The sequence below is a fragment of the Cryptomeria japonica genome, chromosome 1 (genome assembly GCF_030272615.1).
Source record: "Cryptomeria japonica chromosome 1, Sugi_1.0, whole genome shotgun sequence".
Taxonomy (NCBI): domain Eukaryota; kingdom Viridiplantae; phylum Streptophyta; class Pinopsida; order Cupressales; family Cupressaceae; genus Cryptomeria; species Cryptomeria japonica.
In genome coordinates this window covers 60,326,745-60,398,833 of record NC_081405.1, presented here as the reverse complement: position 1 = coordinate 60,398,833, position 72,089 = coordinate 60,326,745, and the positions used below count along the sequence as shown (strand labels likewise).

At 35.5% G+C, this 72,089-nt stretch overlaps 1 protein-coding gene across 1 annotated transcript; it reads right to left on the bottom strand.

Moving 5' to 3' along the window:
* Positions 1 to 39,462: 39,462 nt before the first annotated feature.
* On the bottom strand, positions 39,463 to 68,284 carry LOC131063224 (endoplasmic reticulum oxidoreductin-1). The gene is made up of 9 exons (XM_057997022.2): positions 67,509 to 68,284; positions 66,304 to 66,435; positions 42,103 to 42,358; positions 41,792 to 41,902; positions 41,086 to 41,204; positions 40,794 to 40,898; positions 40,372 to 40,574; positions 40,136 to 40,247; positions 39,463 to 40,001 (listed from the first exon to the last, which is right to left on the bottom strand). The coding sequence occupies exons 1-9, from the start codon at positions 67,695 to 67,697 to the stop codon at positions 39,846 to 39,848; spliced, it is 1,383 nt and encodes a 460-aa protein (XP_057853005.2). The 5' UTR covers positions 67,698 to 68,284; the 3' UTR covers positions 39,463 to 39,845.
* Between the last annotated feature and the right edge of the window lie 3,805 nt (positions 68,285 to 72,089).

Here is a 72,089-nt window from a genome sequence, read left to right as displayed (position 1 = left end):
ATTACAGAAAGAAAGATTTTTTTTATTTTTTTATTGATTTTTTTAATTTTGTTTTGAATTTTAAATTTAAATGATTAAGATAGAAAGGAATTCTAATCTACTAAAAGCGAAAATTTCCTAGAAAAGCGGACGCACTAAATGACAGTCTGCAAAAAAGGCGGGTCAGTAAATTTGAAATTCAAAACTGAACTGCCTGCGCACGCACTGAAGCAGAGGTGTACATGTTGAACTTGAGGCGCACACGCTGATTGTAGACTCTCACGTTGATCCAGAACCTGTGGCTAAAAATCACAAAAAACCTTTAAAAAACATTAGATTTTTGGGATGTGGGTCCCACTGGGCCTGCCAAAATGAACCAAGGGAAACTTCAAGCAAGGTTAGCAGGTTAGTTTAAATACAAAAGATAGTAAAAACTCAAATAAATGCATAAACTTGTAGACACCTAAAAATGGTCAACGCTTGCGGAGTCATACTTTAACATTTTTGCATTGCCTCATTTTAGGTTTTTGCGTCGCATTAACATTTCTCCTATGATTCGCACTTGGTCTTTATCATTTGCGAGCATCGAGTCGTTCTTCTACATTCTTCATTCATCTCGCCTTCAAATTTGGTCTTGTCGACAACAATCTTCAATCATGATTTTGGTCGATCTTATCCTATCGCATCAATGTGCGTGCTCATTTGTCATCATTTTGGACATCGTCAATCCTAATTAGGGTTTTGTCCTCTTATCAATCTTGTCATCTGGTGATCGATTTATCATCAATCCTTATCATTTTCAATCTTGTCGTTTTAACGATCGATTTGTCATCGATCGTTGTCATGTTTGATCTTGTCATTTTGCGATTGATTTGTCATCGATCGTAGTCATTTTCAATATTGTCGTTTGGCAATCTATTTTGTCATCAATCCTTGTCTTTTTGTCAATCTTGTCATTTCGCGATCGATTTGTCATCGATCGTCGTCCTTCTCAATCGTGTCAATTTGGATCAATTTGTCATTGTTCCTCGTCAATTGGCGCATTTTCTCAATCAAATCATTTTATTGGTCATTTATCAATTCAAAATCATGATCAAGTCAATTATCTTTCATCAAGACCTAATTCATCTTCTAGGGTTTCGTGATTTAATCATTTAACCTGATTTGTCATTTCCTCCTTTAGGATTAATAAATTATTTATTTATCCTAAGTTTTCTTGTCACAATTAAATGTTCATTTAATTGGCTAATTATTCTTCTTTGTGAATTAATTAATAAATGATAAATTATTAATTAATTTACCTAGTTTCTAATTTTCATCAATTTCATCTTTTTCCTAATTTCTTAAATTCCTCATTTTCTAATTTCCTAATTTTCTAATTCCTAATTTCAATTTTCCTCCTATTTCTCTCCTAAATTCATGGAAATGACATAGAAATTTGTCATAATTTGTCATAATTGACAATCAATCAATTTTTGACATAGAAGTTTGTCATAATTTGTCATAAATTATCAATCAACAAATTTTGCATAGAAAGTGCATAATTTGTCATAATTTGTCATAATTGACATAATTGATTTGCAATTTCCATTTGAATTGAATCATGCTAATTTGATCTTTTTCTCCAATTTCTCTATAAATTGGATGAATTTCTTCAATCAAAACCCCCGGATCCCTAATCAGATTATCGAATTTCTAATCACTTTGTCAAATCACGCTTTGAGTACTCTTGTGCCAATGTCAATCTTGCTTTCACATTAGGTTTATGCACTTGAAGGTGAGATCCACAACAAAACTATTTGGAGAAGAAAGAAGGACAATGGAGCCGCATGAAGGAAACATTTGGATTTACATCTGGTTTGCATAATCTTTTTGAATGTTTTATCTTTATGTCTCTATTGGATGTAATTAGGATAAATCGTTGCAATGAGCTTTTGTGATTGAGCTAATGATTAGTATGTTTATATTGTTTGTGATGATTTCCAAATTCCTAACATACATTAATTGGTGAACCACCTCATGCAAACAACGCTTAAAATCATCACAAATTAATTGGTGAACAACACTTAAAATCGCAAAACTAACACAAATATTACCTTGCAAGAGAGGAAACTCTCTTGTTCCTCTTATTTGGACACTAGTTGAAGCCAAGCATGCTCCCCTACTTGACTTGTTTGGATTGGTCTAATTGTGGGATGTGGATGGCTCTCCAAATTGCACAACAATGGATGAATGTGGATAAGAATGGATGAGCTTCAAGGATGGATTATAGAGTCAAACTAAGGGTATGATATGGATGCTCTTATGGATTCAAACTCAAACTAGCAGCATGAAGTTACTTGGATTGTGGATGATCAAGTGAGGGGATGGAGACCCTAATTTATAGAATTGAATAGAGGAAAATGGACGGTCAAGATTGAAGAGGAATGGAGGGCTAGGATTTGAGGAGAGGAAATCACATGGATCAAAATACAATGACATGACAAGGGGGGTGGAGACCAAGAGATTTTCCATAAAGGCATTTCTTGTTTTCACCCTCCTCAAGGTACATGGGGAAGAGTTCCCAATGCACCTAGGAGAAATAAAAGGAATTAAAAATTCCTTGGGGGATGCATATGGAATTAAAAATTTCTAAGATATTGTGTGCATGGAGATTGGAAAAGGGAAAAGAAATTTTAAAATTCCTTGGGAAGGTGAGAAGCATGGGAGAATGTGAGATTTTGAAAATCTCACATTCACCCAAAATGGACCATTTAAGGTGGAAGGTAAGAAGGGACAAAGAGTATTTAGCCATAATTGCCTATGATTGACTTTTGTGCCTAATCATGGGGATTAGGTACTAGCAAGGGATTAGGGGGACTATTTAGAAGAATTAGGTGGGTATTAGGAGCAAGTGGGATTCGTAGGAGGATTTGACTAGGAGAGAGAATGAGTGGGGGGAATTAAAAATTGAAGAATAATGCTAAGCAAGATTAAGGGAATAATTAATTAGACTAATGATGGATTAGGACAACATGATTTGTAGGAATCACAAGGATTAATTAATTAATTAAAAGGGAGGATTAGGAAGCATTAATTTTTAGTACTTTAGATGAAGAAAGGGAAAATTGATTTATTAAATAAATCAATCACTAAACTATAGTGACAATATTAATTAGATTAAATTTAATTAATATTGAGAAGAATAAAGGTTAACATAATTAAATAAATTAATTATGTAGGATAATTAAATTAATTAAAATAATTAGTTTAAGTGTCTACAACATCTACCTAATTACCTATAACACTTTCTACTTTCTACTCTTCTCTTTTATCTTCTAGAATGGCCAAACTTTTAGTTTCTCCTAGACCAATTCCCATGTTTTTCTTCTCAGGAGGAGAAGACAAAGTAACATTTAGCTGTTCTACTACCTCTAAGGATTCATCTTTATTTTTCTTTGCTATCCTCTTGATATCTTCCAAATCTCCTCTCATGATCAAGTTTACCCTTTCCTTTGTTTTGAATCTTGTGTTTAGGGCTTGTTTAATTCTTGTCATTTTTTCCTTTGATGGTGGATTATTTACCATATCTAGTGCTTGAGTCCACAAATTTGATTCCTTCATTACTGTAGCCTTCATTTTCTTTATCAATACTTCCAAAAGCTCTTTAGGTAGTTTCTCTTCAATATCATCTATGAATTTGTTAAAGGTTATCATATACTTGATTACCACTTTCTCAATCTTCTCCTTGTCTATCAAAGGTACATCTGGATACATCCCAGTAGAGAAATCCAATAATTCATGCTCACATATTGTTCTTACCAAACTATCAAGATCTAAAGGTTGATAATTTGGATCATCTTCAATATTCTCTTTCTTCGTAACCTCATTCAAATCACCATGAATATATGCCCTAACATCTTCATGTTGGTAATTGACACTCATTGGATTCATTTTAGTGTCATTGATGGCAACAAGATCTGATGGAAGTCTTAAACCGGTACTAGGAAGCATATAGTAGCAGATACCAGCTTTGGAGCATTCAGGGCTACACCGACACCGGCACAGGCATCAATACTTCATTGAAAGCCGACATCAAGGAGGATTTACTTAATAAATCATTTTGTAAATATTGTCAAATCCGACATTGAATATCTTTGTAAATGTATTATAAGTCGACATAAGGCATATCATTTTTAATAGGTATATAGGTCAGTCTGCTAGGTTATTTTTGAAGTAGAAAAGTGATACATGATATGTGTGGATATAGGAGAATATAGCAGAACTGTATAATGTGAAATATATGTATGAAGATCATTTTGTATGAGAATGTTATATCATGCAATGATTTGTAGATATCTTGGAAAGCATTCTTGGAGGAGAAGAGATACTAGTAGCAGTTCAGAGTTTATGAACCGGTACAGAGCTGAGACAAAACCGAAACTCTATTTGGCATAGTAGATGCATTCTTGAGTTCATTTTTAGTAACTTACTTTAGCATAAATCTTGTAGTCAATGAGGCTCTTTAGTGATGAGCGGTATGCTCTAGGCAGTGTTCCTTCCTGCAAGTGCAGGCCCCTATTATATGTAATATCTTTTCATATGGCCAGTGAACTGATATTGTGGGTCACAAATCCCACCGTGGTTTTTCCTCATTGAGGTTTTCCACGTATAAATCCTATGTGTTATGGTGTTCATTAATGTGGATGATTTATTTGCTCCTTGTTATATGTTTGTTTGTTTACCGGTTTATATATGCATGGTATAAAAGGATCAAAATTGTTCATTCCAGAAGAACACTGATTCACCCCCCCCCCTCTCAGTGTTCGTGGATCCCAACAATTGGTATCAGAGCTTGGTACCTTGGAAGAATTTTAACAGCTTGAGGAAGATCTTGAAACCAAAATCTTTGAACATGGCTATGGAGAAGCAACTTGAGATGGCTCTTGAGGATTATGATGTTGAAAGGATGAAGAATCAAATTCTTCAAATGAATTCATTCTTATCCTGCAAGAAAGGTTATCATCTACTCAAGCCAAGAGAAAAGAACTTTTGCAGAAACTGGATGATGAGGAGAAGAATGCTCTTAAGGAACAATGTCAGAAACTAAGTCAAGCAAACATGCTCATGAAGAATGAAATGCAAGATCTGACTATGAGGTTATCTAAATATATTAAGGATAGAAAGAAGAAGGAAGATAATCTTACTATATCTCTGAAGAAAAAATTTGATGAATGTGATAGATTGACTCATCAGAATAATTTGTTGAGAACTGATTTGGCACACTCCTGGAACAATGAACAAGAACTTGAAAAACAAGTAACTAATCTGAGAGATGATCTGACTACTGCAAGTGAGTATAAAGAAAAGTTTATGATCAGTGCTACACAGTTGGATGACTTATTGAAAAGACAAAGACAGATTGATGATTCTAGAGGACTTGGATTTGTACAAGGTGAAAGCTCTGGTACTGCAAATGAAGAACAAACAACCCGTATACATAACTCATTAGAATAGAGGAAACTGGTAAGGAAATCTAATCCTTATAAATTAAATGGTAGATGTTTTGTTTGCAATAAGTTTGGACATATGGCTAAACAATGTAGAAATAAAGCAAATCAAAACTACAATTATGTTCCCGGTCAATGCAAAAATTGCAAGAAATATGGTCATAGATCAGAAGATTGTAGAATGAATGTTAAATGTCATGCATGTGGAAAGTTTGGATATTTTTCTAATTATTGTAGGTCAAGAAATGATACCAGATATGTCAAAGCAATTCAAAAGAACAATGTGACATGTTATGCATGCAACAAAATAGGTCATATTGCTAAGTATTGCAGAAGCAAGACTCAACCAGTTAATAATGATAAAGATAATGAGAAAGGAAAGCAGAAGGTAGATGAAATACAACAAGATCACACCAAGAGATGGGTTAGAAAATCTGAAGAACCAAGTGGAGATTGATCTATACTGAAAACTCCACCGATAGAACAGGGTATTTCTCCACCGACAGGAAATTCCACCGGTAACTAAGGCATAAGCCTTAGGGGTTGGCAAAGTTATTGCTAAATTTTGCATATTACCCTGGAAGAGACATAAGGAGATCTGAAAGAGATCTAGAAAGTTGTGTTCATCATCGATGAAGGCTTACCTGGCACATGACTGTGAAATTGGCATCCATAGGGTTGTTGGTGAAGCATTTATTGCAAAAAATTAGGGTTATATTCACTGATAAAAGGGGGTAAGTGAATTCATTTTCACTCACCGAGCATTCAAGAATTCAAAGCGAAGTAAAGGTGAGTTAAGAGAAAGCAAAAGCATTGTGAAAGGATTTCGAGCAGTTATCTGAAGCACTCAATCTTCCACCGACATTCACTTTCAGGTATTTTTTGAAATGGCATCTGGATCTTCAGCTCCTACTTTCATTGCAAATCCCACCATTGTCAAAGTCAAGGATAGGTTAAGTCCAAGATTTAAGGAGGTTCCTGAAATTGCTAAAAAGGAAGACTCGACAGAAGTATTTTCTAGGGTTCCTGATGGTGTAATGTATGTTGAAGATGTGAGGGCATACATTCACTGCAACCTTGAGGATTTGGGCACAAAAGACATCAAAAGCATGTATCAATCCATGATACTGGGAGACTGGAACCATCAAACCAGAATAAAAATCAATTGAGGATCTAGGATTAACCGATATTCTGTACATACCAGAATTCAAAGATGAAGTTATCAAATACGTTCTCAGGAGGGTTCACAATGAATTTATTTAGCTAGATAGGCCTTACATGATCACAAAGGAGGCTATTCAAGTTGTCACTAGTTTACCCAGGGTCGAACAAGAACCTAGCAAGAAAATTTCCAACATAGAGGTTGATAAACTCACCGATGCTACACCTGATAACAAATCAATGAGGGTCAACACAATCACCGACATGGATATAAAGTTTGCAAGCATGATCATAGGTTACAAGGTAACTCAATCCAACCGATTGAATTCTGTTGCTAGTTCATGCATTCATGTTGCATATCAGATGCTAAGGAATAATGTGAAATATGAATTATGTGAATGGATGAGGAGTGAGTTGATGTTAAACCTTGGTAAGATCAAAGGAATCAAGAAAGGCACTTTTAGATATGAAAACTTGATTGTTTGTTTAATTCTTTACTTCCTAAATGAGCTACCCGGTCTAGGGAAGAAGAATTGGGCTCATGACATACCGGTAGGTATGGAGATTAAGGAAGCAATCACCAGTCTTGGTACCGGTAGAGATGAGAAGCTTTGGGGGTATTTTAAGAGTTTTCAAGAAAACATGAGGCAAAGGGAGAGAATTTCAAAGAACATTGTGGAGAAGTATTCCACTGATATTTGTTTCATGGTAAAAACTGATGAAACCCTTATGGAAGCAGTTGAACCTAGGCAAATTTGGATTACTAAGCTTGGATATGAGGTGGATGATAGCATTTTTGAATTATATGCAAAAATGTTGTTAGATGCCCCATTAGATGATAAGACAGAACATTTTGGTACAGCAGGAGAGAAGGATCTTGAAGTGAAAACCAGTTTTAACAGGAAGAGAAGAGAAAAGAAAATAGAAAAGATGTTTGCATATGTACAAGATGTGATTTATAAGATAGACACTCAACTGGGTTCTAAATCCAAACAAACAGCTAAACTGGCAAAGGTTGGTACTGCAAAAGTGAAGAAGCCACAAGTTCACATTTCCCCTATCAATTTTGTTTCTAATTCTGAGGATAATGAACCTCTGGCTTTCGAAAGGGTTCAAAGGAAGAATATCGTAAAACCACCGGTAGAGCAGAAGAAGGTAGAGCCTAGGAGGACACTTGTTAAAAAGGCAACTAAGCCTACTGCACCTCCACCACTAGCAAGGAAGCCTATGCAGAAGAGGAAACCAGTCACATCGGCAACCACAAGCAAAAAGAAGAAGGGTGATGATACTGGAACCCGCAAGACCACAATGACCTGTGTTGAGCTTATTGATGAAATTACAAAAGATGGAATATTGAAAAATATATCAAACTATTATGAAGATTTAGAAGAGAATGAGCAAAATGAATTAGAAGAGGCTATTTTGTTATATATAGACATCTATAAGAAAGCCTTAGTTGAAATTTTGAAGTAGATACCTTTATCATTGTATAATAACCTTAAAGCTAGGAGACTTGATGTTGTCAAGAGAGATAGGGAGATCAAAGAAGTTGCACTTTTGGAATTGTGTGGTGCTATAAATAATGAAGAAATAAAAAGATGTATAGACACTATAAATAGGATAGTTTTCAATAGTAAATCCTGATAGATAAGCCTTATGTTGGGGAGAGTAAATGAGGTGGTAAATGAGACAAGGGATGGACCAAATTCTTTCAGAAAAACCCAGACTTTCTCACATCTCAAGAAGAATTTGCAAGGGCAACAACTTCCACCATTCCTGACAAATCAAAAGGGAAGGGCATTTTGGGTAGTTCAACTCTAGTTTTGACACAACCGACAGTAACTATAGATACTCAAACACAACCAGCAGCTAAGGAGAGTGTACAGTCTATACCAGCACAGACCATTTTTTAGCAAGGCTATGTATAGGACACTGGAAATATTGTGGATAATACTCCACCGGCAGTAATCGACACTGCACCAAGTGGTGAAGCCACTGGTGCAAAAGAGGTTGAGATGGACAAGGTAAAATTAACTGAGTCCATATCGACAGGTAAAACTGATTCCTCGGCAAAGGTTTTGGCAATTGACACTTCTCAGGTTTAGAAGAAATCAGTCTCTGAGTTAAGTCCAACTGAATTAATAATGATGGCAACTCAAAAATTAGTGAAGGAAGGTACTGTAGATAAAGGATTAATTGATCAATCGGTCTTGGTATTGCACAGACTAATGCCTAACTGTCAGATTGAAGATGGATCAAGCCCTTCCGGCAAGCTCAAGACTCTAATAGATCACATATCCAACAATTTTCAATCTCTAAGGCAGATTGCAGACCGACAGGCTTTGGCCAATTTCACATCAGCAAAAGAACAACTTTTGATCAGATTATAGAAATAGAGAAGAAGAAAATTGGGGACAAACTTATTCCTGTTGAGGTTTGTTTAAAACAATGTACAAATATCTACAGAGTGTGTTGTAACATAGAAAGTCTTACAGCTAATGTAGATAGTAGATTGAAGGAGTTATATGATAAGATGGCTAAAATTGCTAACTCTTTTGATGGATTGACTGCACTGACCATATCTGTTGATGGACAAATTTTGTACTTGGAGAACCAAATTTTTTCTTTTGAGAAGGAGAGAGATAAAATCATGAGAAGAGCAAGAAATCTAAGAGGATTGGTAAGTCCTAGACTAGATTCATTGGGTGTTCACAAGAAAGAGTGCATGGATATGATGGCTAAACCCACACTGGCAAATATCCAAGAGAAGGAAACACTTGCCCACTTACTAAGTGGACTTGCATCTATTTTGATACCTTCAAATCTGGCTGGGATACATATCTTTAGTTATTACAAAAGGCATACCCTGAAATCCTGAAGTTGACTAAGAGCCACTGAAACTAATAATATTCTTTTATTCTTTTAATTCTTTCACCGGCCTTTGGCATTAATGTCAAAGGGGGAGTATGTACATATGTGAAAAATATCAGAGAAACACTTTGGAAGGATATCAGGTGGAGTGTATTACTTAGGGGGAGCATACCAGCAGGGAATCCATTTTTCACATGAGTGTTGCCATCAATGCCAAAGGGGGAGATTGTTGACAATTGACACTCATTGTTTTCATTGATGGCAACAAGATCTGATGGAAGTCTTAAACTGGTACTAGGAAGCATATACCGACAGATACCGGCTTCGGAGCATTCAGGGCTACACCAGCACCGGCATCAATACTTCATTGAAAGCTGACATCAAGGAGGATTTACTTAATAAATCATTTTTTAAATATTTTCAAAGCCGACATTGAATATCTTTGTAAATGTATTATAATCAAACATAAGGCATATCATTTGTAATAGGTATATAGGTCATTCTAAGAGGTTATTTTTGAAGTAGAAAAGTGATACATGATATGTGTGGATATAGGACAATATAGAAGAACTGTATAATGTGAAATATATGTATGAAGATCATTTTGTATGCAAATGTTATATCATGCAATGATATGTAGATAGCTTGGAAAGCATTCTTGGAAGAGAAGAGATATCGGTAGCAGTTCAGAGTTTATGAACTAGTACAGAGATGAGACAGAACCGGAACTCTATTTGGCATAGCAGAAGCATTCTTGAGTTCATTTTTAGTAACTTGCTTTAGCAGAAATCTTGTAGTCAGTGAGGCTCTTTAGTGATGAGAAGTATGTTATAGGCAGTGTGCCTTCCTGCAAGTGCAGGCCCCTATTATATGTAATATCTTTTCATATGGCCAATGAACTGATATTGTGGGTCACAAATCCCACCGTGGTTTTTCCTCATTGATGTTTTCCACGTATAAATCCTATGTGTCATGGTGTTCATTTATATGGATGATTTATTTGCTTCTTGTTATATGTTTGTTTGTTTACCAGTTTATATATGCATGGTATAAAAGGATAAAAACTGTTCATTCTGGCAGAACACTGATTCACCCCCTCCCCCTCTCAATGTTCTTGGATCCCAACACTTTAGTGTAAACACAATTGATCGGAACCCTCAAAAACACACCTTATTTTTATATCACCATCACCACATATGGATAGCACTTTAACATGAGTCATGGATTCAATTAAAGGTCTACAACAATTGGAGTCCCCATTTCACTCTTTTACTGATTTCATAGAGAACTTAGGGTTGGTAGGAAAAACACTTCCAACACACTGATCGCATGAGAAACTCATTCACATACAAGAGCTCTCACCTACTTACGGTTAAACAAACATTAATACATTTTAATGTTACAACTCATAAAGTTGATTCTTTGTTTCATCACTTTTCATAAACAATGTTGTGGACCGAAAAAACCATATGGTAACCTCCAAAAATACACTCAAAATCTCTGCAATGCTAAAATCAACTCATCATCCAAACTACAAGGGGGCACATAAGATCTGCATTCAATTCTCCCCCTTAAACAATTTATATTCTCTAGTTACTGGAAGAGGAATCTACACCACTAGTGGGTGTAGACCCATCCTTACTCTTTTCTTCCACCTTCTCATTTTTTTTCTTCACCCATGTCATATTTGTATTCTCCTTTTCTTCACCGACATCAATCTTCTTTACTAGACTAGTAATCTTCTCATTCTTTCCTCTGCAAAACCTAGTAATGTGTCCTAATTTATTGTTGTTATAAAAGGCTACACCTTGTTCCAAATCATTTCCACTTCTTTTGATACTAGATTTCACTCAAAACCCTTGTGCCCAAATATTTTGCATGCGTAATAATATCCATTGAATGTTTAAACATTTCTACCATAGTTTGAATTCACGTGTTCATTCATACCATCCTACTTTTGCACTCATTTTCTTTTTGTCCAAACTTATTACAAGAGTAGCACTGACCCTCAAATGATTGACTTCTACATTCACTAAATCTATGTCCAAATTTACTGCATCAAAAATAGTTACCATTAAATGTTTATAAATACCTGGTTTGAGTAGGAGGAGCCATTCTAACATTTTTCTTGTCTCAAACTATAATGAAACCTTGTTGATCTTTGTTAGTGTCTTTCAATTCATCCTTGACCTTTTCCTTCTCTTTATCTCCCTTGCTAGAAATCTTAGAGCTTTCACCTTTTTCAAAAGCAAGTCCACCTTTATCTTTGTTTTTCTTATGAGCACTCACCATCACATCAAGCACTTCACTATCACCTTTAAGCTTAAGGGCTTTGTCAATTTGTTTTTTTTCTCTTTCAACTCTTTCTTTAGTATATTCACTTCTTCCTCAAGTTTGATATATTCTTCAAATTTTTCATATAGCTTTGTCTCGAGATCATCAATAGCCTTCCTTCCTTCATCAAGTAGGTTCCTTAGATAGGAGATCTTCTCTTATTCTTTCTTGCACTTGTTTCTACTTTCATCCAAATCTACGAGAGCATGCCTGATTTCTCCATCCATGTCAACCACAACATCAATGTCCCATTCTTGTTGTTCTATAGCATCCAAATCTCTTTTTGAATACATAGTGTTCAAAACCTAGATCTACTTTATCTATTAGGCTATAACTTAAAGAATCTTTCTATGATACCAATTGTTGAACACTACCGAATGATGAGAGGGGGGGTGAATCAAACTATACTAAAACTTAATCAAATTTATCCTTCTACTTATTATTCATTCCATATACCTTATGCATGAAAGTAAATAATTGAAACCACAAAAGCAACCACAGAAGAGCACCAATATTTTTATGTGGAAAACCTAAATTGGTAAAACCCATGGTGAGAACTATCTCACTATATGATAATCAAATTACAATGTTTAGGCTAGAGGCCAAGGAGCTCACTGGCCTTGAGATGACTTGCAAAGCTAAGGCACACAACCTTAGGGAAAGATACAAAATGGACTTGCAAACACTAAATACTTCTTATTTAGGGCAAGATGCAATACTTATGATAAAAATACATCGATAGGGTTGAACTATAAAGAACCGCATCCACTAAAATGATGATCGCAGTTCACAATTCAAAACACATTAGAAATTGTCTTCATTGCTGCTCTGATACACTTATGAACCATGGTACTACTTCACATTCGCTTCGCACAACTCACACAACTTGTATAAATCTTTCCATAATGATTCCACCCTTTATATACCAACCACAACCTCAATATTATCAATTAGGTCTGCCTAATTAGATGTAACAAGTAAATACCAAACAATCAACCAAAAACAAACTCCAATGTAATGTGGAAGGATAAATGAGACATGTGAGGCATCACTCCATGTCAGCACACCTTCTTGTCCATCAAAAATTATCGCCCATATATCCACATGAAACTGCATGGACCAAAACATTATAAGTCAAGTGCAAAAGATAAAGCGGTTGAGGTACACTGATACAACTAACACCAATTATTATTGTACACATTAGGTTTCCAATGTCCTTATTGTTGTAATTTGAACTTATAGATTGATTGTGTGTATCTTTTTAAAATAACTATTTCAAGGGGAAACTCATAGAAGCAATGGAAATCAATAAACACCCTACAAACCTAAATTATGAAGAAGGTTGGAATTTGAGATTCTCTTGGTACCCTTTACTCACAAGCCTCAAAAGTTGTCCTCTCTCACACCCCACTTCACCCTTCTTTCCCCCTCTTTGTTTAACCCTCTCCCTCCCTTCGTAGACACCCCCACTCCCCCAGACACCTTTCGTGACCTTAGACCCTTTCCCTCTTTATTTTTTTGGCCTTCCTTCCTTTCTCCCCTTCTTACTCTTGGATTCCCTTCCCTCTTTGTATATTGTCTTCTAGGCTTCTTTTTTAGTCTATTAGTTTTTTTCTTCCCCCTTCCTTTTTGGTTTAGAATTTTGTATTTTTATTTTTACGCTTTCTTCTTTTTTGTTTATTTAATTGTACTCTCTATGTTATATATTTATGAATTTCTATTAATTTTTTGTATATTTTACTTTTTATTTTAGTATTTCCTTTTTGAGGTTTTGTGTGTTTGTTCTTGTCATTTTTTTGTGATTGTATGCTTGTTTGTAAATTAATTTTATTTTGATATTTATTAATATTATTTATATATTTAATTTATTTCTTCATGTTTGTTTGTACATTAATATTATTTTTATTATTATATTAATATTTAGCTACATCTATTATAATCAAAAAAAAACTTGTGTAATTATTATTAACTTTTTCCTTTATTTCTATTTTATTTTTTGTTTGTACTTATTTATTGCTTTTTTGTGTTTATTTTTATCTTCAAGAATGTATGTTGGTTTATATGTATTTTTAAAAGAATTTTGCTTATATTTGTTTGTGCATATATATTAGTTATTTTGTTTGTATGCTTGTGTGCACGTTTGTTTGTATGTAATTATATATTTGTTAAATTATTTTAACTAACATTTATTAATATTATATTTTTTATTTAATTTTATTATTTGTGGTTGTTTGTATGCATGTATGTTTGTATGTATGTATGTTTATTAATATTATTGAGACTACTTAGATCTATTTTATTATTTTTATTATTTGCATATATGTTAGTATGTGTATATTAATATCCTATTATCTTTTCAACATATATTTAATTATTTTATATTTTTTGTAGGTTTGTATGTTTGTATGTTGTGTGTGTGTCTATTATTATTAATTGTATAGTCTTTTTATTGTTTTTTTTCTTTTTTGATTCCTTCAATTTGTTTTCGGTTCTCTTTTATTTTTGCATGCCCTTCCCTTGATTTCCCCTCCACATACACTATTTAAGTGGTTTTTGGTCAGCAATATTCACATATTCTCTTCTCTATCTCTCTATCCTGATGATGAATCATAGAGTATGATTCAAAACGTTGATGATAAAAAGATACACGGTCAAATCCAAAAGCTCAAATTACACCAATTATGATGCAGATCACCAAAGATGCAAGTGGATGCTCAAGATGGCATCACCAAACATCCACAACATTGAATAATCAAATCGCATCACCAAAACACAAGTAGACATAGGAATGCAACACATTCTTGTATGCTAATAGCATAACAAACACACTTGAATGAATACCAATTGTGGATTTTAGAAACCAACACCAAAGCTCCAAAAACATCAAGATACATCATTGTGAGCCTTCTGAAATAACTACAAATAAATTTCGCACATCTGCAAGATCACATAGCCATCCCACTGTAACAACACTATACCAAACCACATCTAGACCAAGGAATGTAACCAAATCTCACATCTGGATCAACAAGTTTAACATTAGTGACAACACGAACTCATATTTGCAACAAAGGATTATGCATCCTTTTAGGGATTTGTCGGTAGAGTTGTAGGAAATACCTTTTCTTGGGTGTGTCATTTTTAAGCAATGCTATAGTTATACCCTCTAAGTTTAAAGTTTTGATGTCAAATTGAAGTATTTGCATTGTAATATTTGAAGATGTTGCCTTGATAAATCACTAATCTAGGACTTATTAGCCCAAAGGTACAAAAGAACATCTAAATTTAGAGATAAATCCTTTGATTCATTTTTTTTTGTTAGTTTTTTTTGTTATTTCAATGCAAGTTCTCAAAACCAACAATGGCAAAATCCAAGAACATTGCCAATTTTAGGTCAGTCTTGTAAATCTTGGTGCAAATCTATGAGAACATGTCTACTTGATACAGTGAATGTTAAATTTGTTGATATTGAGATAAGGGACACCCCCCTAGGTTTTGTAGTGCCTAAAGTGAAAGGGAGATAGGTGTAGGTAATCTCCCATTTGTTGGCCAATTCTCTCAATAAATCTAGGTATAATAAATGGAAAATATTTTGTAATTAGTCACATGTAGATTTGAGAACCAACAATGTGGTCCACAATATTTGATTTTATGAAATAACTATTTAGAAATATCCTTATTTCATGGCTAGAAGGAACCTAAGATCTAACCTAGAGGTGTTTTCCTAGAAAATAGGAAGCCTGCACTTCAATTTTAGCTAATAGACTATGTAGTTCTTTGGAGGATCTAGATATTATTGCATGGTGCCTTAGTCCAAAAGGTAAATATTCTACCACATTCGATTATCATGTTTTGAAATTTTAAAAAGGAAGATGTTCTAAATTACCTAGATGGGAGAGAATTCGAAACAAGTCTGGTTAGCCTAAGTGTTATCTCTCTTTTATGGCAAGTAAGTTGGAATAAGTGATTCACTTGGGAAAATATTTGAAAGAGTGTAGTATTTGGTCATGAAGATAGCTTCCCAAGATCTAGAAGCCTAACGGAAAGCACAATAACATGATAAGATCAATATGACAAGAATAAATTGTATTCCTATCAAGAATGCAATAAAATGAATTGAATGAGATTACAAAGGAGAGCCCTTAGTGCCAAGATGAGACATAGGCATAAGATTTTAACAAGTGTCTTAATCTTATGATATGATACATAAAATGATAACTTATAATCCACTCAAGGTGGAAAAGTGGTAATGTGATAAGTGACCACTAAAGGTGAGAATTCCACTTAAAGAGAGAATTTTCCTATGTGGTCCCTAGGTAAACTTAAGTAACATGTGTGATTAGGACCTAGGTTAAGAACTTACTAGATACAACACCTTAATGATACCAATAACCCCCTTAAGTGCAACTTAGGAAAAATGTGGAAAAATGTACACAAATGCAAACAATGCAATATGGGTCCCGACTACTAGGCCATGTTAGGTACCCATGTACAAATGCAATGCAATCTCTCAAAAAAAAAAAAAAGGAGAAAACCTAGTGCAACAAAAAATCATCCCCAAAAAAGAGATAAAAATATAAAATACTCTCAAATATTAATGAGAAGTGTTGGCATTTCAATAAAGACATTGAGAAGGTTGTTGATGAATATGGATATAACTGATCAAGGATGTTTACTATCTTAATATTATTATTTTGTCATTGATGTCAAGAAATTGATTTTCTAATTCAGTATGATGTTGCCATATCTTAAGAAGTATGATTTGATGAGTATAAAGATCTCGGTAAAAGACACAAAAAGAATATGATGAATAAGGGGAGAAATAAGTTATTCAATGGGCAGCTATTACCGAGTTAGACAATGATGAGATCATGATGTTTAGATTGTTTTGATATCCTACATATGTTATTTATTATAAGGTTAATACTATACTATGTTACCGAGCAAAGAACCTAGTCGGTAAACCCTAAGGAACCTAGTCGGCAAACCCTAAGGTTATCGCTGTCGGTTAATGAAGGCAAAATGTCTACCGAGTGAAGTTTAGTATTTACCGAGTTGCAACCGAGTAGTAACAGAATGCATTGAATGAATAAAAGCATTATTTAATGAAGGAAGCTGATGAGCTGGAACTGATTAAATGATTGGTATGTCGTACATGAAGTTTGCTAAAGAATCTAAGGTAAAGGAAAATCGGCAGGAAGATCTACAGCTCAGATTGAACTGCAATACCCTAGCACAAGTTCCAAGAAATGTATGCAAGTTCCAAGGCGGGGTAAAACATTTTCAAATCGAAGGATACATTGAACCTAGTCAAAGTTTGAAGATCTGATGACTGTGATTGATCATGGGAAATGTGATCAAGGAGATTAAGCGGTTGGCAAATTGTTTATAAATAAGGAACTGTTGATAAACAATGTATGCGGGCAAGTCTATGCACAGGGATGCTACATAGTGATTACCGAGCACTGAAGCTTGAAGACCTGTTTAAATAACAGAGTATAGAGCCCAGCAGATGGACAAGATAAGTCCTAGATTGTATTGAGCAAATAATGATCTGCTTTAGCATTTTAGATGTGAAGTTGCAGATAGATTTTTATTACTGTTATTTTGTGAAGTGACAGAAAATCTCTTAACCGAGTGGACTTAACAGTCTTATTTGTAAAACCCTCTAGCAAGGTGACATTATGATTGAGTGTTTGAAATCCTTTAACAAGGTCACTTCTAACAAGGTGAAGATCCTAACAGATCTGAGGGAAATCCCTTAACCGGGTCCCATCTAGCAATGTGTTTGTAATCTTTAACAGGATTTTCTTTTAACTGAGCATACTCTAGAAGAGTATATTTCTTAGTGGGTCCAAAATCCCACAATGGTTTTTCCCTATTTGGGTTTCCACGTTAAATCTGGTGTTATGAGTGTTATGATGTTTATATGCTTTTGAGTTTGCATGTTTAGGAGTTTTGGTTATATTACTGAAGTATATGTTACCGAGGTTGAATCTGTTGTTTTTATGGAAGATTAAGTTTGTATGATTCACACCCCCCTCTCATCTTATTAGCTTGGCATCTGTACTTAACATTAAGTATCAGAACTATCAAGAAGGACATAATCCCATGTGAGGAAAATGCCCCCCCATAAGTGAGAATAAGAGAGACCATGTACCCCTCCCCCCTCAATGTAGAATGTGCACCAATGGTCGATGCTCCAAATTGGATGTAGAAGATAGTCTATGCTTGTCAAACAAAATTTCTCTCCTTGTGAAGAAACAAAACCAAAGGTGCATGTATGAAGCATCCCTAATCCTAAAAGGAATATGTAGGAAGAAATTGCAAGATGTGTGAAGTCTCTAAAAACTACTCTCAAGTGTCCCCATGTCGATGTTGAAAATTTCCCCTTCTAAATCAAGTGTACTAGGCTACACTGCTGAAAAATACAATGCAAGATCTAGTGAAAATGAATGTAAAACATGATCCAAAGACTCAAGAGTCTCCTCTAAAGATAAAGAGACCTCCTCCAAATGTTGTTTTAAATTATCCACGCTCACATCAAATTGTGAAAATAATCATGTAGAGAATGAAGAAGAGGGTCAAAGTATCCCCTCACAACAACTAAAGAAGGATCATCTCCATCAAAGAGAAGATGCATGTCATAAATGGTGTCTCCCAAATCTCTAAGATAGGAAAATAAAAACAAACCTATAATGTTTATCATGTAGTCATTTGAAGGAACTGTATCTAGAAGACAATGTATATCCTAATGCGCTAAATTACAAGAAGCCAAAATTGTAGCAACACAACCATCATTAGGAGAAACACTATATGTGATCTTAGTAGGAGGAGATGTAATGCAAGGCTCAAGAATTGGATCACATGTGATATTACCCAGGTTCAAGTAGCCAAAGTTCTCCTCTATGTCAAATTCCACTCTAGAAGTGTGATCATCATCTAAAGAATCAAATTCATCAATAGCAACAAAGTTTCAAAAGAAGTACAATCGAGATGTATGATCCACCACCCTAGTAACAATGACCGCTTTTCTCTCTGAGTCATTAATGATAATTGAGTTAGGAGTGAATTCTATAGTCTTCCTTGTTGAACAATAAATGATTTGTTAGATGGAAAGGAGATTATTTGTCAAGTGAGGTACACACAAAACATCATTTAAAGTGTTATCCTCAATATCAATAAATCCATTCCCAATTACATTCATATATGTATGGTTTTCATCAAAATAGGATGCATGTTGCAAGGCTCAAATAAAAAGAACATGGATTGTGAAGATGTCATGATGAGAAGCTCATGAATTGAGAATCCATCTCCCTAATCCATGACCTATAGTAGCTCAAAGAGCTTGTCATTTTTTCTTACTTATCCCAAAAGTGTCTCTTTTCCTTATCAAATTCAGTTTGTTGTGAAGAAGAAGTTGAATGAGACATTTCATAAGGAAAACTAATTCTATTCTTCTAAAGAATATGCTTCAATTCCTAAATATCCTTCTTATAAAAATAATGTTCTTCATGTCCTATCTTCTTTGGGTCGAACAAGAATTTGAAGATAAAACCCAAAGTTCCTATAGAACCCAAATCCAAGGAAAGACACAACGAACGACGGTAGGAACGGGTACCCAAGAAACAAGAGAACCTTAAAACTGAGTTCTAAGTTTCCATTGAGTCCCAAAGTCTCAAGGAAACACAAAAAACAACAAAACAATAAGAAAAAAGGGGAAATTGGGAAAGCAAGACCTGAAGGGAAGTTAGGACAAAGTCCTAAGTTTACTTGGAGGCCTAGAATCTTGAAGAGAAACCAAAAACAAAGGAAAACAAGAAAGAAAAAATAAAAAGGAAAGGGGAGAAACAATAGGCATAGGACAGAAAAAGGGGGACCCCATTTTGTCAAAAATAATCTAGGGATGAGTATATAGGGCATAACAATACCTAAATTTGATAAGTATAAAGGAAAACGCGATCCTCATGATGTAAAATATTTTTATATAGCTTGCATGGAGATTTCTTATAATGACAATTATTTGCCTTTTTCCACAAAGTTTGGGAGGTCAAGCTATTGAATGGTTTTCACATTTATCTCATGGGATTAAATCCTTTCATGAGTTGGCAGAAAATTTTGTTTCACATTTTTCATAAAACATTGAACATGAAGTTTCTATGATTGATTTATGCAACACAAAACAAATAAATTGAGAAACATCTTCTTCCTTCCTATAGTGATGGATAAATCTAGCAAGCAAGTCCTTATCACATTCTTGAAAAATAGCTTGATGATAATTTTTCTCAAAACTTAAATCAAGAAATGGATTTCCACTTATAAGTTCAATGTTCAAACACATTTCATGACATCATAGAGAAAGGGGTGACTATTGAAAAATCTCTTATTGTTAAAGGTCTTGTGAAAATATACAAAGACAATAATGATAAACCTTCTACATCTCTTGATAAACCTTACCTTTGAGCTAAAAACAAGAATGTTGCCAATGATAGTGTGGTGGAATCTCAACATATTCAATCCCCATTCAACATATCAACAAATACACAAGGTAACAGACTTTCTAAACCTGACAATTTCTTTAGAACAAACAAACATAGAAGAAAATTCACTCCTCCAAGTGAACCTATTGAAATTGCTTTGCAAAAACTTGTTCAAGGAAAGATGATCATATTACCCAAAGCAAGAAATAAAGAACTTGCAACCATGGTATAAAAGAATGATTTTTGTGAATATCATAGAATGAAAGGACATAAAACTTCAGATTGCATGAAATTGAAACATCTTATCCAATACCTCATAAAAAATGGTGATGTTACTATTGAAGACACTCCACCCACATCAAATAGTTATCTCAAGACATTTAACTATCCACTCCCTAAACATGGAAAAGAAGATGCCTCTAGAAAGGGTAGTTCTAATAATAATGATTATTTAGCCATGGCTTATTATTACACTATAGCTCGTTTAGAATGAGTTATACCTTCCATATCATCCCATGATCCCCTTTCAAATTGAGATCAAAGTATCCCTTATGTGCCAACAAAAAATAAAGATAAGATGTTGTGTAGGGGAAAAAATAAGACTAAGTATGAAAACCCTAATCCCACTCTCACACACACTCATGGAATACGAAAGAGCCTAGGGAGGTAACGCACATCAGCTACTTCTTATGAGAAAGAGAGAGTCATGGATTACCTCTTAGGTTTTCTATTCCTTTGTTGTAAATGAGAGAGAGGAATGATGCAAAATACAATCTAACCTAAAAAGCAAGTGTATGCCTGGAATGTGGTATCAGCCGGCAAGAGGAGAAAACAATTCGAACACACACATGAAACATTGCATTAGAGGTTAGAAATCCAAACAAAGCAAGTTAATGAATCTAAACTCTTTAAAATCATTCCATGTTCCTCTATCTCCAAGGATCTTCAAGATTCAAGGTGGTTCTCAGCTTGGAAGAGCACTTGATTCTTTAAGATGACAACCTAAAGAATGAGATTTAAATGATTCTAAGATCTAAATGGAATGCAACCAAGATCCTAGTGATGATTTAGATATGAAACTAGATGATGATAGGATGCAAGATATTGATATGAAGCTTAAACTAGTATGAAAATGATACTAAGATGAAGCTAACATGATATATCTAAGATTATAATACTATCAAAATGATCTAAAATGCTATTCTATCAAAGAGAGATAATATGGTTAATGTTATGAAACTATAAGCTTGATGCACAAAGACTTGGATTTTTCGAAGGAGGAATGGGCTCTATTTATAGGGAAAATAGGGCAATGGATGGTCAAGATTGGATAATTTTAACAAGGGCCAGGATTGAAAGTTAATAAATCCATGTTCACAATTCTCGCCAATGAAATGGTGACATTTGTCAACAAAATTTTTCTTGAGAGGAGATGAAAGAAGCATTAAATATTTGAGAAGACATGAAAGTTACCCTAGGAGGTAAGCGTTAAGGTTAGGTTAGGGTTATCCATTGGATAAATCTTTTACCCAAAGGATAAACTTGTGTGCAAGGGTTAAAGGAATAACCATGGTAAAAGAAATGAATGCTTGATGAGATCCTTGGGTTAGATGAGGGTTGAGTCAAAGAGAAAGTCTCTAATCATGCAAGAAGGTTGAGTTAACCATTAATGGTTAGGAAGACTTTAAAGGTTAACTTGTTGAAGACATAAAGCCTTTAATGGTTTTCAAAGACTTTGGGGGTTTGAGAAGTAAATTCCCTTTGCTTAGGGATGTGACAATATTTAGGAGATGGATTAGGCTAATTTAGAAGTGATTAGAATAATCTAGAAGGGGGTTTAGAGAGGCAAGTGGGAGATGTAGGATTTTGCAAGTGGATGGAGGGGAATTTTAATTAAAATAAATTACTTTATTTCAACAAAAATAGATGCAACTTGCATAAATACAAGTGGGAGATTTAAAATAAATAAATTAGGTTTATTTACAAGGATCAATTTAATTAAAAGGAGAGAAAGGGAAATTAATTAAATAAAGTGATTTATTTAATTAAAGGTTATCAAAGACTTAGGTGAACTTAATTAAATAAATTAAGTGATTCATTTAATTAAATAAAGGAATGAGGTTAAAATGAATACTAAATATTCACTTAGGAAAGTGGTCATTTTTATATGTCTACAGCAAGTAAGCAAACAAATCCTAATCTGAGAATGCAAATCAAAGAACAATTAATACACTGCTGAAAATTATAGATAAGAAGAAAAAATCAGAGGTGCACCTGAGTCTAAAATATGAGCAGAAATGTTCGAGACTAGGTGTTACTACTTATTATAGTTGCCATTAGTTTTATATCCAAAGTCATTCTATATACTCTACTCGGTTACTACTACTAAAATATTCAGTCGGTATGCACAGAGTAGTCGGTTATAGAAGAAAGTAGTCACAGAGCCTAGTATACACCGAGCTGTCTACCGAGTAGCATTTTATGTCTACCGAGTCGCAATAATGATACACTGAGTTGATATACACCAAGTGAAATGTTTTACCAAATTCATTGAACCTAGACACTTGTGTGGAAATGTGTTACAAGATCGAGGAGCAAAAGAACCGTTATCACATTGGAAATTGCACTTAAGGATTGTGTATGATTTTGAGGTCATCCAACCAATGAAATATTTTGTATGGTTATTCATTCAATAAATCATGTTTATAAGATCGAAGCAATGAACCAGATCACTGACATAAGAGATCTATTTATACAATATGGATTGGGATCAGATAGACATTATTAAGGTATGTGTGTATGAGTGTGAAGACAGACCTATGTGAAAATCAAAATCATGGGAAAGCCCTGAGTATTGAGACTGTCAGAGACACAGAGGTCACCGAGAAGGATTTCAGAGAACAGTCAAAGAACAGAGTAAACAGAAAGGTTTACCGAGTTACTTTATGGGTTACTGAGGTATGCTATAAGCAAGGTAATCTCATTTTGAGCACATAGAATCTGCTATAACATTCCAAATGTAAAGTTGCAGATATTTGTAAAGATTTTATTGTAATATTTTGAAGTTGTAAGAGAAACCTTTAACAGGGTAAAAGACTCTAACAAAGTCTATAAATTGTAAAGCCTTTAACCAGGTGCAGCATTTAGAATAAGTGTTGTAAAATCCTTTAGTAAGGTAGATCTAACGATCTTGATACTCCTAACAGAGTAAGCTATCAGAAATAGCTGAACATGTAGCTCTAACTGAGCACTCTTTATTATTGCAGTAGTGAAGTTGTGGGTGCCATCCCCACCGCAGTTTTTCTCTCTAACCAAGAGTTTTTGTGTAACCAAAATATATGTGTTATGGAGTGAATCATGTATGATTGTTATTTATTTGTTTCAGCTTTGTGTTATGTTACAGCAATTTTTGGTTTATGCATAACAGTAAAGATATTGTTGAAGAAAAGTTTTGAAGTACTGATTCACCCCTCCCCTCTTAGTACATTAGCTTTCCATATTGGGCCTAACAATTGGTATCAGAGATTGAATCTTGGAAAAGGGTTTAACGGCCTAAAGAAAAAGATCTTATCAATGGAAGGCTATAAACAATCTCAGAGAATTGTGTACTTGCAAGAAGAGTTAGATCATGCTAATCAAGTGATTGCATACATGCAAAGACAAATGCAAAATTCATTGAAAGTTAGAAGAATATTATCTGATGATTTACAGGACTCTCAAGAGCTAGTGGAACAAATTGAAACATCATCTGAGAATAGTATATCTGAAGAGATGATTGGAGAACTGAAAGAAAAGAACAAAGCACTGATTGATCAGCTAAAAGCAATGAAAAGAGGACATGAACATTTTAGCACACAGATGACTGAGAATCTTGATGCATTAAGGACAGCCGAGGAGAAAGTAAGAGATCTAGAAAGAGAAAAACAACAGCTTGAAGCATTAGTATCTAAAAAGAATGATGAAATCACAAGGTTAACTGGAATTCAAAGTAATCTGTCAGATCAATTGGGTTATGCACATCATGAAGCAAATCTGAAAAATGATGAGAATCAAGCATTGAACTTGAAGTATCAAGGTTGACCGATGAACTTGAAACAGAGAAGAAATCCAAAGAAACATTGAAGAAGAGTTATGAAGCATCAAAGATGTTGGATGAGCAACTGAATACAAGAAGACCCAAAAAAGATGTAGGACTCGGTTACAAAGGAAAAGACTCTACCGAGAAGGGAATCCACACTACCAAGAAAGGAGAATCATCAAAGCAAGCTGGAAACAAGAAGAACATCAAAGTAAACAAGCCTATTTGCAACTACTATGGAAAACAAGGACATACTGCTAATATGTGCCAAATCAGAAAAGGTAAGCAACCGAATGTCATTAGGTCTAATGGTTATTGTTACAATTGTAATAAATATGGTCACACATCTAACCAATGTAGGACAAAGTCTGTTAGCAATTATCAGAAGGCAAAATTCAAAAGGTTTTGTAAAAACTGCAATAGATATGGACATAGTACTGAGAAGTGTTGGTTTAAACAGAAGAACTATATGTGGTTTGCACACCGAGCAAATACTAGAGGCTACCAAACTCACACAGATCCTTACCGACAATATTCTGTAGTACCATGGGATTACAATACAAGGATATGGTGTGAATGTTGTGGAAGATATGGACATATAAGTGCCAACTACTTTATAAGGTTTGGAATGAACAACCAAAGATCATGGAGAAATCCTGGTATGGCATGTTTTCATTGTCACAAAATTGGACACTTGGCTAGAGATTGCAAAGATCAACCTAGAGGAGTCACTGAGGAAATAAAAGACAAATTACAGATGATTTGGAGAAAGAAGGAAATTGTGTCAAATGAAGAAAGCACCTTACCTACCAAGTTAGGTGCACCTATTCAAAATTAATTGGTAAAGGTATGAAGGGACTGCATTCTTTCAAAGGTTAAATCTTAACAGTTCCTATTTTATCATGTACTTAATTCAAAAATTTGCATAGCTAAAGATGCATTAGGAAATTTGAAATTTTATCAAGTCTTTTTGAGCACTAGTCAAGTCGGTAAATTTAGGAAGCCTATCTAGTTGGTAAACACAAGAAGTCTGGCTACTCGGTAAAATCACAAAAAAAAGGTAAATTGGTTTAAGGGAACCGAGTGCATTTAATGCTTTCTAACCTAACTACACGAAGCCCGATAAGGTATATTGTGTACTTAAAGCACTTTGCGCAGTCATTTTTCACTTACCAAGTTTTCAGAGAGCAGAGCAAAGCGATTCAAAGGCGATCAAACCACCTCCCGAGCGAATTTCAAGGTATTTACACATCGATCTCAAGCATTTCTTAGAGCTAGCTACCGGGAAATATCAGTTGTGATTATCTACTTTATATTTGTTTGCCATTTGAAAGTCTTCAAACCCTAAGAATCTTTTGTTAAGAGATTATCCGAAATTTGCAATGGCACCTAAGATCCAGAAGCCCGTTGTTGTTGAGAACATTGAAAAGCCCTCACTGAAATACTCTTTAACTCCCAAAGTAGCATCTGAACCGGATGATAAAACTGCATTTTCACTCATTCTGGATAGGGTTTTACTAGTTGAGGATGTCAAATTCTTCACTAAATGTCGTGTTGAGGAACTAGGTCATGTTGAAATCAAGGACACATATGATGAATTGTGTACCGATGGGAAATTGGATAGCAAGTATGAACACATCAAAATCAAGGGATTGACTGAAGCCCTAACCTATCCCCGTGTCTTCAAACCCCAATGGGTCAAGTTTGTTCTGAGCAGAGTTCATGATGATTTCATGTGGTTAACGGAGCAACCATTCAAAATCACCAAGGAAATCATTCATTTGATCACCGGTTACCCTATTTTTTATCATGCTCGAGCTCAGAAAATGATATCTCAGAAGGAATTGATCACTCTAACCGGAGTTGAATCAGACTGCAGAGGACTGAAATTGAACAATGTAACAGATGCAGAGTTGAAGTTTTCCATTAGAGTAATAGGTTATTGTTTCTTCCAATCGGCAAGGGAAAACAGTGTACCCTGTGCAGCAGTCGATTTAGCATATAAAATTATGAAGAAAGGAATGAAAATTGATCTTTGTGAAGTATTTTTGAAAAACCTGTTTGAGAATCTAAACACCATAAGGAAGCTGAAGAAGAACAACTTGGCTAATACACTGAAGTTTGGATCACTTCTGGTATGCATGTTTTTCTATTTTGAGAAATTCTTTCCATCAGTCGGTAATGTAGTTTGGGAGCTACACCGACCAATCACCCATCAAATTAATGACTTCATCAAAAGACTAGTTGATAAATTTAATGATATTATGGATGATTATTTCAACAAGTTTCAAGAAAAGATGCATAACAGGTATAGAATTCCACCCCGGTTAGTAGAGAAATACAAGGATGACATATGCTTTGAAGTGGACACCGACTACTGCTATGTTAATGCTATGGAACCGAGAACTCAATCTTTGCCACCTATGGCTTATGAGATTGATTTTGACATCACACAACAGCAAATAGATGATTTTCTTACATTACCAAGGCATGCTACCGAGCTGAGGTATGGAACCTATGAAGAAGTGAAAGAAAAAGTTAAGATGAGCATAGTAGTACCCAAGGCTACAAGGAAGGCAACAAAAATGATCAAGGCATTAACGGAGAAATTTGGAGAAGGTTCTTCCTCCACAACTGTCAAGGGCACTATAGTAATCACCGAGGAGGAATCTAAAGCCCAAGAGGCAGCTATAACACTAAGCACCGAGTTGCCTAAGGGAAACGTTTTGAAAAGAAAGAAACAAGATACATCAAAGGTATCACCGACTCCTTCATTAAAGCGCCCAAACACGAGATCATCTACAGCATCATTGAGTAAGAAACCAAAGAATGTTGCCGCACCCAAGGTAACAAAAACTTACAAGAAATCTACTCGGAGACTCATTTTGACTAAAGAGTCTAGTGACACCGAATTTGAAGATGCAAACAAATTTCAGATTGTCAAGAGTAAAAAGGTAAATGTACATAGTGTTGACAATTTTTGTACTAATCTGAAGCAATATGGTGGATTTGGAGCATTCAGATATGTTAAGTATGAATCCAGATCCGATGATGAAAAGAGACAAATAGAAGAAGTTGTCATCTACACACTTCTGAAATTCCGATTGGTCCCATTGGAAGTATCTAAATCTCTTCCAAATGAATTATATTTGCATATTGATAACAGGTGGAAGTATGCCATGGACTTAGAGAAACAGATGAGAGAAAGAAGTCTGGTACATCTTTTTCTAGAAATGTCGGTAGATGAGATCACTGAACATGTGAAAAACTGCCACACAAAATTCCTAGTCAAGCAAAGAGCCTTGAAATTGATGAATGGCCTTTACTTGGATGTAGAGAATGAGACCAAAGAAAAATGGTAGGAAATCTTTCGAATCAAGAATGTTGGTGAGCAAGCTGAAGTTGAAATAGTTGATGTCACCGAACAAGATCCTGATATGACCGAGCAAGACCCTGCTGACACTATACAAGTTGATGAGGATGTCATGGACACCGAGGCACATGAATAGGAAATGATAGAAGGGAATGCCTATGCCAAACTGGTATCCAGTGAGTCAGCTTTGGAACAAGTTCAGCCCTATCCTCCGGTCACTCAACCTACTTCAACCGAGGCCCCTCAAGATACTGAGAAAGGAACAGAGGGTCACAAGTCTACAGAAGGAGAAACTACTTCTCAAGCCACTGAAGAACAGTCTTCTCAAGCTCCTTCTAGCACTAAAAATGTTACATCTGAGACCCCATGCATAGAAGCACTGAAGGACACCACAAAGGCTACATCAGAGGTTCAAGAAATTGATAAAAGTGTTGCCTCTACCGAGCAACCTACCGAGGGTCAACAAGCCTCACAAGCCATTGTTTTAGTTCAACCAGTGAAAGGTAAAGAAAAGAAGATGAAAAAGAATAGTTTCAAATTAGATTTGTCAAAACCAATAGTGTTGCTGAATGTAGACATTTCCAAATTAAAAGGGAAAGCACTCATTGAATTCGGTGAACCATGCAAAGCCAAAGCAGAACAGGGGAAGCAAATGGCTATTCAAAAGAAGAACAAAGTACTTCAGAAGGTGAAAGCACTATTAACAAATATGCTACCTAAAGCTACAGTGACAAAAGATACAGCCATCCACATTCAACTGGATGAACTCCTAACTAAAATAGAGACATCTGGAGTAGACACATCTGAATATTTGAGCAAGCTAAAAGACAAAGAGCTCACTGCTAAAATGATTGAAGAGGTGCAGAAGGCTATTGCTATTGGCAAAGTAAAACTTGTCAAATTTATTGTTGAGTTGTCCCCTCAACTCAAGCACATTCTTTATTTATTTCAGAAACTATGTACATTTTCTTTATTCATTAAGGATATCAAAAATAAAACTGAAGTGATTGAGAAAGAGATCACTGATCTCTCAAATAAGTTGACCATTGAGCCAAATTTTATTCAGCATTTTTATACAAAGTTAAAAAAGCTCATGGCTCAACAATTGGAACTCAGGAATGAAGAGCACAAGATAAGGATGGACATAATGACTCTTCAGACATTATTCATTCCTCATCTTTCATCCGTCCAAGAGCATATCAACAAAGCTACCTCCCTATCCACTCAGCAAGAGGGAAGCACCATAGATTGACTAATTTCACTGCTAGCTGACATTACAGCTCAGAATTCACTCATGGACAGTGTCAAGGATGCCCTCTCTGCCACCCTTACCGATGCAAAGACAAAGTATAAATCCATTTTTGACCAATTGCCACCACCGAATGGTAACTAAGTTTTGATGTTTGTCAAAAAGGGGGAGTGAGTATAGCATCAAAGTATCAAAGAGGGAGTGTTGTATACAGGGGGAGTATACCAAGCAGAACAGAGTGTCCAAACAAAATTTTGACAACAAAGAGCAGTGTCATGCGAGCAATTATCACAAAACATTGATCACCGAGCATGCAAAATCAGAGTTTTGTACAGTATATTGATAAGGGGAGTATATCTGAAACATATCATTTTGTTGACTAATGTATATACTGTCTGTTTAGTCAAATTTTGTAAGTATATAGATTTTTGAGTTATGACTTTGAAAGTAGTTTTGTCAAACATCTCAACTAATGTCAAAAGGGGAGATTGTTACTACTTATTATAGTTGCCATTAGTTTTATATCCAAAGTCATTCTATATACTCTAGTCGATTACTACTACTGAAATATTCAGTCGGTATGCACAGAGCAGTCGGTTATAGAAGAAAGTAGTCACAGAGCCTAGTATACACCGAACTATCTACCGAGTAACATTTTATGTCTATCGAGTCGCAATAATGATACACCGAGTTGATATACACCAAGTGAAATGTTTTACCAGATTCATTGAACCTAGACACTTGTGTGGAAACGTGTTACAAGATCGAGGAGCAAAAGAACCGTTATCACATTGGAAATTGCACTTAAGGATTGTGTATGATTTTGAGGTCATCCAACCAATGAAATATTTTGTATGTTTATTCATTCAATAAATCATGTTTGTAAGATCGAAGCAATGAACCTAATCACCGACATAAGAGATCTATTTATACAGCATGGATTGGGATCAAATAGACATTATTAAGGTATGTGTGTATGAGTGTGAAGACAGACATATGTGAAAAGCAAAATCATGGGAAAGCACTGAGTATTGAGACTATCAGAGACACAGAGGTCACCAAGAAGGATTTCAGAGAACAGTCAAAGAACAGAGTAAACAGAAAGGTTTACCAAGTTACTTTATGGGTTACCAAGGTATGCTATAAGCAAGGTAATCTCATTTTGAGCACATAGAATCTGCTATAACATTCCAGATGTAAAGTTGCAGATATTTGTAAAGATTTCATTATAATATTTTGAAGTTGTAAGAGAAACCTTTAACAGGGTAAAAGACTCTAACAAAGTCTATAAATTGTAAAGCCTTTAACCAGGTGCAGCATTTAGAATAAGTGTTGTAAAATCCTTTAGCAAGGTAAATATAACGATCCTGATACTCCTAACAAGGTAAGCTATCGGAAATAGCTGAACATGTAGCTCTAACCGAGCACTCTTTATTATTGCAGTAGTGAAGTTGTGGGTGCCATCCCCACCGCAGTTTTTCTCTCTAACCAAGAGTTTCTGTGTAACCAAAATATGTGTTATGGAGTGAATCATGTATGATTGTTATTTATTTGTTTCAGCTTTATGTTATGTTACAGCAGTTTTTGGTTTATGCATAACAGTAAAGATATTGTTGAAGAAAAGTTTTGAAGTACTGATTCACCCCTCCCCTCTTAGTACATTAGCTTTCCATATTGGGCCTAACACTAGGGTGTCGTGCCACTGTCCTAATTCTGCAATTTTGGAGCTGCAACTGAGAGGAGGGATTCTGAGACCTATGAATTGTTGATCTGCAAAGTCCTACTAACATAGGGAAGGACCAGGGCACCACGGCCCTATCCTAGGCAGGACCAGGGCACCATGCCCCTATCCTTGACAGGTTTTCTGCACTTCTGAAGTTCCTGAGTGATGTGGATGCCTATTCCAAATCTGTACTTGTTTCCAAATTCATGTTTCTGTACCTGCAAGCTGAAAAGGGAAGGTTTGGGTGGCTATATAGGGTTTTTTTGTAGTCAAACCCCCGTGTTGGTATTTCCACCTCCACGAATAGCCGATAATTTACTAAAAATGTGTGTGCAAGAACCTTGTGTATATGCAAGATCCTAATAATGAAAGTAAACAAACTAGAGCACCCCTAAAGAGTAAACCCTAATTGCTTATAATTGACAAGTAAATGCTCTAAATCCATAATGCAAAGTGATCTAAAGCATGAATATGAATGAAAATGAATCTTATGCAAAGATATGAAACAACATGAAACCATACCCAACCCCAAGGGAGAGGTACAAGCCAATTGTCAGTCGGTGATCTCCTATTGTTCTTCTACATCTTCAAAATCCCCCAATTGATAAAATGATGCTTGATGAATGTTTGATGGATGAATGTTGGATGTTGTTGAAGACTTAAAAGATCTACTCTTTCACTGCATTGAAGTCTCTAATACTCCAAAAACCTACTCTTAGAATCTTAGAAGAAGACCCCTTGAAATGAAGAAAGAGAGCTCTTAATTATGAAACCCTAGATCTTAATTTCATATTTAGGCCAACCTAGGATTTGAATTTCCCACTAATATTTTGGGGTTAAGCATTATCATATCATAGGATTGTTCTCCCAAAATTTTGAGAAAAAAGCCGCAAACCATGTGCATTCCCGCCACGGTCCGACCAACTTTTCACCAAGTTTTTGGGGCCGTTAGATATGATGATATTAGAGCGCATCCCAAAGTTATAGCTGATTTTGAGATATTTTGATACGCGAAATTGGGCCTAAACGGTTGAAATAAGACATAATTAGGGTTTATGATTAAATGATTTATTGGAGGAATAATATGAAAAAAGGCACACTTAGGGTAAAGGGCCCAACTTTGTAATGTGTAAAGTGATGGGTCAAGACCTTAAATTTAATTAAATTAATTAATTAAATGCTTAAAGGGGAATGAGAAATGCAAGATGCAAAACACACTAAGGCGGGTGCTAACCTAAGTGTGAAATTTTACCACCCTAGCAAGGGTGTACAATTTACGACACTACAGATGTTATATCAAGATCAAACTATCCCCTACAAACAATCTCATGATCCTCTTCCTAATCAAGATCAAAGAACCCTTTCCATCTAATTCAATGATAATCCTCCACATAAAGAGAAAGATATTCCTTCCATCCCATCCAATGATAATCCTTCACATAAAGAGTAAGATATTCCTTCCATCTTAACCAATGATCCTATTCCACAATAAAAGAAAGATATCCCTCCTAATCCATCTCATGATCGTAAAACTATACAAGATCCAATCATATCCATCCAAGAAATATGCATATTAGAGTATCAAAACCTTTTCATCCAAAATCTTTATACACCCTTGAGTCAAAACCTCCATCATATATCTCACATTCCATCCTCTTTTCATTGATCTTGATTATCCTATTGATATCCTCCATCATATATGATTCATCATATCTAATCCTTCTCATCCCACCTTTGATCTTGATTTATCTCACATCTTTCCTATCTAGCTATAACCCACCATTAGGATAATTGCAAGAAGATCAAAATTCATAAGTTTAAAATAGGGAATCAACAGGCCCAAGTCAAGATTTGATCATATCATAAAGCTTCATTTATCCATTCTAACCCGCCATATCTCATAGTTAACTAGGGGTGTCTCCTTGACCTATTCATGGGAGTGGATCTACATCATTATCTTAAGAAAAATAAAAACATAAACAAATGCCTACATTTACAAACCAAATCAAAAACAAAAATCAAACTTTGGACTTCACAATGAGACCAAACATTAAGATTTCACAAAAATCATAAGAAAAAGACTAATGCTAGCTATTTAGTTATTCATGCCTTGACTGATGTATCCTTCCTCTATTAGGCATTATCTATTTGCACTAAGATTATCCTTTTGGCAAGAGATATGTTGGTTGTTAACTTGTTTGTCATTTGGTCCTTTTGACTGCTGATTTATTTTTTAAATTTGCTTGCATTTATCATCTTCTCTTGATCTTTGATTTTTTTTATCTTAATATTCGATCCTTGATTTTTTATCTTAACCTTTGATCCTTGATCTTTTTATCTTAATCTTTGACTTAATCATTCATTTTTATTTTTATTTTATCTTTTCTTTTGGCCTATTCTGAGGAAGCTCATTGAAGCCTCGATCTTGATATTGTGGTGAAGAATGAGTAATGGGGCATGATATTTTCTTATATGTGCATCTTGTTCATCTTTACTTTTCACCTATTTTGAGGAAGTTGGCAAGCCTCAGTATTAATATCATGGTAGAGTGAGGAATGGGGCATGTCCATGGTTTTATCGTTTTCTCTTCATTTTTATCTTTCATCTTAATCTTTGACCTTTGATCTTGATCATTATTTTCTTGTGTTGTTGTGTTGTTTGCTTCATAAAATGCTCAATGATTATATAAAATATAACAATAGCAAAAGGCATATCCATCCATTTTCATTCCCTATCATATCCATTCATCTTGCATATCTTATTATGTCTTATTCATCTTGCACATCCTCCATCCATTCCATTACCCATTTATATGCTTCATCTTACATTTGATCAATGGGTCAATTTTCATGCAGTTGCATTCACACATATTTTACACACTTTTCTTTCACATCTATTTTCGAGAGTTCGACCTTGTTAGGAGTGTAAAATTTTGTTGCATATCCCTGCTTCTTGTTTCCTAGGTCATTTCTAGGGTTAGGGTTTTTGAAGTCTTTGGTAGGGTTTTAATCCTTTGTGTCTTCGCATAGAAATTTTCATCCTTCTTCTAGTTTGTCATTGACAAGCAATGGGAGGTTGCAATCCTTCAACTTGTCGCTAGGAGGGATTTTAGTTGTTCTATGACTTGCCCCATGTGCTAGGTCTCCAATCTTGGGTCGGTTACCTTTAAATTGAGGGGCGAGTTTTATTTGTTTGCCTAAGTCTTTAGTCCCCATTTTCCTAGCACTCACTTTGTTCATTGCCCCTTTACCCTCAAGTAATGCGCCACATGCTGAAATAATTCACTTAAGTGGGGTCTTTTGTTCCCCCCGCAGGGTCATGATAGGTAGTCCAAAAATGTTGCGAGATAGCGGGGTCGTATGTTTTGTGCCTTTCCCCGTCACTCTGCAAGGTCTATTTAGCATCTAAAGAAGCGTTGCGGGGTACCGAGGTGTCTGTTGGAAAGGAGGAAAGCTTCACCCCGCATGACATCTTTATTAAGTAATTATGTCCCGCAAGGTAGCGGGATGTATACATTATGCAATAAGATGGGTTGCCCCACAATGGTTAGTCAAAGACAAAAGTATCCCACGAGCTAGCAGGATAGCATAGAATGCAAGCGCAAATTGGTTGTCTCTTCACCCCGCACGGTTAAGTTGAGGATAAATATGTCATTGTGGGGTAGCGGGATGAGACTAACACAGAAGAAGGATAGAGTCGCCTTGTGACCCTGCAGAGACAAAAGCAAAGGAGAAATCACCCCGCGGGCTGGCGAGATAACAGAAAGTGTTAAAAGAAATCCTTGTCCCCGTTGTTGGCATTTTTTATGTTTATGTTGTGATTGTCATTGATGGACACACACTTGTATTGAGATCCCCTTTATATGTATGAGCTCATGCTCAACCGGTATTTGTTCCAACCGGTATGTTGTATTCTAGTCTTTAGACTAGTAGTGATTTTGCAGAATGTGTTTCCCAGTCTGAAGCGGCATGTCGACCCCAAGCGGTTCGCAGATCACAAGCGGTACGAGGAAGCAAAGCAACACAACACATTCTTACTAGTCTTCATTTTTGTCAAACCGGCAACTGGCATTTTGTATAAATCGGTAATACTCTGTGATGAGTTACCAACCGACATTTTGTGATGAGTTACCAATCCACCGATTGTTTGACGGTCTCGACACATTGACGGTGATTCTTGTGTCGTGTTACTGAGTATGTCTAGATTCACTGAACCTAGGAAATTGTAATGTAATCCTATTGGACCAACATGAAATCAGATTCCTTTAAAAGGACATCATGTCTAGGGTTTTTGAGTTGTTGAAGAAGTTGCGAAAAGGGTTAATGTTGAGCTAGGGTTTAAGGTGGATGTTGAGTTGTTGGAAGAGCGATCTTATCTGAGAAGATCGAGTTGTAACTGAGAGAGATAGAGAAGACTGAAGTAATGCTGGAATGCATTAGCTGTGAGCAATACTGGATCTAACCAAGCAGTTTGTGCTATTAGATAGACCAAACACTTGTTGATTACTCACATCTTTGACAAGTTTGTAGCCCTTAACCGGGTAGGCCTCAAAGCCTTTGTAAAATCCTCTAACAAGGTGGTTCACACATGTGAATCTAAAATCCTCTAACAAGGTAGTCTTTAATCGGACTTATCTCCTAACAGAGATTGAGATTCCTAACAGGATCTGTTCTGGTGAAGAACATTGTAAGACCTTAACCGATCTGGTTTCTATTCTACAGATAGTGACTTGTGAGTTTCATCTCACCGTGGTTTTTCCCAGTTGGGTTTCCATGTCAAATATCTTGTGTTATGGTTGTATTGCTTTTGTGGGTGAATGTTTTATTCGCATTTTGGTTTGTATGTGTGGTAACCGATTTGATTGTCAGACTGCTTTACCGGTTTATCTTTAGACTGTGTAAGTGTTTTAGTGCAAAGATTTTTGGCATACTAATTCACCCCCCCCTCTTAGTATTCATCACCCGCTGCCCCACGAGCCAAACATAAAGTGGTTAATGATCCCACGGGATAGTGAGATAAAGGAAACTAACAAAGGAGGGAGCAATCCTCGCTACCCCAAAACAAAGAAAACTAAAGAAGGATGACCTCGCGGGCTAGTAGGATAAAGAGAATATAAAAGACAGGCCCCCCCCCCTCCCCACACTGCTATCCCATAAGGAGAAATTAACATGGAGAAAGGTGGCAAAAATATTAAAGACAGAACTATAGAGAATAAAGAGAGATCGAAGGGTGGCAGAGAGTAAATTAAGGGGCGCCATGTCAGCAGTCAAAGAGGGTCAAACATGTTCAAACGTTAATGCTACCAACTCGTGAGGTTTACACGAAGGAATTAATGGTGAATTCATTCCAACCCTCCTACGAAGAATAAAACCAATTTATGTAGCTCATTTGCACACCCTGCTTTCAAGAGAACGAGTGAATTGCAACCCAGTCGACTCAAATCAATTTCTAGAGCTTCAATTGCACCCCAAGAGTTTTCAAAATCTAAGTAATTATAAAGTCAGTGTCTCTGTGTTTTTATTGAAGAGTTAGGAGGTTATGTAGGGTTTATATTTTGAATAGAAGCATAATCATATCCCTAGAACGTAGAAATGGTACCTAAAAGGAAGGAAACCAAGTTACCCTGACCTTTGAGAAGATTCCTAAGAAAGAAGGGGCCTCAAAATCCAAGAAGAAGAAGGCCACCAACCCAAAAATCACCCATGCCACACCCATTGCAGTAATTCACCCATCCCGACCAATTTCCAATGAGTCAATTGTTGAGCAAAAACCCTCCAAGTAAATAATTAAACCTGCCCGCTCAAGAGGAATCCTCCAAGCCAAAGAGGAAAAGAGCGCACATGCAGAAAACTGTCCTGTCACAAAAAACCCTCTACCCACCCAGGATGTGCCACGTACACAAGGCCCCATTGCATCTATTCCGGCCAAAATTGTTGAAGGATTCACCGAAGAGGTTGAAGAAAGATTGGAAGAAATGGAGAAAAAGAAGAAGAGAGATGCAAGGGGTCTGCATCAAGATCTATTAGAGCTCTTCAAAGGGTCAACAATGTAGGAGACTCTAAAAAATGTTTTTTCAGACAAGAGCTCAAGGTGTAGAGATGTCATCACTACTGAGAGGGGATAGGACATCTTCTACTACTTCTATGACAACAGGGATAAGACCGCAACAAAGAGCCTGCTTGCAGCTCAACCCTAAGGGTCAGAATGGTTACCTTTAAGGGACTACAAAAGTGGGACATTCCCACAATTTTGAATAAGGGCGAGCAAATCATTCCCACAATTTTGAATAAGGGCGGGCAAATCATTGGTCTAGAGGAGTGGAAAGCTGACTATAGTAGGAATATTGAGGTTGTAAATAAGTTAGAAGAATTGAGGGCTTATGAATGGCCATCCACTAAGCTAATTGATGATTGGTACAAGCAGTACTGCTTGATTGAAGAAGATCGGCCAGAAGAAGAATAGTTGTTGTCTCTGCCACTTATGTCTGCCTTATTCTTTTTGTAGGTACATTTTGGTTACACATGCAGCATGTATCGGCCCTAGTCCCACATTGCCTTCAACGCCTAATTTTTTGAATTTTGACAGCGATAGGAGATGCAGAATGAAGACACATTAGCACCACTCCTTCCAGGTTTGATGTGTTAATCCCAAGAAGTTGTTACTCCAGCCACCTTCTTTCATGCCTTCTTGAAGGATTTTGTATTATACTTGTAACTGATGCCTTATAGGATATTCTAATGTATTAAGCAATTTTTTTTGACAAGTGTCATATCCAACCTAAAGCTTGTTTTGCTCCCTTGTGCTATAAAAGGGAAATCAAGGGCGAAAGGAAAGGGTTCTGAGTTCTTGAAACAGAATTGTATTAGGCTTTGATAATAGAAAATAGAGTTTCAACTTGCAAGTGCACTTTGAAAAAATGCAATGAAATGTATTGAATCTTTTGAAATGAATCAATGAAATCATCTTCAAGTTGTCTCCATTTTGTGTACATGCATTGTATGAATTTTTGTGTCAAGGATGCAATTGTTCGTCCTCTTCAATGAGGAATGTGTAATCTATGAAATAGGTCTCTTTTTATAAAAAGGTTAAACTTTGTTTCAAGTTACAGCAATGTGCATGTTTAATGTGATCATAAGAATGACTTGAGTTTATTTCATACGACATTGTATGCAAGGCATTAAGTGTTAAGTTGAGGGTATTCATTGTGAAGCATTTCATACTTATTTCTTGTTTACTTGTAACTAGACTTTGTTTTATATTGGATAGCCACTGGTCATTTGTTCTCAATAAGTTCCAGAACCATAATTTCTAAATATATCATTTCCTTTCTATTTGTAGTAGGCGGCATAGGAGTAGTGTTAATGTGAAACCCAGTCCCAATAGCTATTAAAACTAGGATTGCAACCAGAGTCTAAAGTTCATAAGCTTTCCTTGGTATATTTTCATTGGGAAATCTGTTATAACAGCAATGTTTGTGCATGCAATAAAGTAATTGTTTAGACATTGTTAAGGTGTACCCGCCTTGGTCTTGCAAAGCCAAAAATGAAGGAAATCTCAATCTTGTGACTGAATCTCGTTCGTTGGCCAAATCCAACCTTGCACCTATTGATTAAAAAATGGCTAAATCTTTAGGGTTTGAATATTTGTTGATTTGGGAACCAACAGACCTTAAATGTATTTTTCTAGCCAATCTTTCAAGGGGGCAGACATCCATCCTCCCATCCTAAATCTATCTTATCATTGGTGCATATCGATAATATCATTTTCTTTGAAACGCCGCCATAAAAACAGTCTCAAAAAGGGACAAAATGTATACATCTAAAAATGACTAGTGCATTTTCATCTTCTCATTACTTTTCTTCTATACATATTAATTAAATAGTTTTTAATTATTAAATTAAGCTAACATTTCCTCTATTAAATAAAAATATATATATATATTTAATTAATTCATTATCTTTTTTATCTATTAATTAATTATTTAATTAGTCCATTATCTTTTTCCTCTATTAATTTAACAATTTTATTATTTAATTAGTTCATTATCATTTTTTCTATTAATTAAAAAATTTTACTTTTTAATTAATTTATTATCTTTTTCCTTCTATTATTAACTAAATAATTTTTAATTATTTAATTAATTCATCATTTTCCCTCTACTATTAATTAAATAATTTATTTAATTAATTCATCTTGTGATCCTCTATAATTAAATAATTTTCAAAAATTAATTAATCAAATTTTCTCATCCATTGACTTTCTAATTAATCTCCACTAAAGAAGACCTTCACTCATTCATTACTCCCACGAGATCAAGAGCACATTTTAAGCAAATATCTATCGTTATCATTATCAAGTATCAATCAGTCATCTATTATCAATCATTGATCAAGCAAACTAGGATTCTATTAAGTATCTATTATCAAGCATCAAGTAAAATCTACATCAACTATTCAAATATTTATATAAGGTCTTTGTTGTAGTTTTATACGTAGATCTTAGGCTTTATTGAGTGAGCCTGAGTGTGGATTTTGGTTCTTGCATCACATTGTATCCATCTTATTTAGATTTACACTTTCATCATTCACAGCATCTTAGCAACTTTTAAAGACAAATCATTATACATTTTCATCATTCACAGCATCTTAGTAGCTTGAAAAAATTGTCAAAGAAACCACTACCAGGCAGCAAACTATTTTGCAAGCTAAAGATTGCACAGAAGACGGAAGAAAAATAGGCATGGGGTTCTTCAAAACAAGTTCAGACAAACAACTCTTCACAACCTCCTCTTCCAGGGAAGACAATCAAAACAAATAGTTACAGTTTCATGATTTTATGAATCCTCACAAGGACTGCGTATGATTCTAAATTCATTTACATTGCAAAAGTGCAAACATCTTTGAACAATGATTGATAAAGGTTAAAGAGCTTTCTTTCACTGCTAAAATAATCGTGTATTTCCAGAGCTACATGATTCTCAGAAACTTATCTACAATTCGCTAATTGCCATGCCCAAGCTCAAGGATTACATCAAGGGTGGCAGTATTAAGCCAGAATGATCAAAGGCTAGTTAAGCCTTCAAGTTTAAGGCAAGAAACACAAAACTTTCTATACACTCTGAAGACTTAAGGCTGTCATATGTCTGTTATTGAATTCGTTGTCAACTTCTGGACCTAAGGAATGCACTGCTTGAACTGACTCTGATAACCGAGAGAGAAGGTTTATCAATGCAATTACTTCATTTCTGTGCAGCTGTAGCTGTACCTGTTATTTTACAAACATAAAACACAAAAAGAAAAAAAATTGGATACTTAATATAAAATCGGTTCATTTAAAATAAAAAATAAATGGTAAAAAATCAATCTGTTAGCAAGGGCCTTATTAGGGGATTTCTCAACTGTATCATTGCTATCCTCCGAGAAAAGGATCTTGAAAGCTGTTCCAAGACCAAGGATCTGGAGCTTTCCCCATAACCGACATTTTTCACATCCAACACAATCCATTAACGCACTGCATAAAACAGATAACAGAATTTGAATGAAAATGAAATCTCATGTCAATGACAACCTATATTTAGATCACATTTAACTGTATGGATGCTAGATCTGGAATAATGTCACCATATAATGTAAACCTGATAGTTTTGAACTGCGACTGAACTTGACTTTTCAACTCTCTTCCATTTTCACCCTTCCATATTTTGGCCTCATCATATGGAACCGGACAAGCTGATCGTAACCTATTATTGTTAACAAGCTGATTTACTAATTTGAATGTATTTTGCTCTTCCACTGAATTATCAGTACTGTATTCTGCCTGAGAGAGATAATCTCCTGCCTGTTGAAGGCACATCCATGTAGAAATTAGACACTATTCATTCAGGATTGACCAATTCTCAGGCCAAGACATTAAAGGCTTAGCTTTAGCACGAACAACTACTGTATAAAAATGAACTTTTATAAACAATAAGCTTATCTATATATAGGGAAGTCGATAAATCCTTTAAAAGACTAAAACGTGATCATCATCTTCTTAAATTACATAATGTTTACTTACCTTTGTAACTGCTCGAAGGACAAAAAGATATGTGAAGTACAAATTTCTGACACGATCAGGGTGTTTCAACACCCGTTCATAGAGAAGAGTTGGATTTGGTCCCCACTGAAAAACAATAATCGAGCAGGTAGAATGAGATTCAAACTTAAAACTATACTAACTGAATTACAACTGAAAAAATTACAAGTTACCCCAAAAAATGCCAGATCAGAGCTAACTTCACGACATGAGACAACTTATTTCTGTATGTGTTTAGGTGAACTCAAAAAGTGAACCTGTGAAGATAACTTACCAAATTCTTCTCTTCATCAAGTAGATACTCTCTAGCAATATGAACAGAAATAGAAGAATGCAATCCTGAAATAAGCTTGTATAAGACTCGCCTCTCTGGAGAAGTGTCTCCTGGTAAATCTGCAAGCATATGAAAAGCACACCCAAAAAGACAAGGGAATATAAGAAATGCCAACATGAAAGCATTGACAATTTGACAAGAATGCTGGATCATATCAAAGAGTTTCTGTAAAAGCTTTGAACTCCCAAAAATCACCATTACAACTAGCTGGATCTGGGTCAAACCAGCTGGCTCCATATTTTTGGACCTGCTGGATTTGTCTGATTCTATCTTAACATTTTTCTTCCTACTTAAGTTCACCAAAACAATTTAAATTATGGATTTCTGAATTTTTTGACCTCTCAATTGAATTGAACTTTCTAATTCCTATGCCAAAAATAAAATGAATATTTTCATGAAGAAAGTCCCAAAATACGCAGTATCCAGATATACGTAAGTACTGCTAAATGCTAGTAAGAATTTCAATATACTTGGCTTTGGATGAACATCTACCAAATGTTCAAAACCTAATGATGGGCTGAAAGCTTTGAAAAACCAGATCAGAAATTATATGGACCAGATCTTTCAAAAGAAGCAGAATGTCTAATTGCACAAAATTATGTACATGTCCTGAATTTTAAATTTATATGAACCGTATAAAGCTCACCTTTGAGACAATGTTTTTTGTATATAGTATCCCATATTCTTTGAGCTGATGGACCAGTGTATCCAGTATAACGTTCAGGATTTAGCAAAAGATTCACATATGTCATCTCCGCTGCATGAACAAAATCACACGGTCTTATTATCCTAAAGCATCTACACGTTACAGAAAAGTCCTACCATCACTTGTTAAGTAGTATTCAACAGTTAGTATGCTAAATACAATTATATAGCTGTCAAATAACTCCAATGACACTAATGAGGTAAAAATATTTGCATTCATCAACTCTTCGTAACAGATTTAAATATATTTACAATTGTCTCTCTCATCATCGTGTGTCCAAGGGTTGTCTGTTTCCATCCAACCCCTAAAAGCCTTTTTATCTAGAGTTCGGTCAACAACAGCTTGGGGTTTTCCTTCTTGGCATGTTAAGTCATCGGTGGGAAGATGTCCAGCTGCTGTTTTAAAAATTTTTGGGAACTCATTGTCTGGACATTCACATACACTACAATCCCTTAGACGGCACATCCCATCATCAGGCCAGAATGGACAGTCACACCAAAGCCTTGCCTGAATACAACAACAACAATAGGAAGTCACTACAGTGCTATAAAGCATATAATAATAAAAAGTTATCCCTAAGAAAGTTACATGAGCAATGTTTCTGAGAATGGAGAGTCACACCAAAGCCATACTGAAATGATATACTGCAATGGTCAAGATATGTTATTCTTTTTGTTAACTAGGCATTATATGCTATAATCCAAAAGAGATTCTACATGTCTAACAACTTTTTTGAGGCCCCGACAGCCAGTAGCTGGCAAAACTATCATAGTCAATACCAAAAAGAACTACATATTCATATCTAGGTATCATCAGAAAAAAAAAATTGCCATACAAGCATATCCAAACCCTGAATCTATGCATGTTCCCAGACCCAAACTAGCAACTTATATTCAATATTATCAAACTATCAAACAGGACGAGCTACACAGAAGCAGAAGTCTGGGCAGTAACAACACAGACCCCCACAAACCCCAAAGCAGTTGCACACACACCCAGAATGTTTTGAAATTGTATGGAAAACTGTGATAAGATGCCCCAAGTCAAAGCTGCCATAAATTATACCAAAAGGGTGTTTGTGAGATTTTTCAAACCATTGTCCTTAGGATTTGCCACCATTTACCACACCATTACTGCCTCTCATATCCCTATTTCCAATCATGTATGCATGGTTGATGTCCATGTTAGCTTCCTCTAGTGTCATTCTTGCAAGTTGCAACAAAATCAAGCCAAGTTGGAGGGGGTGTACAATGTCACCCAACTGCCCATCTCATCAATTTTCCACAAAATGGTCACCATCCACAACAGATTCTTTGTCAGGCTCCCCTGATCAAAGCTGGTACAGACATCCCTCACCTCTTCCACAAGGATCGACCAAACAATGTGACACATATTCAGTCCTCCAATTAGACTCAATTTCATTTTATAAGTTGACAAATTTTATACATCTAGGCCTTAAAAACTATCACCGCCACCTTCAAGCACAAATTTTTCTTAGCATTCCACTCTAACCTCCACAAAGGTTGGGGAAGTAGATGGCATGTACATGTTATATAGCATGATTAGACAAAGAAAATTGTAAATCATAAGCCTTACACTTAGCATTCTTCGAGTACTTGGAACTTTCCTAACAAAAATGGTAGAACTTAATTGGAGACATTGTAATAAGAAGGATTCAAGTAAATAAAGGGCACACAAATAAGGTGAGCTTTTGCATCCTTGGACTTAAATAGCAAGGGTTGGACTCAGGCTCCAAGACTTACAAAGCCTCAAGCTTGGGGGGGCCAACCAATTAATTGGAGTTTCCTTTTTATGAACTATTGAAATCTATCCTGTAATTCCTATTAAAGTCAACAAACTTTCTTGCAGGAGGGGATTTGTCATCACCAATTTCCAAAACCAATCTTACTCTATGCTCGATCATCATGTTGTTCTACTGTTTTCTAATGTGTAGACTTAAAGTGCCAGCACTTCAAGTGCTGAATGATGTCACTGCATCCCAAAATTCACTCTTCACCCCATAAACACACTCGATGCTTTGTTTCCTACTTAGGGTCACCTATCATGTCAATATCCTCAATCATCCATCTCTCAGCACCTTGTTTATAGCGAGTGAATGAGTAACACATGTTTTGTGGTTGCACATCACATATGACATTGATTTGCCATATACCAACCAATTGACCTGTGCTTAGCCAAAACTAGGGCAAAAACTCACAAACCTTCAGGTATGGCATGGCCTTTAAATAGACCTTAGACAACCTCAATATAGAGTTTTGTATCCCTTCATTTTCCTTTAAGATTTATGTATGGCAGGCTAGTTTATTGTTTTGCTTGCTATTCTGCCAGGTAAGGAGGCAGAGGCTGCAGCTTGGTATTACTGAACGGTTGCCAAGCCTTTCTTCTGTGTGCTCATGAATACCCAGTTTAGATTTAAATCATACTTAGCAGTTGTTGCATAATAGAGGCTTCTGAATGAGACTTTGGGGAAAACTCCAAAGAGATCAATGCTCATTTTAAATTGCCAGTTAGTGGAAACATACAAGTAATGTTTTGTTTTATATTTATATATGTATGCTGATAATCGTATCTTGCATTCTATTTTGTGAACTGTTGATTTATAATTTTATTATTTCTGATACAGCTTTGCATTTTACCTTTGATTTAGGGTTCTGTTTATAGTAGTGTGTTTCCTGATTTTGATTTTATATGATTAATGCTCAATTTTTTATATGATTAATGCCTGTTTATAATAAATAAATATAAATATCATATAAATTTCTTATATAGCTGGAATCATGCCTTCTTTAAGAAGAACCGTGTATGGCTATGAATTCCTTTGGCAAACCACATCCTTCTATGGCATGTTCTATGTATTCTAGCTTGGGATTTGTTTAGCCATGATAAGGTAGGCTATGGAGCCACCAGTTTCTTTAAATGAATTAATGAGAAAGGGTTACTAGATGGCTGTTCACTCTCTTTGTTTTGTGGTGCTAATTTTGACTTACTAACCGAGGCCCTCATACTGTTATACATATAAAATCTTATATAAGCATCTTTGCCATGTTATCTTTTTTGAAGTTTGGATTCATGGTTTGGTGCTATTCTTGCCTTACTATGCCATCTGTAATACCAATACCTAAGGTCTTCGTACTGTTTTAAGTTTCAATTCTTATATAAGCACCTTCAATGTTTACATGTTTTGAATTTTATTTCTATTATGAACTGGTTTACTTTGGTCTTCCTATGCATTATTGCTTGCCTGAAAATAAACTTAAAGACAAAAAGAGTGACAACCCTCCACCTATTGATACAGATACTAAAGCTCCTTTGAAAATCAAAACATAAAAAGCTGCTTATATTCTTGACAGGCAAAACTCCATATTCATTGATCTGTATTTGTGAGATGCCTACATGGATCTGTTTCAAATTCCCAATCTGATTTTGATTTCTATTTCTTCTGAACTCTGTGAATGGTTCCATAGCTGTAATTTTATATGTGTTTCCTATCTATTACTCTTGCCTTGCTCCAATTGTTTATGAAAATTCTGCCTGTGGGGCTTGATTTATTCCCTTGAACTTGTCCATTTCAAGGGGAAATATTTAGAGATTGGCAAAGTGGAAGTGCACCACCTGTGATGTGTGTGTGCGTGTGTGTGTGTTTATTTAGTTTTTCTGATCTGCTGGAATAAGGACCTTGGAGCATTGACATTTGACTGTACTAAAAGAAGTATATCATGAATTGGGATTGTTACATGAATATTTGTATCTTGTTATCAAGTAATCACACTACTGCATGCATGATCAAAAGGAAATAACTTTACTTTTGAAAGTGCTGTATATTGAATATCTTCATGATGGTCCTTTGGTCATCCACACAAAATGGGGGGCTTATGGGGGCCTCTACCAATTCATCCAAATTGGTCAAATGTCTTCATGCAGAAATAGCTTGATTTAAGGTTTCTGCTGCCTTTTGTAATGTCACTATTTTCGTGAGTATCAGAGTTCGAAGGATTAGCCTATCATTTGACCCTCGTAGGCTAGTATGGTGAATTAGAGGGTCTAGTTTGGGCATTATAGAGCTTTTCAGGTGGCAGATGGCAGTGTTTTCCTCTCCAGATTGTTGGTATATTCTAAGGCTAGGCTATTCAGAGGTTCCTGTTTCCATTTTGAGAGACTTAACGTTTAAAGTAAGTCAATGGTTGTTGGAGAGGGACTCTTGCTATTTTTAGTAAGGCAGTTGGATGCACAGTGGATATATTGGTTAACTCCCAGGTTCAGACGGAATTGAGAAACAATCATTAATGATGAAGTTCTAATGTTATAATTATTATTAAAGTTATACTTTAATAATAGTTAATTATTAAGTGCATATCATTAATAAATTAAGTGGACTTTACTTAAAAAGGGGGTTATAAGTGAATAATAAAGTATACTTTATATTTTAATATTGTGCACCAAAAAGGAGGGAAAAGAAATGAAATTAAAGTAAATTAAAGGAAATGAAGACAAATACAAATTAAACATTATAAAAGGGTATTTGGATTTTATTTCATTCATTCTCAAATCATTTCAACATTTGTCTATTCTGAAGAAGTTTTGGCTTTTAAGAGGAAACCTAGGGTTTCGCTGTAATTTCAATCTTGGAGAACGTAGCCTCTCTTCAATTGTGTTGGTGACTTCATACGGAGGTCACATCTGAGCATCAATGGAGTTTATGCAAATCTGAGTTGATTATCTCAAAGTATTTCAAGGGTATTTAGAGCAAATCAGAAGTTATTGTTGGCTGCTACAGTGGCGTGAACAGTAAACGCTACAATACTTTGGCAATTTGGTGAAATTTACACAAGGGTTTCACACTTGATTATAGGGAAGTTTGATTTGGCTAGGAGAAGGCACCATTTGTGAAGTAAAGAGCTGCCTCCTCTTCATATGATATGGGCACTTATTTACACTAGGTTCTTCATGATTTTTAGATGTAGTTTGCATTGTCATATCAGTCATATTAGCTTGCTGCTGTAGCTGTGCTTTCATCAGATTTTCATGTCATTGTGAGGCCAAGAGTCTTGGCTAATCAAATCACCTTATACTCAGCCTATGCTTCATATTAATACAAAGGAGTTGCACATCATTATTTGTTTTGGGGTATTTGGTTGTAGATGCACATTAGTTTACATGCCAAGTGTTTGTGAAAATGCTATTTGGCTGTAAGTATGCATTTTACCTTAGGAACTCATGTATTTGCATTTGAAAAGAGTAAAAACAAGTGCATTTCATTCTCAGCTTATTGTTAGATCTTTTGACATTCATTTCAAAGCATTTGCATCATTTCTACTTGATTTTAAGAGCATACACAACAAACTAAAATTCATATCAGCAAGCTACAACTTCGCATACAAAGTGTTTGACGATATTCCTTGAGCCTCTAATCAACAAATTTGGATCAAAATTAGCAAGGGATATCACAGTGGTATCAAAGCGGTTTCTTGCCATCTTGTTGGGGTTTGAATTAAATATTCAGAGAGCTCACATTGCATCATTTGAATGAGGAGCACTCATAAGTTTTCAGTTATGGGTTACTGCAGTATCATAAGAAAATCCAGAGAAGAGATTGACCAGGATGCCATCAAGATAAGGGAAAGATGTGAATGGGAAGCTCTTAGACTCTTTGAGGGCTATCAGAGTTTGCCAAATAAATTTAAAGGACAGTACTCTCTTCATGATTATCTGAACTTGTTTGTCACCTGGAGGCCTGAAGAGATTGGGTTGGTAAAGTATATTAGGAGGGTTTATAAGGAAAAAAATTCATCTAAAGGGACACAATTCAGTCATGGGCACAATGTGAGCAGGTATGGTAAAACTATTAAATCAGCGTATGAGGATGGTTCTACATCTAAACTCAATGACCAGGTTACAGGAGCTCCCATCATGAGCAAGAACAAAATGAGAAGGCAAGGTCTATGCTTCACTTGCAAAAGTTATCGGGGGCCTAACCACCAATGCATAAATAATGAGATAAAGAAGCTTGAGCAAGACCTTGTTTTGACACATGGATGCATTGAAGAAGTAGCCACAAAGGAGGCAGATTTGGTGATGCACATGTTGCATGAGGATGTTGGGGTTCATGAGTCACATCATTTGGAGGGACAAAGAGGATCCCATGATGAAGCCATTGAGATTAAGGAGGTTTAGACACATACAGATTTACCTTGCAGCCATGGGACAGAAACTATGGCACATGATACACTCAATTTTCCTATGAAGACACCCCTTGAACCAGCACTTGGCAATGGACAGTTAGCAGAGGACGAAGTTTTGGTTGAGTCTCTTGAGGACACTACAGATAAGTATGATGTAACTCCTGATTTTTTGTTTTATGACAGCAATCATAATGTCAAGCTTACTCATGAGATAGCAGTCATTCCTAGTGAAGATGATGGATGTATGGTGTCCCATATCATTGACACTCTAGATTTGGGTGTTAAAAATGAATTATGTGATGTGGATTCAAGTCACTGCAAGTCTGATTTTGCAAATCAGACCTTAGAAGATTTACTCGTTGATGATGAAGTTCAAATTTAAGGCAGCTGTATGGGAAAAGTACTTGAGTCCTTTTGAAGATGAAAAAGAGTTAGAACAAGAGGGTGATGGGCCTAAGCAAAAGCTGAAAGTAACTTTCATGTTTTTGATAATCCACTTTTTGAGATAGAAGTTGAGATATCCTAAGTTAACCCACTTTCTGAGGTAGAGTTGCAGGATGGTCATGTTGAAGGACATGCGCATGAGGAAAGGGTCCCATATGAAACCAATGAGGATTTTGAGCTCCCTGGAATTTTTGTATCAGCAATTGCTAATGAATCTTTTGATCATTTTGTAGATGCCAATTCAGTTTATGTGCACAAGGATTTTCAATTCGTGAATCACACAGGTCTGATTTACAGGATCAAAGGCATGAGCCATCTACTGATTCTAGTGATGGGAGTAGTGGGAGTGATGAGGAGTGTGTTGCCTAGGACTATGACGGTCAGCCATTGACGGAGGTTGGTGCATTTTATCTTGACTACATAGTAAGGAGTGCTCATCGCTTCTCCTTTGGTCCACACACAGAGGATTTGATGACATGTCAGTATGGAGTGGCTCAGGGTTTATACCATCCATTGTGGGATGGAGAATTTCCACCTTTAGAAGATGGAATTGGAGGCTGCAAGTACCAGACTCTGTTGTTAGCAGGAGATTACTTGCAGAGACAACATTCAGTTATCCATCATGTTGTTATGTATCCAACAGGGTGTCAGTAGGCATGATGGTTGAGTTAGTTATCACATCCATGGGGGTTCAGTAGAGGACACAGAGAGATGTGGTGTAGCAGATGCTTCCATATGTTCTTATCTCCGCATGACAATGGATGTGAGTTCAAACTATTTTGGGATCCGGGCAGTGACAGGGATCCCATTGAGTTGCTTCACCACTTTCAGCGTAACGAAGGTTATGCCAGAATTGCGCAGGGGAAGTCAATGTGTAATGTGTATGGCGGACTTCCATTCTGGCTATGGGATCTAGGGATTGATTTGGTTTGTGGATTGCTTCTTCCTTCTATCGGGATTGACCTAGTTACAAGGTACATTGATATCACTTTGACGCCACAGGATTTGGATAGGGCATTCTACATGATGGTCTGGGATCCCGACATTCAGCTAAACATTGAGTGTGGAGTCTGGGAGCTTTTTGGTGCATCAAGATTTCAAATAGGGCTTACCGATGAGCATTGCAGCATGTACAGTGTACAGAAAGCATACGGGTTCATCTTTGGTCTATTTGTACATGTTTTACGATGCACATTTCTTGTGCGCATGAGATGGACAGTTAGTTTGATATCCATTTTTGCACAATTATGGTTGCTAGTGCTACGGGAATTGGTTGGAGATGTGAGGGGCATTTCACAATTATCTTTTGGGGCCTCCTGAGGAGTGGAGTTTCTTTGCAGTGGAGATTGCTTGGGGACAAGCAATTTCAAGAAGGGCGGACTGTAATGTTCCCATTTTCGTGAGCATCAAAGTTTCGAAGGACTAGCCTATCATTTGACCCTTGTAGGCTAGTATGGTGGATTAGAGGGTCTAGTTTGGACGTTATGGAGCTCTTCAAGTGGCAGATGGCAGTGTTTTCCTCTCCAAATTATTGGTATATTTTGAGGCTAGGCTATTCAAAGGTTTCTGGTTCCATTTTGAGGGACTTATTATTTATAGTAAGTCAATGGTTGTTGGAGAGGGATCCTTACTATTTTTAGTAAGGCAATTGGATGCACAGTGGATATATTAGTTAAATCCCAAGTTCAAACGGAATTGAGAAATAATGATTAATGATGAAGTTCTAATGTTATAATTATTACTAAAGTTATACTTTAATAATAATTAATTATTAAGTGCATATCATTAATAAATTAAGTGGACTTTACTTAAAAAGGGGGTTATAAGTGAATAATAAAGTATACTTTATATTTAATATTGTGCACCAAAAAGGAGGGAAAAAAATGAAATTAAAGTAAATTAAAGGAGACAAAGACAAATGCAAATTAAACATTATAAAAGGGCATTTGGATTTCATTTCATTCATTCTCGAATCATTTCAACATTTGTCTATTCTGAAGAAGCTTTGACTTTGAAGAGGAAACCTAGGGTTTCGCTGTAATTTCAATCTTGGAGAACGTAGCCTCTCTTCGATTGTGTTGGTGAATTCATATGGAGGTCACATCTGATCACCAATGGAGTTTATGCAAATCTGAGTTGATTATCTCAAAGTATTTCAAGGGTATTTAGAGCAAATCAAAAGTTATTGTTGGCTGCTACAATGGCATGAACAGTAAATGCTACAGTACTTTGGCAATTTGGTGAAATTTACACAAGGGTTTCACACTTGATTGTAGGGAAGTTCGATTTGGCTAGGAGAAGGCACCATTTGTCAAGTAAAGAGCTGCCACCTCTTCATCGGATATGGGCACTTATTTACACCAGGTTCTTCGTGATTTTTAGATGTAGTTTGCATTGTCATATCAGTCATATTAGCTTGCTGCTGTAGGTGTGCTTTCATCAGATTTTCATGTCATTGTGAGGCCAAGAGTCTTGGCTAATCAAATCACCTTATACTCAGCCTATGCTTCATATTAATACAAAGAAGGAGTTGCACATCATTATTTGTCTTTGGGTATTTGGCTGTAGATGCACATTAGTTTACATGCCAAGTGTTTGTGAAAATGCTACTTGGCTGTAGGTATGCATTTTACCTTGGGAACTCATGTATTTGCATTTGAAAAGAGTAAAAACAAGTGCATTTCATGCTCAGCGTATTGTTAGATCTTTTGACATTCATTTCAAAGTATTTGCATCATTTCTACTTGATTTTAAGAGCATACACAACAAACTGAAATTCATATCAGCAAGCTACAACTTCACATACAAAGTGTTTGACGATATTCCATGAGCCTCTAATCAGCAAATTTGGATCAGAATTAGCAAGGGATATCACACCTTCACATCTAGTCTTCTGGCAAACTAAAATAATGGTGGGACTTACAAGGGCCTCAACCAATTTTTTTGAATTATCCTGTGGAGTACACGTGGTCAATGTTGAGATACAAGGTTTACTGCATAGGAAAGTACACAAACAATATTGATATCTCTTAATATCTTTGGATAGTGTATTGGTGGTCCTATCAATGGTACGATATGATTTATATTTGTGCTCAACGTGGCAAGGTTGGCACCAATGATCTTATGTTTTACGTATGTGCTTGAGGACACAAGGTCAGAAACATTGATTTAAAGGAATGTGAGATTTTGCTTGAAACTTGTCAAATCCTGCCCACATTTATGAAAAGCCTTGGCCAAGGGAATGTGATTTGAAAGTATTATTGTTTTGATTATAGTCATATTGATCATCTGCATTTATTCTAAATCTTTTCCTATGTGGTACTATCTTTGAGCCGAAGTCAGAACCTTGAATTTACATGAAAATGAAATAAGTTCTTAATTTATTGTGAATGGCAAAGCAAAGTCGGCACCATTTGAAATATTTACATTTATTATTGATCTTTGTTATAGTGCAAGAAGGATCAATTTCTGCATGTACATATTATTTTTACTTCTTGGTCAGTGGGATATGACTTGTAATTATGTGGTGTGTAAGTCATAGCAATCATCTGCACATATTTCAGCCTCTTCCTTCGGGGAATGTTCTTTTGACCCCATTTGCTAAGGAAAGAGTCCACTTTCAAGGTGGCCTTTTGGGTTGCCATACGACTCTGTGGTTGGTGGCAAAGTGCTCCCATGATGCTCTCCTTGAACTTTTCTGATTCTGGTTTCTGCTATGTGCCGTGCAATAGCAGAAATGAAAGGCAAATTGTAATTCGTATAGTCATTAAACAATCTTTTACTTAAATGTTGCATATATGAAAGGCAAGTAGTTACCTGATCTAATCTCCATGACTACAGATTCAAGATTTATGTTACTCTGTTGAAATGATCTAAAACTGTTGTGGTGTAGAATCTGTCATTAATGTGATGTAGACATTGTGTATTTGGCAGCAGATGCAATCTACCGTATAAGCTTGACCTTGCTGTCCTCTAGTGAAATCCACAACTTCACTGGATGTGAATAAATGAAAAGGATGCTTGATGTATATATATTTCCGTGTTGACTGTGTGTTTGGTAATGGTAACATGCCTCGAAAAATTAGATTTCGGTAAAGTAACAAGAATAAGGATTTGTATGTCTTGGTAGTACTTAAGAATAATGTGTGTGTAAAAAAGAGCATTCATTTATTTGCATAAATTGAATATAACATATTGATTTTATCATTGTTGCTGCCAAGAATCTCATTTGTGCTTATTACTTATAAGGTAAGTCAATGACTAGAACATTTCATTTCTTTAGTTGATTTGTTGGTAGAAGATACACATATTCAAAGAAGTACTTCTTGAGTGTGAGCTGGGCTCAACTACATCATATCGGAAAACTGTATTTGCTTAATAATGGAAAAGGACTTCATCTTAGGTATTGTGGTTTTAGTGACACAAAACACTTGCCAGAGTTAGCATGCCTTAATCCTTAGGTAGTATTGATGGGTCAACTTAAATATTTAGTAGACCTGGAACTATAAATGGATCAAAGGGCAGATTTTATACTTGTTGATTTGTGTTTGAGAAATGCCATATGTTGTAAGTTATTATGCAATGAAGCAAAAGTTAACTATATTTGTATCCATTAAAAGCAAAAGGGACCCAAAATGCTCGATCCTTTCAGTCTAATACAAACTTGCTGATTCTTGAATTCTAGAACATAGCCCTTATCCTCCATCACAAAAACTGATAATAATTTTTTCCTGACACTAGGAACAAACAATACATCATCAAACTCCAAAGAGTTACCTGACTCTAGCTAAAAGCCAAAAGGGGATTGTGCCAACTCGTACCACTAGATACTTGGCATCAGTACCAAGCTCAACCTGAGTCCAGAGTTATGTTCCTTTAATTTGGTAAAATATTGCCAGGCTAATGTCAAATGCCTACATGCCCCACTCTCCACATACCAAACATTCCTCAGAAATGTGCTAGTAGAAAAGCAAGATACCATTGAGAAATCTTTCTCAAACTTAGCAGCAAATTCATTCAGCAAAATCCCTACAATGGCTACTACTTTCTCAGGTTGTTGCTTCCATTAGTTCTACTTCTTGTCTAGATATTTTTATGCATAATGAATGAACTTATGACAGCTAAAGCACTTGATGACTCAAGTCCTTCTTTCCTGCCTATGAAGATCCTTCCTCATCCTTTCCCTTACCCTTGTTGTTCCCTTTTCCTTGATTTCTTTTCGTCTATCCATAGAGGGCTGAATTTTTGTCACCACCATTCCTGTTCGCTTTTGACTCCATTTGAATTTCATCCTAGATAGATTCATCCCACAATCTTTCGAAGGAAGGAAGATTCTCTGAAGCACAAATGCTGATCAAGTCATCAAACATCTCATTGGTTGTTTTCTTTTCTAGCAAATGAAGAATTAAGTGATCCTTCGCCGCATCCTACTACATATCTCTAAGTGGAGAAACTTCAACTTATATAATGTCCCAAATATCAATTTCCTCCAACAAAAAAGTCACCCTGACTTTCCAAGGCAGGAAATTTAAAGCACCACCTAATTTATCCTTTATCCTAAGACTAGCTAATGCCACTAAAAAAATTCTTCACAAACAAACTCCTAGATCTCGAAATAAATAAACTGCTCCAAAATTATAAAATATGTATCGCAAACCCTAGCTGCTACTAGTAAACACTTGTTGGTTCACTATTAAAAGGAAGGGTAAAAACACTAGCCATCAATGCTAGCCTTGCCTCCATTTTCCAACCCTGGCTACAAACTCTAAACCCCTGGCCATGAATTTAAACATGCCCTAGCTGTTACAAAAATAAATAAAAATACGGATACCTCAATTTTTGACAAAAAAAAATGTAGGTGTAATTTTGAGAAATAGTGGGGTGATTATCAAACAAAAATATCAAACACCATTTATACCTAAAAAGACTTGCTATTCTTAAAAAATAAAAAAAACTTTTGCAATCTTGAGATAAAAAATACCAATTTCTAGTAATTTTTGCCTCAATTTTCACTACAAAAGTCCACAATTTCTCCCTCTACTTAGCCACACAATTTCTTTGCAAAACCCTCCTACGCAAATCCCAACCATTCTACTATTCTAGTTTTTAAACCCTGAGCTCTAATACCATGAAGCAATTTTTCATACTCGATGATTACATCCTAATGCTAAATAACATTGCATAAAAACACAATAATCAAAACTTCAAATGTGGAAGCGTACAAAGATAATTACACCTTGAAATCTATATTTCATTCCTTCAAAAAGCTTGCAAGGCAACCTCCACAACTAATGTTACAAATGCACAAAATTTCACCGTACTTAGCACGTTAGAATCTTTCTGTCTTGCTCCTATCTTATTACTAAATTAGCTAAATATCTGATCTTCCAAAACTCAGCTTTAATTACAAAAACATCCTTATCACTTATAAGGACAAGATGGAACATAATTCTAAGTATTTATCCACTTGGTTTAGACTTATTTAGCTAAATAAATGACTTTCAATTTAATCTCTAGTGTGTAATACAAGAAGACTAACTTGAAGCATTTAAACTCTCCAACATGTTCACACCAAACCTATGCAGAAGTTCCTATCCAAGCTCAAACTCTTAACACATAGTTGTTTGACCAAGTCCATGCTAATCAAGTTATACCTACTGCTAGGGTTTAAAAAAACTAAAATCCTTGCCTTTTGAATGTACTTTTAGCTTTTGTTTCTTCTATGTTTTCCTGTTATCATCCTCCTCCTTATCATCTTCTTTAGTTTCAACTTCTTCATGCTTATCCTCTTCAACCATCATTTTTGTCAATGTCAATCTATCTAAAAAAAATTGTTTTAATTCATTGAGAGGAAATGCCTATACAATAGCCTAAGCTATTTTATTGCTCCGATACTCAAATGTATTAAGAAATAGATCAAACACTTGAGGTCGGGCAACACCATACAATGCTCCTTACTGGAAAGAAGCCACTCCACACTATATCCCCATATTAGATCCAAACACATACAATATTTTTCACACATCTCATATGAGTCTCTTATCTTTATTATATACTATTCAAATAACTACCATTTATATTTGACCCACACATGTGGATCATGCTTTATTCTAACTAACTAGTCAAATGAATTACAAATCATATACACCCCAATATATTATTTTATATCTTACTACCTAGTACAGTATAATAATATGCACCTAGGTACATTACAATGTCATTCCCAGATTGTTGTATTCTTCCCTTGTATTGTGCCTACTCTATTTAAAGGTCTTGGCACAATGCACACCTAGATGAATGGCTGCATGGCTCTTTTGGACTTATAACCTAGCATGTAACAGTAAGTTGAGCTTGTTAAGTTTGGATCAGATTTAGAAAAGCTGATGATTTTAATTTTATATGTATTCTAGATGTATAATTCAATTTGCAGAATGTTATTCTATAACTGATATCTTAATAAATTTCTGAATGCAGGAAAATATCGAACTATACACAGTTCGAATTTATCAGATTCTTGACGCTGTGTGCACAGTATTCTGTCACAGGGTTATCACTCAGAGTATTCTCACAATATTATCGATTTTCATTGGTCACCTTTCAAATGAAACATGTGCAATAATATATGTATATGTTTGACGGTCACATAGGGTCACGACTCTATGTGAAACCGACATGGTTTCACATAGAGTCATGACTCTATGTGAGTCCACAATAATCTTTGATCAGCGATAACAAATTGATAGATTATAATCCAATAACAATCGGTATAACAATTGACCGATTATATATGTAATCAATAATGGTACACAGTAGTAATAATCGATCATGATATTACATTATGATTATAATGCAAATCAATAATAATCATAATGTAATATTGCCATCGATAATCAGAATACTGATCTGCAGTAGGTAGAGGATAGGGATAATAATACAAATGTCCAAGGCCGATATGCCACTTGGACAATTGATTAGATCGGTCAAAGGAATCCGACCGAAGCTACATATCTTCAACAGAGCTAACTAGATGTCAATGTGTGCATTCAGAAGATCCAGCTAACAAAATGAATGGTAGAATTGCAAGAGAGTGTATTGACGAATACTTGTGTATCTCTATCATGGGAAAGAACGAATGTGAATAACTTCTGCCCCTCTATAATTGGACCTCTTCTAATATAATCATTATAAGGAATTGAAATGGGAAACTTGCAGCTTGTGTTCCCCGCATTCATTATTGATGTTTTATGCACTGAATTACTGATTCTAGAGAATGGAAATGAAAATATCCTCCCTTACTTTCTAGATTAATTGTATACAGCAACGTGAAAACAAAAAAAATATGGAATATATCAGCTTAATTTGAGAATTTGGAGTTTCTTTAAATGTGTATGTTTGTTTTGGCTTATATATATCAAATTACAAGTGGATAAAGAAGAAATTCACACCATAGGATTGAGTTAATCATACACCACAAAATGCTTGGATGTGATTGCACAGATTGCGTTACTTTTGTCAAGTGGCTTCCCTTGTGCTCAAGTGCGGATGGATTCATGGCATAGATCACTAATCCCATGAAATGGATTGAAGATCGAGAGAAAGGAATGTATTTCTTTTATGCTGATTGAGTTGCTGATTTAAGGATTCGCAATGCAATTACTATATCTTGATTATGTTATGAAATGGAAATGACTGATATTCCAAAAAGGTCATGAATAATATTTCTTATGAATGCAGTCAATGCTGCCTGAAGGCTGAAAGTAAATGAGAAACAATTATGTTGAAAGTTTGCAAATCTGTTTATTAAAGAGTATGTATGACATGAACAATTCCATCGTGTGATTTGTCATTTAAAGAATGTAATAAAGTAACTATGCACTCCCTGTATTGCATGTCTGGACTTGTTACCCATGTAAAGGAATAGCTATTTCTCTTTCGAAGAGGAGATAAATATGCAGGGTTCTGCCAGCATATTTCTATTAGAAAATGATTTATTTATGCACTTGCATCAGACAATTTTTTTATTAGTAAGACTTCATTAATTAGTGATCAGACAAATCAGTTGGGGGGGCTGAATAACATAAAACTTAAATCAGAGTAGAAATAAAGGGAAGCAATCCAAGAATTTTAAGAGAAAAATTTTTGGTGGTCTGTACATGGGAGCCCCAAAGCCTTTCCCAATTTTTTCTGTTCCCAATCTATGGTGAGTATAGGACCATTTACAAATTAATTCTATCTATAGCTGGTGGATACAAAACTTTTGTCGCATAAGCATCTTAAGCACAGAGCTTTAAAAAAATGAAACAGTTCTTAAGCAACCAAGGAAAATCTGAACTTGGGAACAATTTCTAGATGGATGGTGAATGCATTGAGATGCTTCCTCAGTCCCAAGAATTGTTTTGAGACAGAATTCTCTCCCAATTGATCCATAATCTCATCAAAATATGCTTGTAGAAATTATGCATCAATACAATTATGGAGTGTGCTACTTATATTCAAAATAAATGATAAGGAGGAAGGAAAGATACTATGGAGAAGTAAACACGCATTTTTTATGCTAGAAACCCTTTGAAGGATGAAACAATTTTGGTAGTGGCATATGCATTACTACCAAATTATTAATAAACGATAGACGAATACAATAAGCCATAAATAGTGTGGAATACAATGACACTGTTAAGTCTAGCATGAAATACAATTGGAATGCTACATCTCCATGCTCTACAAGACTCGAATATACTTACCTCCCTTAATGCGATTCAACTCCCTCCAGTCCATCCACATATGGCTGCTGGGATTTTCTCCCCGTGCACTAAAAGGTCCTAGAAGCAAAATTCGGAGTAATGTTAAACTGTTAGCTTCAAATTCTATACTTTTAATACCTAGATGAAAATGCCCCTCTGCACAAACTAACCATTTTGAAATCCTCACTTCAGGGAAACTAACAGTTTTGAAATTGCCTCCTGCAAGAATGGGTGGTTTCATCCTATTAACAAAAGCAGGTAGTTCCTAAGAGCTACAACTTTTGGAAGTGATTCCAATGCAGAAGTATGACCTCCTGATCCTTATGGATTAAACCTCCCTCCTTAGAGAGGCTTTGGTACCACAAAAGCTTGCTCTTGAAATATAGAAGAATTTCCCCCTCCTTTAAAACTTTGTTTCCATGTTCTTCATGTGTCTTGGAACAAGACTCTCTCACATTTCCCTGCTCATACTTCAAGATGGTGATCAATAATTAGGTGCTTCAAGGTGGAAAGTAGTTGTGTTCTGTCAAACTGCAAATACAAAAGAATTGGAGGTTCCTTGCTTCTAAAACTTCTGTTAACGCTGAAGCTCTCCATGCTTCAACTCCGTGTGAAGCAAAAGACATGCAATAATGGCTGTCATCAATGAAAAACCATACAACAATGCTATGATGGTTTCTTCCACAACTTGCTACACAAAAAAAGTGGTGCTAGTTCCCTTTCATTTCTATACCATAAAAAAAGTGGAACAAACTACATGTTACAATAACAACATTGCCATGAAAAGATGTGCATGCTTACAATATTTGGAAAATGTCCAAAATATTGCTGAGGTTTCTGATTTTCCATAAATGTGCTTCTAAAAATTAAGAAACAATATAAATACAGACTATTATATTCGTATTCAAAAGAAATAATGGTTAGAAAGGAAAGAAAATTATGAAGGATAAGTGAACACAAAGATTTAATCCTAGAAACCCCTCAAAAGGGTAAAACTAGCTTTCGTAGTGGCAAATGCACTGTACCGAATTATCATTAAAAGCTAAATGAATTCAATGAGCTATAGAAGTTGTGGAATACAATTTGGCATATGCTCGACTCGGTTACATATACAATGGTAATTCAATGACATGGAATTCAGCTTCTCCATGTTCTACAACATACAAATCTACTTCTCATGATATAATCTAAACCCCTCTTGTCCATATAGATGTTGGGATGTCATCCTTCTGCACTAGAAGGTCCCAAAAGCAGAATTAGAAGGACAAACTACCCAATTGCACAAACTAATGGTCTCATATTCATCGCTTCAAGGAATATGGCAGTTTCAAAATCACCTCCCACAAAAACCAATAGTTTTGTCCTACCAACAAAACCAAGTGGTTTCTAAGAGCTGCAATGCCAAGAAGTGATTCCTCTAAAGAATTACTTCTCTTAATCCTATTAATTTATTAAATTTAACAAAGAATTGGCAATAATTAAATCTCCCTAGGAACAAAAGCACCAGGATGACACTAATGCGAATGAACACAAAATGAGAATAATAGCATTCCAATTTATGTGTTCATGTTGTGTCAATATATAAATTTGGGCACGCATAGGTTAAGGTGACAAATCTCCCAAAGGGGTAGAATTAGCCACAATGATCCAATGAACTGACTCAACATGTAGGAGAAAAAGTATCAAATGAACTCATCTTGATGAGGGAGAGGTGGCACCTAACTACACTCAATCAAGGAGATTAATAAGGTAGAGGTGGCAAGGAATTCCATTAATCAAGGAAGTTGATGTGCTCTTATTTCCTAATTTATCTATAAATAAATTAAATTAAATAGGTAAACTTAATATAAGGTCTAAATTTGACATGTGCTCTTATTTCCTAACTTACCTATAAATTATAAATAAATTAAATTACATAGATAAATTTTCTATAGCATGTAATTACATACTTATACCAACATCCCCTCTTAAGTAACAACATGGGCGGGGGGGGGAAATAGGTCCCGACAAAACAAGCCATCTAAGGTAACCAAGTACAATCTGGAATGCCTCAAGGTACAAAGTGAGTGTATGCTCCCCCCATAAAAGAGGAGAAAACCCATAGGACAAAACTCCCTCTCAAGGAGAGGAAAGATGGAAGATGAGAGAGTACCATAGAAGTGTGTTGCTTCTTGCACCAATGATGGATGGATGAAAATGAAGATTGATGAAGACCCATGCTCAACAAGCAACACTCCTTCTCTTAGGCAATAGTAGACACATAGGTGCATATCTCAATCCAAGAAGAAGAAAGAAGGAAGAAAACACAAAATGTACTTCTCTAAAAGCTATGAATGGTTTTCATGTTGGTGGTGAGTGGTGCCAAGATCAGAGAAGGAGTCCCAAACCTAACTAAAGAGGGTGATTGTTTGAGACTAGGTGGAATTTTTATTTATGCCATGTGGCTATATTGCTCATACCATGAGATGTCCTACAACAAGGAATCACTAGAAGTACTTGGGGAAGCGACTCTAAACTCTATAAAAGCAACAAGTGAAGGTAGAATCTCAATGCTTGTCATATGACTACACTTCTCATCCCAAAACATGTCCTATTCCAAACAATCCCTAGAAGCCCTCAATGAAGCGACATTAAACTTTGTAGTGTCAATAAGAGGAGGTGGAATCACAATGCATGCCATGTGACTACACTATTCATTCCACAATTGGTCCACATCATATGCTTAAGTATGACTAACTAGATCAACTGCTAGTGTTGGAGGTGGAGTATTAAACAAAGTCTTTGTCATCACACAATTCAAGACTTTCTCAATAAGCAAGCTCCTCATCGATATCATCATCATATAGAGGATTTTCAAAATCATTAGTGGTTAGAAAATTGTTGTTAGCAATATCTTGTGGGAATGGAAGTTATTTAGGATCTACATGCATTTCTCAAATTTTAGTCCAAAGAGTGTGAGGGCACTCAACATATGAACGGGCCCACAATGTGCAATTGTCAACACTAAGACCAATTAATCCTAGGGCATGATTATTTCTACTAGCTAACACTTACTTTTGCTAATAAGTAACTAGTTCAAGAACATCTCACCAGATCTTATAGTTCCTTCTTTGCAAGGTTATGATGATAGGATGAATTGATATACCCATTAGTGACTTAAATAAATTTCTGCCCAACATATTTGGAACTTTATTTCAATTCATCAATTATAAAATGCCCTATGTAAGCCTCCCAAACAATTTCATGAAATGGCACTTTATAAGTTGAGTGTGTTTCATATGAATACCCCCCCATCCCCATATGCCAAATTGCTTATTCAAGACACCTGAAGAAAACTACAATAATTGGCACTTTATAAATAATGTGTTGAAAAACCAATTATTAATGCATAGGTGTTTTACAATTCCAAAAGAATGAGACAAAGCTGAATGTACAATCTTGCAGCAAAACCAAATCAAACAAACAACACCACAATGTAGTGCTCAAGAAATCCTGCACTTTCAAAATACGGCTCATTGATTGGAGTTCATATGAGGAAGTTACGGGCATTTGGAGTTGCAAAAATGAGAACAAGGCAGCCAATTTTCTCTAAGAAACTCTAAATTTTAGACAATTTATATGTAATCAGCAAAAAATAGATGTGCCAACACATAATACACAAAATATTGACCCATTTGTTGAAATAGCTCGGGGATTGTTCAGTTCTTTTTTTCTGTTTATATTTGGCACCATACCAATAACCTTATGGAGGCTACCACTATCCTTTATGCATTAGAGAGATGTTGTGCACTTGGCTGGAGAAAAATCATCTGTGAATCTAACTCACAGATTGTGATTGATATGCTGAACACTCAACAGAGGGAGGGAGCACATTGGCATTTGGCCTTGGTGATTAAGCAGATTGTTCAACTTTGCAATTCTCTGGACTCTGTTACTTTTCTTCATATCCCTCAGGAATGGAATAAGGTAGCAGATAGTTTGGCAAAATGGGCTTTTGAGCATATGGGCCTGTGGAGTGTTGGGGATTGGGGATTCATGTCCTCAGAATTTAGATTTGGTTATGGGGTATAAGAGGGATTAAATGGTCGTTTCTGGAGATTGCTGAGTGGCTGGTGGTTTTCTTGTGTTGCCTATTGTTGGCATTTCTGGTTCTTACGCTTTGTAATGCTCTTTACTGATCAATAAATTTTTACCCCTTTTTCCAATAAAAAATAAAATAAAATTGGCCCATTCCAAAATGATATATGAAAAAATACCTCCATATGGCCAAGGCATCCAAAGTTTGTCTATCAATTTGAAAAGTCCATTAGAGAGAGATCTGCCAAGTAAGTGGTGCTCCAAAGGGTATGAAAAAACAGCTTATCCTACCTAATTTGACCCTTCTAAATGCAATGGAACGGTCTATTTCTTTCCTAGAGGTCTCCTACAATGAGTGATCTACAAATGCTCAATTTACAAGATTATAAAGCCCAAGCAGAAGAAGCATAAACAATATTCCAATTTGAATTAACTAATACCTAAACTATCCTACTCTAACACCATGTTAGATTTAATAAAGAACTAGGAACAATTAAATCTCCCTACGAGAAAAAACAAGATGACACTAATTCAAATGTGCACAATATAAAAATAACAGCATTCCAATATATGTATTCATAATGTGTAAAACAAAGGAAATAGACATATAAACTTTGGGCATGCACAAGTCAACAAATGCACTCAACAAATGCACTAAAGGGGTTGAATTAGCCACAATGGTCTAGTGTACTAACTCGATATGTAGGAGTAGAGGTGTCAAACAAACTCGCCTTGATGAGGATAAGGTGGCGCCTAACTATTGGCAATAAAGAAGATCAATGGCATAGAGTAGGCAAAAAATCTCATCAATCAAGAGAGTTGAATGTGCTCGTATTTCCTAATTTAACTAAGTAAATAAATTAAATTAACTAGGAGAACTCAATATAAGGTGTGACTATATAATTACACCACCACTTATGGATCACCATGTTCCAAATTTTTCAAAGACACTTCCAGCATTTTTAGAAACAATTCAATTTTCTGAGGAAAGTTTCTATCAAGTCCAATAACTATTTTCATTTACCCAAGTAAATAAAATAAATTAAACAAGTAGACTTAAGATAAGGTGCGATTATATAATTACACCAAAACTTATGGTTCACCATGTTCCAGATTTTTGAAACACTTTCAGCATTTTTAGGAACAATTCATCTATTAGAGGAAAGTTTCTATCAACTTCAATAACTATTTTCATTTATATTCTTCATAAATAAGAAAATGTTTCCTATTATAGAACATCATATTTTCACAGTCCATGAGATGAAGTAAGAAAATCTTCTAAATAAAACTGTTTATATTTAATTTTCAACAACACTTCATATCACACTTTATGATCCATCACCAGTATCGTGAAATAGATTGATATGAGGATTGCATGTTTTAGCTCAATAAACCATGAGATGCCAAGAAGGGGCATGGAAAAAGGTGGTGATTTCCATGTCCCTTCTTGGAATCTCATGTTTTATTGAGATAAAACATACATTCTTTTACATCATTTATATCACTATCCTTGTGATGGATCACAGTGTAATAAAAAATGTTGATGAAGATTAAATATACAAAAAAAAGTTCTAGAAGCCTTTTTTACTCCATGTTTCCTATTGTTCACCAAATTCCCTATTGCAATTGCAACCTAGCTGTCCCCATCTCTAGAAACTTTTATTTCTGTGTTTCAAAATTCACATTTCCAATGCATGGTGCAAAATAATTTGAACCATATATGCAAATATCTCTAGAAAAGAAATGTGAAAAGTTACTAATTGTTTTCATTTATTTTCTTCTTACATAGGAAACTGTTTCCTGTTACCATTACAGCTTACCTGTCCCCATTCTAGAAAACCCATGTTTCCAAATTCGCATTCACCATACATGGTACAAAACAGTGATTTACAGATTAAAAACTAAATTTGAACAACTTATGTAGCTATCTTGATAAGAGCATTTGCCTCCAAACATCTTCACTATGGGGCTGAAAGAACAAATGCGAATAAATTATGCACCTCCATCCTTTGACCTATTATAACATAACGAGGAAAAGGAACTGAAATAGGAAAATTCCAGATTGTGTTTGCTGCTTTTTGTTGTCAATGTGCAAATTCAGTGAATCATTGATTCTAGAGATTGGAAATCAAAATATTGTCGACTCCTTTGGTAAAGATTGATTATATGTGAAAATGTCGAAACCAATAAGTAAACATAGAATTTATCGGCTCGCTGAATGACCTTATCTTGAGAGAGATAATTTGGGAGGGAAGTCAACTCCCATAATGTTGAAGTTGTTTAAATGAATTATTTTTTCTTGTGCTTTTATAACCTAAAATATAAGGGAAGATAAAGAAGTATTCCTGCCAAAGGATTGAATTAATCATACACAATAGGATGTAACCGCATAGCTTAAGTGTGACTTTTATCCGGTAGCTTCCCTTGTCCTCAGTGTAGATTGATTTGTTGCATTGATATCAACTACGGATGGATCAATGAGAAAAAGGACTGCATTTCTTTCATGTTAATTGAGATCCTAGACCTGGCCTTGATATGTAACTGGTTCTCTTGTGATTAGGTAATTGTGTTACGAAACAGTAATAACTGATATTCCAATATGATCTAACTGATATTCTATTTAAATGTTATTAATGTCTGCTTGGAAAGTAAATTAGAGACGTTGAAATCTTGTGAGACTACTTGGCAGAGTGTGTGTGTGACATGAACGATTCCATTGTATGTTTTTAAATTCAAAAGAATTTATTGAAGCTATAGTCCTCTTATTGAATTGGATGTTTGAACTCGTTGTGCAGGTAATAGCATGTTTATCTCTCTTTCAAATGAGTGATGGATGTGCTTGGTTCTTCCAGTGTATTTGTTGCAAACATGACTCATGTATGCACTTGCATCAAAATATTTTTCCATAATTAGTACAACCTACTTAATTAGAGGCTAGACAAATTAGTTAGGTCAGTAGACAAAAATCAAACTGGAGTAAAGCTGAAGGAAAGTAAACCTAGGGTCCTAGACTGTTTGGGGGGGGGATTTTAGTTTTCTATATAAAGAAGCCCCAAATCATTTAACTACTTAAGTCAGACTCGGTCTATAGTGGATATTGGAACATTTATAAATTAATTTTAAATGTTGTCAGGGGATAAAGGATTTCCTAGCATAAACAGCTTGAGAGTGCAAAGCTTGAAAAATATGATACAAGTGTGGTGCAATCAAGAAAGATCATAAAGTTGGAATAATATTCTGATGTCTAGTGAATGTGTTTAGATGTTCTTACAGTCCCAGAAATGATTGATGACAGACAACCCCACCAGTGTCACAGATTTCCTGGATACATCTTCAGGCTTTTTGGGGAACAGTATCATTTTCTAGAGAAGTTATCGGCAAAGCTTCCGCAAAATTCAATCATTATTTTCAAGAAACTACTTCCTGTAGTTTCATGCCTTTCCCATTTATGGAAACCCCAACCTTCTGTTTTTCCAAATTCACATTTCATGTAAATAGTACAAAATAGTGATTTAGCTATAAAAATCTCAATTTGACCCACATTCACAGCTACCTCCATAGATGGTGTGTTTGCAAACTTTCTAAAATTGCTCCTAAAATTACAAATTTTCTAGACTTGCTTCTAAAATTAAATTAGATACTTTGCAGAGTTCTGTAAGAAATCATTCATCTTGAAACCAAACTAACAGATCTTATATATCTCTCAAATCAAGAACCGTTAAATAGCAAACCATGACATTATTCAACAAATCTGCAAGATCACTAGATTAATAGTTATCAAAGCTTCACTGTTCAGGTACAACCACCTTGGGTTGCCCTCGGCTTTGGTATCGATATAGAGTAAATTTGATCCTAAAACTTGTTCATGGTACCTAGTTACATGCTTCAGTCCCATTGAGCTTTATGTTCACTTGTCAACATTAATAAAACTAGTTGATTTCTTTCCTTCTATACAGAGAAATTTATTCAAATAAGGCATTAGAACATTCACCTTAAAATACCGGAAGAAAGGTGTTCTCACAAGATCCTGCAGCAGGGGATGCAGAACCTGGTTATTTAGAGTGTCAACAGTCTTGTAGTCACAACAACAATCCTCCACAATTCCAGAGAGCTTGTGTGGACTCTGCACATAAAAACGTTAAAAACCCCTTAATTTAGGGAAACAAATATTTCTCATCACATATCCTAGAAAGTGAAAATAAAGACAACAGGCCCTTGTTTCCCACAATCTAAAGTAGTTTATCCAAGGAGTTGTGATGTAATGGTATGGGAACGCTTGTAAGAGCACGAGATAGCTCTGCGTCAGTCTCATTGAAATAAAACTGCCCTTGACTACAGCCGGCATGCGGTGAGGATGTGGTGTAATGAATCTGGGTAAATTTGGAAGTGTTATTCTTTTTTGTAAATCTTAAGAATGTGATGAACTTAGGTTGTGCTCTAACGAGAATGCACCATATTCAATTGAATTTGTGATGTAACAATTAAGGAGTTTATTCAAATTTCAAGTCAAATTGTCAAGTGACGACCCTGGGATGAGTTCATCATGACTAATGTTCACAGAGGAGGTCAACTGCTCAAATTCAATGGGGGTAGGATTGCAAATCTCTTGAACAAAGTAAATGTAAAACGGAAAAGCAGTTTTGTACAGCCAGATATAGGTTGGTGGTGAAGGCCTGTGTATTCCATGGTGGAGTTATAGCTGTAGATCCGGAAGTGGATAGAGCTGAACACCTTATCTAACAATATGTAAGATAAAATGGAAAAACAATTTCTCGGATAAAGGTCTCTTGATTCTCAGTAACCCAAAAAAACTTATTGACCTTTCACCAAATATAAATCTCAAAAATGTAGTTTAATATTGATTGTGCGGTAAGGATTAAGCAATACGTTTAAGCATGACCCACATTGACAAATAGCAACCATATGACCCAATCTTGCATGGCGCAAACACAAATGTGACCTGTTTACAATAATTCAAAGGGCTGTGGCGTAATGGTAAAGGGGCGCATTGACAGGAGAGTCTACTAAGTTCAAATCCCCACACCCAATAAAAGGGGCCTACAATTAAAAGTGCATAATATTGAGGTACTGAAAATTAGGCATGTGGGACTCTGGAATTCATCATCCAGGTTCAAACTTCAAACTGCAAATAATAACAAAAATCCATAAAAAGGCAGGGGATGTTAGATCACCTACCTCGAGACAGGTACAATCATCTGTAGAGACACCGAACAGAGATATTTTTGATTGTCGTCCATAGGCGGCCACAGAAACAGCTAAAATTACAGCAACACCTATAATTGACCAGGTCTTCCATCCCCATATTCTATTACGCCTTCTCTTCTTCGTCTCCTCCGATTGCTTCTCTGCCATCGCTTCCCCCATACCCTTAATTTTAGCCCAAAATCAAAACAAATATCCACTTATGTATTTCCAATCTATTTTCAAACAGAACAAGGCCAGTTCGAATCTCCGTACAACAACCACCCGATGTGATATAAATGGTGTTACAAAAAATCTGCGAAATATTCAAGAATTTTGGGATATAAATGGGCAGGATTTTGCAAATTAGAAACGGTGGGTTTGTCGCCAAAAACCGGTTGCTTGGCTAGTTGGGAATGACTCATTTGAAGAGGCGGCTGACGCGGAAAAGTTCCTAACCTCGTAATCGAGTCTGGCCATTTAATTTATAATGTGCTGGCATATTCAATGAGATGAATTAAAACGTTTCGTCATCCACTGGGATGAAGAAAAATGCTTAAAGACATTTGAAATTGTCTGCCGTTAATACCAATGGTTGATCAGCAAAAAGACAGACAAAGATATTTTGTGATGGGCTCATTTTGTATTTTATATAATGGCCGTGAGGGCATTTTGGAGTTGCGTAAATTTGCTTGAAAGTCACAGCTATACAGGTAGTACTGGTACGAAAAAATTAAAGCTCCTAATTGAAGGCCTCCAGCGTCCTTTTGACATCACTCCTAACAACATTCCTTTTAAATCTTGGAGTCAACAATTTAGTTTACAGATCTTAAATGTGTTGATCTTATTTTCTTGGCTATCTATGGGATGAATAGGTTGTTGTGGACGTTACTAGAAACATGCATTCATTCTAACATGATGATGGTGTTGATTAAAATTGACACTTATTTGTGGGTGTTAAAAAGTTGTAAGCAAAAAGTCTTTTTTTATTTGTAAAATATAATCATCTAGATTTTTCAAAAAATATATATTTTGTTAAACTGACAAATTATATATAATATTTGTAACAATTAAATTTACATTTATGTGTCAATTTTCATTTGTTTTTGTGTTTAATTGAGAGAATGGATTGATTCAATTAAACATTAACAAATGGTGTACTCTTTTGTAAAGTCGAGCTCATTCCTTCATATTATGACTCATCCATTTACATTCTCACATCTTTTATCTATATACTAGTGTAGACATCTAAAATAGTCCTAACTTAATTAAATAAATATTTATTATTTATTTAATAATTTTACCATAATTGGCATGTGCATGGGCTTCATCGAGTGAATCTGAATTCAGCTAGATCTTTCAAGAATGAATGGCATTGCCCTGAGGAAGGATGGATGAAAATTAACTTTGACGGAGCGTTAAAGGGCAATCCTGGGCCATCTGGGATAAGATTCATGGCACGGGATTAGAGAGGGAATATCCTTGCAATCGGGGCTCAGAGAGTTGAAAATGGCACCTATAATGTGGCAGAAGCCTTGGTGGCTTTAACTGCAATCAAATTTGGAAAGAATTTGGGGATCACTAAATTGCACTTGAAGGGAGGGACTCTTTAATGATTATTAATGCTATTATTTTGAGGGATATTCAAGTGTGGCATCTGAAGAAGTTTATTATGACAATTCAAAGTGAGTTGGCTACTGTACAGAGTTTCCAAGTTGGTCATGTGAGGCGTTCGGTGAATGAGATTGCTGACACGCTTTCAAAGTGGGCAGTGAATTCTGAGGAGATTGGGGAGGTATGAACTAAAGATTTTTGCAACATTCCAATTGATGATTAAATGATGGTAATTGCATTAATGAAGGGGCAAGGGATTTGGTTGATGAGACAAGCAGTGTTGCGGTGGCAATATATTGGTTGGTTTTGGTTTCGGTCGTGCCTTTCTCATTTTTTATGTTGTGTTCTTGGGTGGGTAGAGTTAATATGGAGGCAAATTTCCACTCATTACTTCCAAACCCCAAGCTGCTTTTTTGCGGCTGGTTTCGACGAGGAGAATGAAGGGACTCTTCAAAATGGGTGATGAGGAATTTATTCATCTGGTGGAATTGTTGTTGGGTGAAGTATTTCTTCATGCAAAAGACCGATATCGAATGAATATGGATATCGTGACTATGGTGGTTGCATGGGACTGGAGCTAGGTAATACTACAGATAATGTGTTATGGGTGGTGCAGTCGATTGTGGATGACAAATAATTGGTGGGGCTAAACTCAGTCTTGGAGTGGGTTGTTCCTGGTGCGGGCTTCAACGTGAGTGAGGGTGTTGATGACCCTATGATGGTCGAATTGCACGAATTGGTTCCCTTTATGAGGTGGCCAGCCAGCTTGAACCGGGATGAGCGGTGGGTTGAGGCCCTCATTGCTTGGGATTCGTTGAAGACCCTTCTCGGACAAAGGGAGGCGGTTGGGGGTGGTGCAACGGTGGTGGCAGATGGAGAGGATGGTGACAATGGCATGTGAAGGAAAAGGCAAAGGTGAGGCAGGGCATTGGGAAGCAAGCGGGTGGCAGGAAGCGTGGGTGGTGGCATGGCTCAGTGATACACAGTATATTCCTCTATGGACAGTTTGGCCTCATTTTTTAGCAAGGAAATTTTGTTTTTGATCTCTGTTGTTTGCTTTTGTTTGATTTCCATGTAAAGGGGTTGAAGTTTTTTGGGTTACCAATGTGATGAATTTCAATTTTTTGCTCCCAATTCTGGGTGATTGATGTAGGCTTCATGCCATAGATGTAATGGTCGAGTAGATGATGGGGAATGTATACTGTAAATGATATTGGGTCTAGCTTGGTAGGTAGGTATCATTGGCTCTAATTTTCATTTGCATAGAGCTCAAAAAGTGATGATATTGTTACTTTTACTGGATAGTTGTACATTTTTTAATTATTAATAAAATATTTCCTCATTACCGACCAAAAAATAATAATTTTACCATAATTTTTTCTATCAAATAAATAAATATTTTTTATTATTATTTAATTAATTTATTAACTTTTTTTACTATTATTAAATAAATATTTTATGTATTTAATTAATTCACTAACCCTTTCTTTTCTAAATTAAATAAATAATTTTATTTATTTAATTTAGCACCCTTTCCTCTCTTAATTAAATGAATGCTTTTATTTGTTTTAATTAATTTATTATCCTCTTCTTTTTAATCCTAGCCCTCCAACTTGTTCACATAGATCATAATTTAAATTCATAGGCATGTGACAAGTGTCAAATTCCTCTTAACCACCTTTTCTCTTTCCTTGTCCTCCCGTGACAACACATCTCTCTAAATTATCTACTCCTCAATCTTATCCCTCTATTTCAAATTAACCTCTTAATCTTATTTACTTTTATCTACCCCTCTTTCACCTCTTAATCTCCTCCCTTTGTATCTACCTACCCTTCAATCCTATTGATTCTCTTTCATCTATGTGATCATGGTCATTCATTATTTAACCTTGTAATATAGACCCTCCATTTTCATGATGATGTCTATAAAAAAGGATTCTTCCTTCTATTTTGATCAATCAAATAATCATTTGAGCACCTACACTCTGTCAAAATCTTTCTAGAATCACACATCATACATCATCACACCATCTTTGCATCATAGCTTACCTCATTAAGCAACCACTCTCCATTATTTCATGACCTCTTGTGCATGTGCTACATAACTAAGAGCAACCATCATCAATACAAGATCTTGGAGGATAGAAGAACAATGGAGTCAAACAAATAATGGGTATAAGGTATAATGGTTATTGGTTTTATTTATATTTTATAATTTAGTGCTCTATTGATTGTTTGTTGAATTAGTTTTTAGATCTAGGGTTAATGGTTGGATCTTATTAAGGTTTACAAATAGGCCAATATTCAGCATACACAACTAAAAATCTCACCTTGGTGTGCAATGGGTACGTCGAAGAGCTATGGAAGGTCAAATAGGAAATATTTTGGTCTATATTTTGCAATTTTTTTTGTAGTACATAAAGTCAATTGGTACCTGCAATTTAGCAAATGATGTTTATTTTGCAACAAATGTCTCCAAAAATGACTGAAACAAAACCTTTGCATTAGAAAAATGATTAGGCTCCATTAACAATAGGCTCATGTTATGTTTTTTGTAAATTTTAGACCTTGGGTATGTTAATCAGACTTAGATAATTAACTATGCCCTGGTTTGTAATCAGATTCACAGTATTTTAATAGACCAACAAAAATTAAATATGCCCTAGATTGTAATCAGATTTGCAGTATTTAACAAGTCAACATAAATCAGAAATAAAACAGTAGACAACAAGCATACCCTGGGAAAACCTCTAATGAGGAAAAACCCAGCATGAAAGACCCACAGGTCAGATTATATATTCTCCTCTTAAAATGCACAATTACAATACTTAGCTCTTTCTATCGGATCTGATCTATTTGTGTAGCAGATCTGCTCTTTCATGTTCTTCAAGATGCACAACATCACCTAGGTTATCTTGCACCAATTCGCATAAGTCTGAATGAGTTCGCCTTCTTCCTTGT

Coding starts and splice junctions, on each gene's coding strand:
- LOC131063224 (XM_057997022.2), bottom strand. CDS start 67,697: ATGGGGGAAGCGATGGCAGAGAAGCAATCGGAGGAGACGAAGAAGAGA. Junction 42,359..66,303: donor CTTTCTTCCGGTATTTTAAG/GTGAATGTTCTA, acceptor TGTTGTATTCAG/GCAAGGCTTTGGTGTGACTG. Junction 40,248..40,371: donor TCGCAGTTCAAAACTATCAG/GTTTACATTATA, acceptor TGTTTTATGCAG/TGCGTTAATGGATTGTGTTG.